Here is a 70,577-nt window from a genome sequence, read left to right as displayed (position 1 = left end):
TTAATCAGATAATGATGAAAAAATAAAATTAAACTAGAGATAAACCAAAAAATATTTAAAATAAATAAGTAAGTAAATAAGATAAATACAAAACAAAGCATAAAATAAAAAACTAAAATGAATAAAAACCCTACAATCGAGCTTGGATTAAGCTCAATCGATGAAAAACTTACACAAAATTGGGTGTCTACAAAAACAGCTTAAACAGCTCAACTCGATGTGAAAATAAGCTTGACTTAGGTGGTTCAAAACTCTAAAAGCAAGTCAAGTCACACAAATCTCGAGTCAACACGCAGATCTTTTAAGTGCTAAACGGTGTTGTTTTAATTTGGCTATAAATAGTCAAATTTGATTTTTTTTTTATTTTTTTTCTCTCTCTCATCCTTATTTTCTCTGATCTCTCTTTAACTTCTCTCTCTAGAAAAACCCAAATGCTAATGACGGTCCACCATGCCGTCCATCAGTCATCATCATAGGCCATCGTCTATCTATTGTTGAAAAGTTTAAAAATTTTAGAAACATTCATTTTCTCTTCTTGTTGCTAGATCTAAGCTTAGTTTTGAAATTTTTAACCTCAAACAATGTAGATCTTTAGTCAAAAGTTTCACCTATAAAATTTTTGATTGATTTTTTTGGTTTATCTACTTTCCTTAAGTCTTCTGTTGGGGATGTGGCTGATTTTTTTGTGAGAATTTTTTACTTTATCGATTCAAAATGGGTTTGGTAGTAGGTTTCGATTTTTAAGCAAATTTTTTTTTATGTTTTTTTGTTAAGTTTTTCCCATTGTGTCCATATGATTACATGCCTATTTAATCGATATCTAAAGTTCAAATCCTAGATTTTTTTAGATTTGAAAGAGACTTTTGGAACCAATTTTTATGCTACCAAGTTAGGTAGTGGCAAAGCATGGGTAACTAGCGGCTGAATTGCTTGAATTCGATTGTTTAAAATTTTCTGTCCATTTTTTTTTTTTACTTTTTGACAATTTCTTTTTTCTTTTTTTTTGAAAGAAATAAAAATAAAATGATGGAATAGTAAGAATTGAAAATGTAATAGTTACACAAGTTTTATTGAGCCTTTAAGCCCAAATAATTTGGACAAAATGACTTTAAGCCTAAATCAATTAGAATCAGACTTGACCCGTTCGACCCATTCAGAGGCCTAGCAAATCCCAAAAAAATTATCAGGATAATAATTAATTGTAATGCTCGAACTAGCTTAAATCGAGTATTTTTTTAGTAAAATGGAGATCACTTAGCAAATTCTTTAATCGGGTTTTAAAATCAATTTGAACAAAATTCGATATTTACAATTATTAATTTTTTAAAATTAATTTAAAGAGAAATATGATAATTTTTAATCACATTAATTAATTTTTTATATAAGATAATAATCTTTATAATTTAGTTTGATTAGAAGATTTCCCCAAACTTTGTTATGTATTATAGATGGTGATTTTAGTTCTATTTAAATTTTCATTTGGGATGCATTTCATCATCCAATTGTAGTTTCAATTTTTAATTGACAAAATTTTCCTATATATTATAGAAAAATAAAAATACAATTATAGTACAAGATTACCTCCAAAATGAACTAGTAAGTTTAGTTATCAAATTTAAGTCAAAAAGATTTTTTTATTGTAAGATTAAGAAAAAATTTTCTCATATATAATAAAGCAATCTAGAGGCTTTATTTCTTTTTTTTTTTTTAATGTTACTCTTTTGTCTTTTATACCTAGAAAATATTTTCTAACTAAATGACACACCTTCCGTTTTAAATTGTTTGAAAATTTTTCATTTTTGCAGAGTTAAAATTTGATTTTAGTGTATTTATATTAAAATTTATTTTTTTATAAACTTAAAGTTTCATGATTTTTAATGTCAAAAAATAAAAAATCAAGAAAATAATTTAAAATATAAAAAGTAAAAATCTTTTTGGTAAAAAAAAGTTAAAGCCTAAAGAACATTAAGGAAGAAAATTTGTATGTGTAGAAAATAAAACTTCAACCTAAATATACCTTCAAAAGAAAGTGGATGAATCATTAGAGGTAACATCATGTTTAAAAAAGTAAAAATTTTAGATATTAAAAAAAGATTTTAACCTTTTAATATCTAAAATAATGGATATAAAAAAAGAGATGGAAAGGCTGATAAATATGATTAAACGATAAAAAGTTTGAAAAGGGAAATCCTAAATCATTCGATGTTTTGCTCTACACATCTCATTTTTTTAAAAACTTTTTATAAGTGAAATTACTTAATTATCCTTTTTGACAAGTTTCTGGATATCCATATATGGCAAATTAAAAAATTTATCGAAAATGAATTTTCTAAAAGTTTTGGAAATCTATTTCCAAAAAATGAGATAGTGAAATTTTAAGAAAAATTATAAAAAAAAAAGAAAATTTATAAGAAATTTTTATCAATTAGTGTAAAAAATTATTATTGAAAAATTCATAAAATTTAAAATTAATAAAAAAAATTAATTTTACTATTTTGACCTTAGAAAAAAGATAAAATCTTATGAAGCCTTAATTAAATATTTTGTCTCTTAATGTTACGAGAGATGATGAATTATTAGGTTAATCAACATTTAAAAGCTAAAATTCTTAGAAGTTGTACAAGTAATACTATTGATACTATATAATTTGTCAAAATCTAATATGCTAACTAACGAAACATATCCAGATAAATAGATAAAGAGATTTTTTCAAAGAATTCAATTTAATTAAAGCCATTATAAAATTTTAATAATTGATACTAGAAAAAATATTTATTAAAAAATATAATGAATTTCAAATTTATAAAAAAATTATATTTACTATTTTATCCTTAATTAATTAAAACCTTAATAGTAAAATTAACTTTTTTATTAATTTTAAAATTTATTTTTTTAATAATAACTTTTTTATTACACTAATTAATAAATATTTTTCATCAAATACTCTTTTTTTTGTAATTTTTCTTAAAATTTCATTTTGCATGTCCATTTTTGAAAAGTTGTATAATATCATTTCAGAAATGTATTTGGATAAAATTATAAAATTTATGGGATACAAATATATAAAAATTTGTAAAAAAAATAATTAAATAATTTTAGTTAAAAAATTAAAAATAAATATGAAGAGAAAAAACAGGGTATTTTAAGAAGCACCCCTGAAAAAAGCCGTTTTAAACACAATATTATCCCAAATTTGCCCTCCACTTGTTGTATACTTTTACGATTCCGGCATTTCCATCCTCAATACCTTAGAACAAGGCCCTTTGCGGCTGAACAATAAACTTGTATTTGTGGATGGAAATGTTCAGGAAACCTTCACATTTTTTAAAACAAAAGATCTGTTACTTTTTTATTTTTCCCATGTCGTTGAAAAGGGCAACTTCTTCAAACAGTGGAGCTCAACAAAACACTATCAAAACCCCACTCTTTCTCTCCTCTCTTTTCACTAAAAACCCACATCCAACTTCTTCACCAAATGCGAAAAAGACCGCTCTTTTGGGTCCAAACAAATTCGAGTATTACGTTAGGCATCAATGTAAATCAGGTAAAATCAACCTCAATGATGCTTTAAGTTACTTTGAAAAGTTAATAAAGGCTAAACCCTTTCCATCTATTGATACCTTTAATCATGTAATGAGTTCTGTTTCAAAGCTTGGCTATGACTCAAATGTGATTTCAATGTGTAGGAAGTTGAATTATGACGGAATTAAGCGAGATTTATGTACTTTGAACATTTTGTTGAGTTCTTGTTGTCGTTTAAGGCAAATAAATTTTGCGTTTTGCGTTTTGGGTGATATCTTGAAAAGGGGTTTTGAGCCTGATCTCGTTACTGTTGGTAGATTGTTGAGGGGTTTGTGTGTGGAAGGGATGGCTTTGAAAGCTGTTCAAGTTTTTGATAGAATGACTGAAAGAGGGTTTCAAGGTGATGTTTTTACATACGGGATTCTTGTTAGTGGCCTCTGTAAGATTGGCGAGACTGGTTTTGCTCTGAAATTGTATAGAAAGATGGCAAAGAGGAATTGTGAGGGGGATTTGCTTATATATACAACGATTATTAGTTATCTTTGCAAAGATAGGTTGGTTGATGAAGGAGTGAATTTGTTCTTTGAAATGGTTTCCAAAGGGATCACTCCTGATGCTGTTGTTTATAGTTCTTTGGTTAGTGGATTATGTAGTTTAGGTAGGCTGAAGGAAGCTGTGAAATTTTTTGGTGAAATGGTTAGTCGAGGGATTGCTGCTGATTTGATCATGTACAATTCTTTAATTCATGGCTTTTGTCAAATGGGAATGTGGAAAGATGCCACAAGAATTTTTGACCAGATGGTTGGAGTAGGAATTTCTCCAGATGTAATAACCTTCACGACTTTGATAAATTGCCTGTGCAAAAAGGGGAAGGTGGGAAAAGCTCATGAAATATTTGCACTCATGAGACAAAAAGGGGTGGAGCCAACCTTATTTACATATAATTCCTTAATTAATGGATTATGTATGGCAGGTCAGCTAGATGACGCAGCCAAGCTTTTTGGGTTGATTGCAGATCAAGGGATTGGGCTCAATGTTATTAGCTACAATATTATAATTAATGGCTATTGCAAGAGTTTGAAGATTGATGAAGCTTTCCAGCTTTTTCAGGAAATGCACTTCCAGGGTTGTAAGCCCGATGCAGTAACCTACAACACACTTATAGGAGCACTTTGCCAGGCAGGGAGAGTGAAGACAGCAAAAAAGATGTTCGATGAGATTCATGTTTGTGGTCAATCTCCAATATTTTCTACATACGTTGTAATTCTGGATGGACTATGCAAAAATGGTCACATTGATGAGGCAATAGCTCTTTTTCAATCCCTTGAAAGTACCAAGTACAAATCTAGTATTGAGCTATACAGTATACTTATTTACGGAATGTGCAGAACAGGAAGATTGGAAGAAGCAAGGAATATGTTCAATGAAATGTCAGAAAAAGGGTTTGTTCCTGATGTTGTAACATATAACATAATGATCAATGGTCTTTGCAAGAAGGGGATGTTACTTGAGGCTGATAAATTGCTCATTGAAATGGAAGAAAATGGTTGCTTGCCTGATTCCATTTCCTTTAACATCATCATCCAAGGTTTTCTTCGAGAAAAGAACATTCACAAAGCTATGAATCTTCTAGAAGAAATGCGCAGGAGAAATTTTGCACCAAATCAAGCAGTCACTTCAATGTTACTACACCTCGCTGCGGGGGACTCACAATGTTGTGCGAGGCTTGCGTCGCTTCCAGTTCCAGATGCTCTCCAACAGGAAATTTTTCCTAAGTAAAAATCTGTGCAATTTGAAGCAAAAAAAATCCTCCAAAGTTGTTAAGTAAGATGCCCCAACACAATTAACATGTCTCTGTACGATTATCAGTCAATTCTTTCAGCATTGGCCGTTTGATCTGGACATTATTTTTCCTTGGTTTTTAACAACTTCAGAATCTTGTATTAACTATATTTTTTGTACATATAATGTGTCATAATGTATCGGTATGAAGATTTAATCGTTAGACATAGAAGTAATGAGTCATCACTAATTTTTATAGGTGTGATTGATCACCATTTTAACTTTAAATAAATCTTAAAATTAATTAAAATTTTTTTAAAAAAATCTTTTGGTCTATGAATCAAAAGTTAGGTTCGATAATACGATTATATATAAAAAAAAGTTATAGCATCTTTATAGTAGTTGGTTGAATATGGTATTAATTGATTTTGTGTTATCTATAAAATCTAACAAAAATTTTTAAAATATTCTTTAAAAGAATTTAAAATTGAAAATTATTCTTAAATTATTTTAATATTTTAACAAAAATTCAAGAATATTTTTTTATCTCAAAAGTATTCAAGATATCTATTAATATTTTTAAAGTGGTTTCGTCGTCAGATTTTAAAAAAAAAAAATTAATTAGTTATTTGCTTATTAGAATCGTTAATACTGAATAATTTTTTAAATACTCTAATATTTTAGCAATATTTGGAAAATAATATCTTCCTTATAAATTTATGTAAAAATTGCTATTTCAACTTTCTAATAATTTCATTCTTAGAATATCCAAAAATTTATTTTTCATTTTTAGGAAAAATTAATATTTTAAATTTTTTTATTCAAACATTTTTTCTAGACATTGTTTTTTTTTTATTATTATTATAAGAAAAATTTTATATTAATTTTATATTTTATTTTATTTTTATTCTTGAAGAATTTGAGGAAAATTGATATTTTAACTTTTTTCTAAATACTTTCAAATTTTCATTTTAAGAAAAAATTGAAATTTTAATTTTTTTTTTTTAGCATTTTTTTAAAGTTTATTTTGTTTATATTTAACTTTTTTATTTTTATTCTTAAATAATTTAAGAAAAATTAATATTTTCACTTTTCCTTAGCCTAGTTTTAGAAAACAAATTTTTTGTTTTTTCATTTCTATTTTCAAAAAATATTTTAGGAAAAATTAATAATTCAACGTTTTCTTAAATAGTTTTAAAATTTTATTCTAAAGAACTTTTTCCTCAGCATTTTTCCAAATTTATTTTCTTTTTCCTAATAGAGTTCACACAAATAAAATAAAAATATTAAATATATAAAAAAATTGAGTGAAAAATATGCAAAAAATAAAAAAATATAATAAAAATATCAAAATGCCCCTAATCAACATGATCAATAGTCCAAGGGAGATTCGGTTAGTTCTATGTGTTTCAATCGATTCAGAAAGGTACAATCGATTCAGCACAGTTCGGTGTGGTTTAGAGCAATTTGGAACATTTTAGGTTGATTCATTGTAATCCAATCCAGTTTAAGCTGATCTAGCCTATTTAGCTTAAAAAGGATGGGTTTTTAGGTTTAGTGCAGCGATCTAAGGTTGGGTTTTGAGTCGGTGTTTAGATTTTTAGCCCAAAATGGTATCGTTTTGCTTTTTTTTTTCTCAACCATAAAAGTCAAAATTTTTTGTTTATTTCATTTTCTCCCTTCTCCATCTCTCTCATTACCTCTTTCTCATAGGCCATTCTTTTCTCTCTAAAAGTCCAGTTGCTCGTATCATTCTACCATCGTCATTGATGTCACCATCGATCGTTGTGTTCGATGGTTGAACAATTCTAAAAAATTCTTCTCTAACTATTTTCAACCCCTAAACATAGATTCGGCCTCTATTTTGAAAAAAAAAAAGACCTCAAATAGCATAGATCAAGGTTTAAAGTTTTAGTCAAATTATTTTTCTTGTTTGTTTTTTTTTTTTTTGTTTAGCATTGCTTCTCTTCGTTCTAGAGGATGTGTATTATGTTTTTTTTTTTACTTTGGTGGTGATAATCTTAAAAAACGAAGGATTTTAATTTGGCAATAAGCTTTTAATTTTTAAAAGATTTTTATTTTGTTTTCATTTCACAAGGTTTTCTTTTCACTGTCTTCTAGGTTTTCCCTTTTATATCTTGGCTCTATTTATAAAGCCAATTTGCAAATCAAATCTCAAATTTTCTACGATTGTTGATGATTTTTTTTTAGATTCATCGGTGACTTTGTTGTCGAAGTTTCATTTTTAAAATTAAGCATAGAAGTTGGCTGGGAGTCTGGTAAAAAGGCTAAAAATTTCAGTAGAGATTTTTGGTGCATTGAATGCATTGTAACTTTGGAATAAAAGGAAGAAAAATAAAAAAAAAAGAAGAAAAAAAAGATATCATAAGAAATAAATAATAATAATAAATAAAAATTTAAAAGCTTAATTTTAAAATGATCTAGTACAAAAAAGGGGATAAATCCAACAAAAATTTAAAAGATGTTATATTAGTTCATTTCACTTGCATTTGTATCTCTTTATCTTTCCCTCTTCATGTCATTTCAATGCAATATTTTTGCTACAGACTTCAATTATTTTGGCTTTCGGAATTGACAAGTTCTTTTTTTTTTTTTTAAATCTAGAATTCTAATCATTCCTTATATACCCATCTACTTTTGATTACCTAATTATGTTCATTAATTTGCAAATTTTTATTGTTCATATATGTATCTATAAAATTTATGATATATGTTTTGTGTTGTATTTTCTTATTAGAATTTATGGTTTTGATGTTTCATTTGCTAATGCACATATTTAAGCTTTGTTTTTGTCCCTCTCTATAAGTTGGGAGAGATTTTTCTCATAGATATGTTTTCTAGTTTTCATATCATATCTGCTCATAGAAAACCCCCCACCCTTCAATTTCAACTTCATAGCTTTCCTTTTAAAATGCATTTTGATTATTTTGAGTTGCCATATAGAAACTCCATGTAGATGGATATAAAATCAGCTTCATTGGCATATATCCCTATATAAACTCCATTTAGTCATCCTCATTTCATTATCTTCTTCTTCTTTATCCCTTCCCTTTGGAGCATAAAAATGGATGCAATATATCCAATACATATAAGAATGATTAGGTATAAAAGGCTAGCTCTTTGAATTTATGAAATTAAAAACAAGAAATTAAAAAAATTGAATGTGCTAGTAGTGGAGATGAACATGGACACTTAGTTTTAAATCTAAGTAATCCCATATATAAATGTTGTCGTTTGATTTTTACTCTAAAATCCACATGTCACTTTATTTATTTTTTTTTTTATCCCTTTTTTTTTGCTAAAATTTTTTTTAAAAGAGTGTGAGATCTTTTTTTTTTTTTAAAGGTATGGGACCTAATTTTTTTTTCAACTAATTGCTTTTTTTTTTCTTAAAGTGGATCTCACCTTTTTTAAAATTTTTTTTAAATGGTGTGGGACTCAGCCTACATTTTTTTAAGGGGTATTTTTTTCAACCTTTTTTTTTTTAAAAATTGGTAGACTCATAAGTTTTTTTAATTTTAAAAAGGTTTAAGGTCCATATTTTTAAATTTATCTTTTGATTTTTTGATTTTTAATATTTTAAAAAATATATATTTTTTGGGGTTCACTTATATCAAATTTTTTTATTTTTTTAAAATTTTAAACAAAATTTATTTTTTTTAATTTTATTTTGAAACTCATTTTCTATTAAAGGTATACAATATGTTTCTTTTAATTTTTTTTTTATATTTTACGTAATTGAAAATTAATTTTTGATTTAAATCTTTTTGTTAAACCCACTTTATATAATAGATATACCACATGTCAAGTAATTTTATTTTTTTCTTTTTTACTATTGACTTTTTTTTAATATTTAATAGTTTGTTATATTTTGACCTTTTTAATATGGGCTACTTTACGAAAATATCCCCTCTATTATAATTGATCCAGATTACTATTATATCTTCTAACTATAATTATAAAAATGCCCTTTCACTATAATTACGAAAATATCTTCATGTTATAATTGACTAAAATTACTATAATACTCTTTAAGTATATTATGAAATTATCCTTTTAATTGTTTCATAATTGCTCACTAAATTCTAACATTCATATAATAATATAAAATCAATCTCCTTTAAAATGATCATAATGCCCTTTTAATTACTTGACAATTGAATTATATGCATCTAAATAAACTATAATGCCCTTCTTTCTATAATTAAATAAAATTATTATACTACCTCTCTTAACATAATTATTTAAATATCTTTCTTACCATAATTGCTCAATGTTACTTTAATGCCCCTACAATCATAATTATAAAAATATCTTTCTACCATAATTACATAAATACCCCATCATGTTATTATTTGTCAAAATTACTTTGATACACTCTAACCATAGTTACAAAAATACTCTCTTACCATAAGTACAAAAATACCCTTTCATATTATAATTAATTTAAATTACTACAATACCTTCTAATTATAATTGCAAAAGATGCCCTTTTAATTGTTTCATAAAATGTCTCTCCTACCATAATTACGAAAATACTTCTTATATTATAATAGGTCAAAATTATTACAATTTTCTTTCAATATAATTACAAAATGCCCTTTTGATTTCTTCATAGTTATGCATTAAATTTTAATATTCATATAATAATATGAAATTAATCTCTTTAGAAATAATCATAATACCTTTTTAATTACTTGGCTATTGCATTACATACATCTAAATTGATTGTAGTACCCATATTTTTATAATTAACTAGAATTACTATAATACTACTTTTATTATATTCACTAAAATACCCCTTTTACCATAATCGGTCAAAGTTAATGTAATGCCCTTACAACCATAATTACAAAAACGCTTTCCTATCATCATTTGCTAAAAGTATTGTAATATTTCTCCTACCGTAATTACGAAAATACTCTTAATATTTCATTTGCTAAAATTACTATAATACTTATTTATTATAATTACAAAATACCCTTTTATTGCTTTATAATTATGTATTAAATTTTAACATCCATACTATTATATAAAAGTGATCCCTTTGCAAATAATCATGATACCCATTTAATTGCTTAACAATTGAATGACACATATCTAAATCGACCGTAATATCTCTACTTTTATAATTAGTTAAAATTATTATAGTATCTCACTTAACATAAGTATTAAAATATATATTTTATTATAATTAATCAAAATTATTATAATACTCCTACAATCATAATTATAAAAATATCCTCTTATCATTATTGGCCAAAATTATAGTAATGTTTCACCTACCATATTAAAATTATTGATTGTTTTCTTAAAAAATTTAAGTTTAACAGGTGATGATATTAGTAGATTTTGATTTTATAAGTAGATGGTTTTGAATTTAATAATTGAAAAATGTTGGTAATAAGTAAATCTTATATTAATAATTTAGATTGTCATGTATATATTATTGAATTTTGATTTAATTTATATAATTTTTTAAGTAGTCTCTTTGATTTAAAATAGAAATCGATTCTTATTTAATTACAATTGAGTAACAATTCGAGCATAATATTTTTATTTTTTCTAAAATTTATATTATCCAAAAAATTAAAAACAAAAAAATACTAAAAAATATTTATTTTATTATTAAATAAAAACTTTATATAATTTGTATTTTCATCCAAATAAAACAATTTTTGTAACCAAGGCGCAGCCGGCGGTTTTGCCAGTATAAGCGAAGCCTACACAAAAATACCTAAAAAAGAAAATGAATGTACTCCCACAGTGAGCAGGGCTCTGAGCCTCAGCCAAACCGTTTTCATTTTTGCTTTGCTTCACTGTCTTTCTCTCTCTTCTCTCTCATCAGCCCTCGAACTGGGACATGTGTAGCACACCATGCCATCAAGCGGGAACGAGGGCCAGTTTTTCTTTCTTTCTGAAGTTTGAAGAAAAGTTTGTCGAATAAACATACTTGAATTTTTTTTTTTTTTCAGTTTTCAACTCAACTCGTTGTCAAAACCCCTTCCTTTCCTGTTTTTGTTATTCACGGGGACAAGTCTCGTGTTCATGTTGCTCAAGAGTAAAGCTTATTCGAACCATGCGGTTCAAGGAACAACCAAATCCCTTAGCTCCCTTTCCTCTCTATTCACCAAAGATCCTCTTCAAAACTCTTCAGCAAAACCCAAACCCAGATTTCAAAACCCAGAAAAAAGCCACCTTTTGAGTCCAAAAGAGTTTGAGTATTTTGTCAGACGTCAATGTAAATCAGGTAAAATCACCCTCAATGTTGCACTTACTTACTTTGACAGGTTAATAACAACTGAACCTTTCCCATTGATTGAAACGTTTAATTTTGTATTCGGTTCAGTTTCAAAGCTTAAATGCAATTCAGATGTGTTTTCAATGTATAGGAAGTTGAATTATGAAGGAATTAAGCCAAGTTCGTATATTTTAAGCATTTTGATGAATTGTTGCTGTCAATTAAAGAAAATAAGTTCTGGGTATTGTGTTCTTGGTGAGATTATAAAGAGGGGATTCGAGCCAGATTTAGTTACCGTTAGTATCTTGTTGAAGGGTATGTGTGCGGATGGTAAGGTTTTAGATGCAGTTCAAGTTTTTGATAAAATGTGTGAAAGAGGGTTTCGAGGGGATGGTGTTATATATGGGATTCTTATTAATGGACTTTGTACTATTCACAAGCCGGTTATGGCTCTTGAATTGCATAAGAAAATGGAAAAGAGTAACTGTCAAGGGACTTTGGTGACGTTTAGTATGGTTATTGATGCTTTTTGTAAGGATGGGAGGGTTGATGAGGCAGTGAGTTTGTTTTCAGAAATGGTTTCAAAACAAATTAGCCCTGATGTTGTTGTCTATGGTTCTTTGATTAACGGGTTGTGTCGTTTAGGTAGGTTGAAAGAAGCTGTTAGTTTTTTCGACGAAATGGTTAGTCAAGGACTCACTGCAGATTTGGTCATGTATAACTCTTTGATTCATGGTTTTTGCCAATTGGGAATGTGGGAAGAAGCTATGAAAATTTTCAATTGGATGGTTGGAAAGGGGCTATCTCCAGATGTAGTAACCTTCACAATTTTGATAGATTGTCTATGCAAAGAGGGAAAGACCGGAGAAGCACAGGGAATGCTTGATCTGATGATTCGACAGAGGAAGAAGCCAGATATACAAACTTATAATTCACTCTTGAGTGGATTATGTTTAACAGGTCAGTTAGATGAGGCAACCAAGCTATTTGGTTCGATAGCTGATCAAGGTCTTGACCTTGATGATTTTAGCTACAATATAATGATTAATGGCTATTGCAAGAGTAGGAAGATTGATGAAGCTTTTCAACTCTTTCAAAAAATGCATGACAAAGGAATTAAGCCCACTACAGTGACTTACAACACACTTATAGGAGTGCTTTGCCAGGCGGGGCAACTGAGCGAAGCACAAAAGATATTCAAAGAGATGCATGTTTACTGTCAATTTCCAATGTTATCTACATATACTATCATGTTGCATGGGCTATGCAAAAATGGCCACATTGAGGAGGCAATTGATCTTTTTAATTCCCTTGAAATTACAAAGGACAAACCCAGTATTGAGCATTTCAGCATACTTATTGATGGAATGTGTAAAGCTGGCAGATTGGAAGAAGCTAGGAAAAAGTTTACTGAAATCTCTGAGAAAGGTTTGGTTCCTGATGTTGTAGTACATAACATAATGCTTAGCGGCCTCTGCAAGAAAAGTATGTCACTGGAGGCTAATAAATTGCTCATGGAAATGGAAGATAAAGGTTGCTTACCAGATTCCATCTCCTTAAACATCGTTATCCATGGGCTTTTACGGGAAATGGAGGTTGAAAAAGCAATGAAACGTTTGGAAGAAATGCGTAGAAGGAACTTTTCGCCTGATGAAGCAGTCACTTCAATGCTGCTACGCCTTGCCATGGAGGATGAACAATGTCGTGCAGCTCTCGAGTCACTTCCTGATGTTATCTGAAAAAAAAGTTGTTTCTTGTAACATGAATGCCGATGTGAAGCAAAAGTGATCCTTCCAAGGTCATTGAGTTTATGCTCTCAGTACATTATTAGAGGATAATAATTCTTTTAGCACTCATTGTTTGTTTTAATCTATTTTTAGCAACTTCAAATTAAGTGGGAAATGCTACTTCTAAATTTTACATGATGCTATAATTTCATATTCTTATTTCTTTCAGGCGGGGGTCTATTTGACTTTCTTAAGCAGTTGTCCTTGTTATTCAGCTATAAAAAAGTCGTCCAGGTTAATGTAGTAAATCATGTTTTTGGGGGATGTTTGGAACGGTGGAAAGTTAAATTATTGGTTAAAATTTTACTTTTAATAATTTAATTTTTTAATTTAGTTCAAGAAATTTGATTCTTTAAGGATTTTAAGATTCTCAATAATATAAAAAAAAAAAGGAAACTAATAACACTGAATTATGAATTTATCTCTTCTTGAAGTTTTTTAAGATTCAAGAAGGAATGTAAAATTTGTTTTACTTTTGATCTTAATAATAATTTTTTACGGTCTATTTTTCTATTGGAAATTAACATAATTGGATGATAAATCAAGATTTATGTTGACATGCAAAATTACATTTCTAACCACATGATTAGATAAAGTTGCATTTCTAGCCATATGATTGGATATTTGGTAAAATTCATGTGTATTTGAATTTTTATAATTTAAATATTTATTTTCGATTGATAAAGTTTCAGAAAAATAACAATTTTAAATTATAAACATAGTTGAATGATGTATAAAATAAAATTTTAATAAATCATTTACACAACGCTATTATATTAAAAACGTAATCATATGTTATAATATATTATGAAAAAAATTAATTATGATAAAAACAACAATTGAAAAAAATATAGTAAATTATTTCAAAATTAAAATTTTGAAATATTTTTTATAATTTAAAAAATTTTATATTTTTAACATATGAAATATAATTGATAGTAGAAAATAACAAAATAAAATTTATATTTTCAATATCAACAATGTTTTTTTAGCATGAAAACGTAATAATTAATAAAACATAATTTCTTTATATAAAAACATAGCTTATGTTGGTAGAGTCAATATAATATCATATTTATTTTGCTTTTAAACAATATTTTGTATGTAAAAAACATAGTAATTGATAAAATTAAATTTTTATTTATATTTCTCTATATCAATAATTATGTTTTCAATAACAAAAAATGTAATTATTAATAACTGTAGTAATTGATTACCTAGAATTAATAATGTTTTTAAGATATAAAACATAATTTTTTTTGAAAACATAAAAAAATATATATTTTACATAATTCAACAAAAATGATGTATTAAAAATACAAAACTCAATCTCTTATAAAAATATGAAAACAATATTTTTTAAAATTGAACAAAAGTGACGTTTCTAAAATAGAAAACATAATATTTATTAAAAAACAACATTTTAAGACAAAAAAAGTAATTTTTATTGAAAATATGAAAAAAAAAAAATTTTTAAAATTAAAAAAAATAATGATTCTAAAATAAAAATATAATTTTTGTTGAAAATATAAAAAATTTCTAAAATTCAACAAAAACGATGTTTTAAAATATAAAAACACATTATTTATTGAAAAGCCGTTTGTAAAATAAAAACATAATATTTACTAAAAACATGAAAATATATATTTTTCATAATTTAATAAAGACAATGCTTTTAAAATAAAATTGTAATTTTTGTTAAAAATATAAAAAATATATTTTTCAAAATTCAATAAAAACAACATTTTTTAATATAAAAATTGCAATTTTTATTGAAAACATAAAAATATATTTTTTTTAAAATTTAATAAAAATATTTTTTATATAAAAAATACAATCTTTGATGAAATATAAAAAAATAAAAAATAAAAAATCTTTATTTAATATTATTACATATAAAATCTAATATATATTATTTAATATTATTACATAAAATTTTCGAAAGCTATATCAATGGAAATCCCTTAGAAGAGAGTTTATCACCCCTTTCAACCCTCATATCGATTTTATCATGATCCCCGTATTTTCTCTACGTAAAAATAATAATATGTTATTCATATATTAATATTATAAATATTACGTATTATCAAGAATAATATAATAAAAAACTTTATTAGATAACTTTATATTCCTGTAAACCAATCGCAAAAATTTTACATTCCTTGAGTGGACAAAAACTCAGAAATCAAACATTCTGCTTCAATATTTCTTTCTCCCAAAATGACTTTCCCTCAAAAAATGTAAGATTCAGCAAACCAAACACAACCTTAGCCTTTTTTCTTTCCAACGGTTATGCCAAGTACTTCAAAGAATTAGAACAATACCCCACCATCCACTCCTCCACTCAGCTAGTCCCCACCATTCAGGTTCAACTTTTCTACTTTTCCTTTAAAAGCTAGTAATTTGCTCTCAATCCCCAGTGGCCGTTACGTGGTGATAATAACTCTACATAAAAACAGGATCAAGTCATCATTGCACAACATTTCAAGTTAAATACCATGCTCACATCCTAGCACTCAAAATACCTATCAGGATTTGGTATAGACGCTAAAAAATTTACAGATGTTCCGAGAGATTAGGAAAAAGACAGAGAAAAGGGGGAAGGGGGGCATAGCATTGGCTTAACATGCCAGATTCTATACTCAACCAGATGCTAATTAGCTCTCTTTCGCCTCCGACCCCTGCCTGCTGGAACATCCTTTGAAGAGCTTGTAAGATTCTTTGCAGGTTCTTCTTCACTTTCCTCAGCATCACTTCCACTATGGTAACTCTCAGTTTTGTCAGTAGATTCTTCCTCATCCACGGGAGCTTTTCCTGCAGTTTCCTGTTTTGATAGTTGATCGCGAAACTCCCGGAGTTTTGCCTTCTTTGAATTCAAGATCCCAAGGAACTATAGACAGGAGGAAAACCAATTCATTCATTATTGATAAAAATTGATAAAAATGCCACATATTAAAAAATTACAGAGCGAAAGGAAAAAAAAAAGAAGTTATGGCTCCAATAACTTCTCTACTTTCTAGCAGATAACATGCCATGTTGAGATAGAGCTTCATCATAACTATCCTCGCTTTCCCTAGGTAAAAATCAAAAATTGGAAAGGAGAGACACAGAACTTAAAGACATTTCTTCCTGTTATTGCAACAAAAGTGTAGCCTTCGTTGCTAACTCTTTCTCATCTGGTAAGTCAGGTTAACAACAAGATATGTAGCATCAAATGGTCATATATACAATGCAACAGTACTCACAAATGTCCCAAACCTAATAGAAATTGACAACAAAGATGATAATGGGAGGGAAACTAGCAGCCCAAAGAAGACGTGTAGAACATATTTAACAGATATGTCTGGCCATGTTACTGGGGACCCTAAACTGTTTGAGCAGATTTGATGTTGAAAGCAAACATAAACATGCGACAACAATACAAAACTTATGGTAAAATAATAACAAGCATGAACATGTCAAGTATTTTAAGTAAAACACCTTTGCATAGATTTCTGATTCAAATTCCATCTTGTCATTGGTAAATCTCTCACTTTGTTCTAGACATTTTTCAGCCTCCACTTTCAGCTTCTCGAAAGATTGAGTTTTTCTAACAACTTCTTCCTGTAAATAAAAAGCAAAAAAACCCATATTTCAAAGTTTAATTATCTCCTATCAGTATCATTACGACAGAACACTAGAATATCAAACAAAACCATAGTAATTGACAAGCAATAACAAATTAAAGATATTAACTTCCAATGGAAGCAATAAGATAATAAGACAATGGCGAAATCTCCTACACTTAGCCTAATGTTTGCATCCATAAGAAAATCCAAAATTCCTGCTGTAATCTTCCTGCTATCAGGCGATGGCTGTAATTTCCACCGCCATTCAAGCTTAGTTCCTTCCTTTTCGAAAGTCCATGAAAGCTGCACCGATAAATAAATAAATAAATACCCAATAACCACATAATTCAAATTTGAAATTAATCAATTATTGAATTTTACACTCGGTGAAACCCTAAATGTACAAAGTTCCTTTTTTTTTTTTTAGATGAAAAACAAAATTCAATTTCTGAATCAACCATATTAGAAGAAAAAGGAAAAGCTAACTCTTTTATGGTCATCGCCTGCATCAACGAACTGGTAGACTGAACCGGGCTGTTGAAACCCTAAATACCGTTCGACTAATTCGATGTACTCAGTTACCGGCTGATCCCACTGAGCCGCCCTTTCCTTCACCTCCTCTTCCGTCGCTGGCACAAATTCCAATTTGTTTTTAAAAAACAAAAATTAAAAAAAAAAAAACCAACATTTTGTTATTAAAATGTAAGAAATCTCTTTGGAAGGTACCGTTGGAGACCCAAGCGTGGAGGCCATCGGTGATGGAGAGGTCGAAGTGAGTATCGAACCAGGTACCTTTGACGAAAATCGGTTCGGTGCTTGGAATTTCAAGCTTCAGGCAAGTATGTCTCATCGTTGAGCTGGTTTCCATTTCTTTTTTTTTTTTTTTTTGGTGCTTGAGAGTTTAATTTCTTATTAATTCTCTGAGAAGAGTTTATGGAGTCAGTCTTCCCGCCTTCCCTTCTCTTCTCTTCTCCTTGTTTTCTTGTGCTGCTGCTATTTGAAATAAATTCTTTTTAAAAAAAGATGAAACTTATCTTGCAATCTTTTATTTAGTGTATTTAAAGATAAATATTTGGAAACGAGGATTTGGAATTTTTTTTTTTGTAAATAAAAAATTAAAAGTAATATAAATAATAAATTTGTGATTTTTTCATACTGAATTTAATATATATATAATTGAATTCTAAATAATAAATTTTTTTATTAATCATTTATTAAATATTAGTTTTAATTATTTATTTATTTTATTCCATATATTAAAAAAAACTTATTTTCATAAAAAATTACTTTTTAGTAAATTACTTTAAATAAAAAATAAAAATATGAAAAACTATCATATTAACTTTAATATTGGTAAGTATTAATTATTTTTAATAAATTATATTAATAAAAGAGATATTTGAATATTAATTTTAAAATTTTCATATTTTATTAGAGTGTTATAGTTGATGAACTAATAATATATAAATCTTATACATTGTTAATAATATAATCTCATCAATTCGTAAATTAAAAAATTAAAGTCCTTAAAAAATAAAATTCAATAATTCAATAATTACTCTTATTCAATTTAATAATTTATAATATTTATTTTAAGTACTTTTAATTTTTATTCAATAATTATAAAAAACGAATTTACTGATTTCCACTTTTAGTATGTTCAAAGTTGAAACCCGTAATTGATCTCTTTAACATAAAACAACGGAGGGCAGCAACGTCGTATTTGCACTTGTCACGCGACCAGCTCTGCCTTCAATCATAGTCCCAAATATAATAAGCTAATCACATTAGTAACCATCCAACTAACTCCGATAACCAGGAAAAAAAAAGATGTCTATGAGATTCTCTTACTCTCACTCTCTACCTCTTGTCTTTCTCTTCGTCTTTTGTTCCATTCCTACTATCTTAACCCGACACAACGAAGACCCAACAGCCAAAACCATGCATGATTTCTCTGGGTATCCAGTTGATGAACCACCTCACTCTTTCATATCAAACTCACTTTCAGTTGATGCTCAAACTCTTCAGAAACAGGTACTTTTAATCCCCCCAAGCTCTCCGTTTTTATTATTATTGGACTGTTGGGAGCTGTTTTAAAGATGGGTTTTTTGTTTTATGAGGTTTAATGTTGTGAAATGGGTTTGTTCAGATCAATGAGCTATCAACTTTCTCGGATACATCTTCCCCTTCAGTTACTAGGGTTCTCTACACTGAGAAAGATGTATTGGCTCGCAGGTAATGTAAAGATAATGTTTCATTTCTTGTTTTTTCCGATGATTAAAAGACTGAATCCTTTTATTTTGTTGAGTACTGCTGCTGCTGCTGCTGAATGTCTTTAGGAGCAATTATAAGTAGCATTGAACTAATAGGCATCGCAGTAAACGAATAGGCATATTAGTTTGTGATGAAGGGTTCTCTTTTTCTTTTTACCACAACAAGGATGAAGGCTTAGTTGAGCTGAGTTGTATATATAATTCAGGTTCATTGAAGTTAATAGGAGCATAGAACTTGGCACAATGTTTTTTAATTTGTGTGTGCTTCCAATTTTATCATTTTTTTTAAACCTTAGTTGTGTCCTTGTGTAAATTGTTTGCAACATTTTAACTACAGGTACATAAAAAATTTGATGGGACTCGCTGGGCTTTCCGTGAGAGAGGATGCTGTTGGTAACATATTTGGTCGGTGGTAGGTTTGTTTTTCATTTTCATTGCTATTTTTCCCATATAATTAATATTATTCTTGTTATTATTTATTGCTAGTAATTTTATACCACCTCAATTAGTGATGTTGATTATTCCCATAAGGGATTGCATCAGCGTTCTTGTGAGTTAGGTATCTTGTTATATGTGTAATATGTTAACTCGTTATTTTTCCTGTATACGCATTACTTTTCCTGCATAGTTCTCTATTTATTTGTTTGATTGGTTCTCTCTGCTTCTTTAACTATCATGGTTTGACTGTCAAATGGGGCTTTATCTTTATTAGTCCAGTTGCACTATGTTGATGGTTTTGTACCACCCACCTATTGTTAATTATTGATGATGAAATGCATCTTTCTTTAGGTCAGTAATTGCGAGCTTTAAGAATAACTAGCTGTTTCTCTGTTTGCAAAGAGCTCCATGATTGTTTTTGTTGTCCTCTTAGTTTCCTCGCATCACCACCATGTCACCAAACTAATATCTGCTCTTCCTCTCCCTCTCACTAGATTTCTCATTTACATTTGGTCGTCAAGCTTATATTAATATCTAGACCTTCATTTTTGTGGATCACATGTTCAGTTACTTCCATTTTGATTCTTTAAATGCTTTTTACCATGCAGGGATGGCTTTGAACCAGAGCTCACTGCAGTAGCAACAGGTTCTCACATTGATGCTATTCCATACTCTGGGAAGTATGATGGTGTTGTTGGTGTTTTAGGTGCAATAGAAGCCATTAATGCACTAAAGAGGTTTGTGACTTTTCACCCTTGTGAAGTTGAACCTTTAAAATCATTCATCCCTAATGCAAACATCGCTTTTTAAAATATATTTATTCACTTTTTACCAAAAAAAAAGAAAGGTATTCATTTTGATAAATGTATAAGTTTTTGTTAAGATCTTTGTTCTGCCAGCTTATTGCATTGTGGCTAAAATTTTTGTCCCATGATAATGAAACTTCCTTAGGTCTGGGTTCAAACCTAAAAGGTCATTGGAGATAATTTTGTTCACTTCCGAAGAGCCAACACGCTTTGGGATCAGCTGTTTGGGAAGGTTGTATGACTGCATAGTAGGCATGCACAGTTTTTTTTTTTTTGGTTTATTTCCTGTTTGAATCTTCTGTCACCTTATTTTTGCAGATTTAAGTTGTAACTTGCACTGATTAAACTTAAAAATATTACGTGTCATAGCTGGGTTCTTGACTCTGGTTTTAAGTCTCTGATATGTTTCTTCAACATGCAGCCGCTTATTGGCAGGTGATGTAGCTCTTGCTAAAGCTTTGAAGACAACGGTTGATGGCCAAAACATATCCTTCTTAGATGCTGCTAGATCTGCTGGATATGCAAGAGATGAAGATAATTTATCCAGTGTGTTTCTGAAGAAAGGCAGTTACTCTGCTTTTGTTGAGTTGCATATAGAGCAAGGGCCCATTCTTGAGGAGGAAGGTATCTCACTTTTGACTGTTACTGCTGTCTCTTTCTTGCAATAGCCGAGGATCTGCTAAATCCGCATTATCCCTCAAATTCAGGTGTATCTATTGGTATAGTAACTGCCATTGCAGCCCCCGCAAGTATAAAAGTTGATTTTGAAGGCAATGGTGGCCATGCAGGTGCAGTCTTGATGCCAAACAGGTGAATATTACCAATAGCAAAATTCTTCTTTCCTAAATGCTTCAGAGTTAAATAACTACTAATGCCAACTTCTGCAGCTTTCTTGTTTCAGTGGTGCTGATCTTTCATCCTTATTTCATACATTTATATGCATGTGTCAGTAATTTGGTTGAATTAGATTTGGATTGTGTGTTAGATCATCCTCGTCATACCTTTGCTAGAATGCTTATTTAGTCTAAAAGATTCATAACCTGTAAATATATTATAAAGTGCAGAAATGATGCAGGACTGGCAGCTGCTGAGTTAGCACTAGCTGTTGAGAAACATGTATTGGAATCTGGATCAGTTGATACTGTTGGTACAGTAGGTAAGTCCAGAGAAAATATTTTTTGTTTTCCTCATTTGATCTCATGCAAAGTTCTTTTGATTTAAATAAGCTTCCTCTATTTCATCTGAATAAATTTTTGTGAACCTTTTTTAAATTGATAATATCTATTTTCCCAGGAATTTTAGAGCTGCACCCAGGAGCAATCAACAGCATCCCTAGTAAATCACACCTCAAAATTGGTATGTGTCATGTTTGTGAGTATTCTTCCAGGAGAACTTTAGTTTTGTCTTAGAATCTTAGTCTCTCACAGGTTTTCTGTGCAATACATTAGTTGTTCCTTTGTCCTTAATTCATTTCAAAAAACCCTACTCCCAAAAAGATAGAATTATTTTTTCCTGAAATTTGTATTTACTACTTCACATGTATGAGGTCTGACCTCTCCCTTGGATAATCTGGGCTGTATCTGGATTACTATCTGATCATCTGATATGTTTTGTTTTCTTATTACTCATCTTTTTGGTAGACACACGAGATATTGATGAAAAGAGAAGAAACGTTGTTATCCAGAAAATCCATGAATCTGCGATTACTATTGCCAGAAAGCGTAAGGTCACCCTATCAGAATTCAATATCATAAATCAGGACCCACCAGCCCTTTCTGAAAAATCAATAATTGAAGCAATGGAAGCTGCATCAAAAGAGCTGAACCTAACACAAAAGTTTATGATTAGCAGAGCTTACCATGATTCACTGTTTATGGCAAGGTAAAGGAGATACATTTAACAAAAAAATATTTCTCAACTAAATCTTTTGCAAGCACCACTCTATATGTTGCGCAGGGCTGAATGTCAGGTCCCTGGACTCATCAGATTCGTAATTTATGAAATACAGAAGAAGAGGGTGTATGGGGAAAAGCATTGTCCTAAAATATGAAACTATGCTGTTTCCATATCTTTTAGATTGTAAAATTTAGGAGAATAATACAAGATTGGATACTCAACATTAGCATCCCAAGATATTGAATCATAGAGAATATGAGACCTACTGAATTCTGCTAAATTATACTTTCTTCAGATGGCTCTGGTGCATGCATGCTCTCATGGAAAGGTGCTGGAATTCTCGTGATCCTGCCCTTCCTCCTAAGCTGGGAACATGCATGGTTGTCCATATAGAGAAGAAAAGCTCCTGACTCTGGATACTTTTCCTGAGTGTGAACTTTCATTTTAAGGAAAAAGGCCTAGTTGAGTGGTTAGTCACAAGAGGAGCAATTAGCTATGGTTACACAAGTAAACATGTCAAAGGATTCACAATTCACTCTCATCATCATTATCATCATCATTATATACTATAAGTTGCAGCTGATGTTTGCATTTCATGCTCCTCCAGGATATCTCCTATGGGCATGATATTCATTCCATGTTACAAAGGTATGATTCACATTATTTATATCTAAGCATCAATTTAACTTTTTCCTTCTAAATCAACTGATTTTACTGTATTTACAGTATAGCAGAACGCTATTAATGTCATTTAATTAACAAGTTCTACATCACCGTTGGTTTAAATTAGGTGCCTAAGGAAGCTTTTGGTTTAAACCAGACATCAAATGCCACTGTATTTTGAGAGAATCAATATGAGAAACAGTAGCTAGGCATAATAGCAGCTTTTGTGCATATGATCATAAAAAAAAGAAAAGGCTAAAATGTATTAAATCTATTGCTTTTGCAGGATACAGCCATAAGCCTGAAGAATATGCCTCCACTGAGGACATAGCAAATGGGGTGAAGGTGTTGGCACTAACCCTTGTCAAGTTGTCATTGCACTGATGCGTTGTTTATGGTTTTTGTAAACCAGCTGCTTTGGTATAAGGTATTTATACAGGTTAATGCTGTATTCTCCACCCCTCTTTGCCATCAACAACTTTGTTATGAATAAACAATCTTTGCCATCAATAAACAACTTTGATATGAATAATTGCACGGTAGCATTTTATTTCAGAACTATGGAACACTATATCATGTTTCAGAATCTAATTTCAAAGATAAGGAACTCCAAGTCTTAGAAGAGCTGTATGCTTAAACTATTGGATTCATATTCTACTGGAATACAGAAACTGAATCTTCCTGCTCAAGAACTCCGTTAAAGTTCCGAGTCATCGACTAAACGAAATTTAAAATTTTAACAAAAATAATATATAGGTTTGTTTAAAAATATATATATTTTGTGTTTGATTATTGTACTATGATAATTTTCATAGTTTATACATGTTAAACAGAAAATAAACAAACACAATACTAGAATTGTCTGGCTCCAAGCCTCCAACTTTAACTGATGATCTCAAGAAAACAAATTGTCGAGCTTCTAATTCCATAATAGTTAAAGATAGATATATATGTAGACGCATAAATTTATACTTATATGCGTTTTTTCTGAGAAAAAAATCGTAAGATTTTCAAGTTAAAATGATAATATCTAGTAGGTTGGATATAGGTTTCTATAAATATAATATCATAACAATCACCAGCCCAAAGTTTGGGAGTTAAATACTACAACATGGAAACTACTTCTATAATTTAGTGAGAGTTACCTCTAAAATTCTAAGGCTGTCAACGTCTAGTGTGATCCTAGCTATGATTCTGTACTGAGTTTGACAAGACGTCAAAGTTTAACAAAGGAGATCATGACACCCCCGATCCCACATTGGTCAAGTTTTAATGAGAAGATTGTAGCACTTCTAATCCTACATTGGTTAAGTGTGAGGGTATGATATAATGCAGAAATTTAAACTAATACTTGCGACAGCATCATTGTTGAGTTTGATAAGAATGTCAAGTTTTAATGGAAAGATTGTGACATCTAAATTTGGTTAAGTGTAAGGATGTGATATATATATATATATATATATATATATATATGGATTTATATTTGATGTACAGTAAATTGAATGATACTGTCTCATTAATAAAGTAAATCAGATGATATCAGCACATTAATGAATAAATTTTTTAAAAAATATTAACTTTTGTATATTTATTTAAGGGATAATATCAAATATAAATTCTAGACTTAAATCTATATTAGTGGGGAGATTATTATGTCTCCAATCATAAATTAATTAAATGTGAGGACATTAATTAATTGTGGATTTAATATGATATAATATAGAGATGTGAACCCTAAACTCATATTTACGAGATACGAATATATTATAGTTAAAGGACTTTGTCCGGTTCCTAAGTCACTCTCTGCTCCAGTTCAGTTTGAAGAGAAAGTAGAGAAACTAAAGAAAATGGGGTTAAATCCCGAGAGGTTTACTTTCGTTTTAGCTCTCTATGTATTGAGTTCATTGAGTAAATCCACTTGGGAGAGAAAATTTGATGCTTACAAGAAGTATGGTTGGTCTGAGGAAGAGATTTTAGAGGCTTTTAGGAATCATCCTCTGGTTATGGCAATGGCCGAGGATAAAAATACGGAAGTGATGGATTTTCTTCTGAATGAAATGGGATTCCAGGCTTCACTCGCTGCCAAACATCCTCGTCTGCTAGGATTGAGCATGGAGAAGAGAATTGTGCCAAGGGATTTGTTTGTTCAGATCTGTGGTCAAAAGGTTTACTTAAGAAGGAATTGGGGTTAAATATATTGTTTGTGACTTCAGAGGTTTGTGCATGGCTATGAAGAAAAAGTTTCTGAGCTGTAAAAACCGTATAATGATAAATTGAACCTTGCAGTAGGAGGCAGTCTTAATACAGACAAATCATAGACGTTTTCCTTCGATCCCAGTTGACTTATTTAGTAAGTTTGAAGCGAAGAATGCAATTAATCAAAATTCTTTTATCAGTATTCTTTTCTTTCATAACTTTGATGTTTATAATAAGAGAGGTTGATCTGACCAAGAGTTTTGTGAAGCTTTTGAAAATCATATATATATATATATATTTATATTTATATATGTATGTATGTGTGTATGTGTGTGTGTGTGTGTGTGTGTGTGTGTGTCAGTTTCTGTTCTTCTTTTATTACCAATCAACCAAGTATTCTGACTCAGAGCTTAGAGAAGCGGATTGTTTCGAGGGGCTTCGCATGAGATTTGATATCAGAAGGCTGAATTAAGGACTTTGGATCGTCTGTACTATTTGACACTTTATAAAGCTACTGCTTAAGATGTCTGTTAACCAGCACATAGCCAAAAGCACCAGAGCTGTTGAAGCTTTACTAAGAACAATTGAATCTTTAAGAGAAACTGAAATGTAGACTGCAGCATTTGTAGGATGTGCTCATCAAGATTCAGATTTTCCATGTCATGTTACTTTGTGGTTGAAATTCATGAATGCAACTAAATAGTGTTTTAGCTGTATTCCTTTCTGCCATTGGTCAACCAGTAGATTAACTATTTGCTCTTTCTCTTTATTACAGCGCTATAGTTTGATCGTACTTTCTATGAGTGAAACTGTCGAAAGAGTTTCATTTTTCATCCTTATTCATTTCCTTGCCCCTTTTGTTTTTCAAGTCAATCTTGCCGTCTTTTAAGTGCAACTCTGAAATGAGTTTCATTTGGATAGATTAATTTCCTAGTGCATTATGCTATTCCAGTAAGCAATATAGTTCCATCTTATATTCCTTTTTCTGCTGCAATTATATGGTCATATTTATCATATGCCATAACCATTTTTCTTAGCTGTTTAACAGCGCTAAGAAAATAGCAGTTCTTCTGTATGAATTTGGCCGATCATTGTGTAGTACTGAGAGGACAATATCCTTGCTCAAAGTCAAAATGATGTTCAACAGAAATAGAGAGAGGGATTCTGAAACTCATTCTCTTTAAACGTGCTGTGTACAATGTACAGTAAATTGATACTACATTAGAGTGTTAACTCGGACGATGAAAGGAAAAACCATACAGAAAAGTCCAGCTGGACCATCTCCAACCAAACTGATCCTTGTTCGTGCAACTGCAGTTCCAGTTAGAAGGTGGGGAAAACAGTGAGAGATCATGCTATAGAAGTGAAATTCAAATACTATTGCTTTGTTATGAACTCTGATCAGCAGCCTTCGTCGGGGTTACAGTCGGATTGGTCGTGTCAAGTTTCTCAGCTTTTGCAAGCACTATCTCAATCTTGAAAAAGGACACACACAGATAGAGAATTAGGCAGATATCATGGACAAGCAAAAAACTTGTTGAGGATACCAAATTATGCAAAACCACCCTGTAACAGAAGCAAGGGCAATAACCTTGGCTTTCTCGATCTGACGACCTTTTTTATCCTCCTGGGCGCTGAGTACAGTTGATGTCATTATTCCTGTTGCATCTCCAAACAATCAGAATCAGTGACAACATCTGAAGTATACCACCTAGTACGAAAATAAAATACTCAAGGCTTCTTACCTTTCTGGATTGCCAATCCATTTCGCCTCAGAATCTCAGCAATTGTGATAACAGTAGGAATAGCTGGGTAAAATAACTATACATATCAGCAAATAGTCCGATGATAACAGGATTTCTATTGCCATATAGTCCAAGGCATAAACCTTTGATGCATAAGTAATTGAGGACAGATCAAGACCCTATTTTTTCTGCTTTATATATCAAGACATTGGATAGGAAAATCTACCGGTGAATTTGAAATGTCTGTCAATTTCAGTCATCGACACAAGCATGCCATTTTCTTTCCAAAAGAATGATACATATGTAAGACAAATCCAATTAATGCTCAAAAAAAAAACTTGAAAAAGATTGGGTACCGTCAAAAAGCATGTAGTAGTTATAAACAAAATTGATGATCCAGTTTGATTACAAGAAGATTCAACTAAAGGATTCAATTTGCATAAGAAAGAGAAGAAAAGACAGATAAACAAAACTAAAACAGAAAAGAAAAAGGATCAAAGAATTTTTACCCATCCCCAAGCCGCAGAGCTCAACCTCATTGCACTCATTTATGTACCTCTGCAACAAAACAAAGATTAAGATTTGATTAGAGAAATTACCCCCTCCCCCCCATAAAGTGATAATTAGAGGAAGATATGAAGTTTAAAAGTGAATTGACGAATGAAAACACAACAAAATTTATTACAACAACCAAGTCTTAGTATGTTATAGCAAGACCTTATCAAATGATTATTAGAGGCAAAAATATTAAAGATCTCATGACATATTCAAGGGAAAGAACTACACTAAAACTAACCACAAATTGCAAGCATAAGAAAACATCAGAAAACAAATAAGCACCAAGAAGCCTAACTCTACATTGCAAAGAAACAGAAGATATATGATTCCAAACATACATAAAAAAACAGAGAAAGAAACCTTAGACAAAAATAACTAAAACCCATTTCAGAACATATACAAGAAAGCATAGAAAACCAATAAAAACAAAGAAATTTCAACTTCAACTCCAAGAAAAAAACCAAATTTGATACAATGTTTTTACCTTGGCAAGATTGAGATAGAAGATGAAGGGTTTCTTGGTATTGGAGACTTGAACCTTGTTCTTCTTCTTCTTGTTGTTCTTCATCATCTTCTTAATCTCTTGGGGTGACTCAGTTTTTGCAGAAGAAGCGATGGAAGCAACCTTGCCATGATGATCAGCAATAGCAACTACAGTAACAATAACTGCCTTCTTGTTGTTCTTGATGTTGCCGTCGCTGCCGGTGAGGATCTCCTCGTTCTGGGCTTCTTCTTTGGCCTTAGGGCTCTCTGAAACTACTGCTGCAATATTCGACTCCATTGATTACCTTAGGGCTCTCTTCTCTGAAAATGGCGGGAAAAGTTGGTTATTCAGTTAAGGAGAAAGTTGGTTTTGTGAAATGTAATTTTGGATTAGAAGAGAGAGGGGGGGTTTAATAGGGAAATTGCAATTGTAGCTTCCAATGAAAACCTGCCACGTGTATACTCGTGGTGCTGATCTTTGGGCTTAAGACGCAAATCGTGTCGTTGAGTTGACTATGGACTTTGGTTAATGGGTAACTGAATTAGTTTGAGTCTTCTCTCGACACGGCCCAATTGTTTTGCACAAAATTGGAATAATTTTTAATTGTTTTTTAAAATGTAATTTATTTTTTTTGTAAAAAAGTTATAATTTGAATATAGGAGAAGGAATTTTAAAAATATTTACATGAATCAATTATATTAAATCTTGAGTTCAATTCAATCAATTATTTAATGCTCGTTTGATAAACATATAAGAAAATAAAATAAAACTAATCTCCTTTTAATACTTGTTTATTTTCCTCTAAAGTTGAGTTTAGCCAAATGAGCCAATTTTTTAACTTAAGCAAGCTTGATGATCAATTTATGAAACTTAACTTCCAATTGTAACATTTCAAGTTAAATTGAGCACGTTAAAAAACATAAAAGACCATGTATTTTTACTATTTTCACAGTGATTGAATGTCACTTTCACATTTGAGTTCAGCAATTACCTTAGTTTAATCCACTTTTAAGCATCATTATCCCTCTAGATTATACTCTAGGAAGTTGATGTTTGTCCCTTCAAACTTTTTGGCTCTTGTCACTAACACTAAAAAGATTAGGTAAAAGAAATATCTTCTAAAATTTTCAAGATATAGCTTTGCTTATTGCTTATTGCTGGAGCAAAATTAACTTCTCTAGTTTACCTGCAAAAGAAGGTTCATTTTTATTTTTCTTCACAAGGTTCTTCTAAGTAACTTTCAGTCTTTAAAAGTCTCAAAAGGTAAATTGGTTGAATAAAGCTTAAGAGTTCACCGTTAATTGCATAGTTCCCAATCCCATGAGTTAAATGCACAAGAGGAAAACGAAAGAATGGGAAAGATCCCAAATGCTGTTAAGTCTAAATTTTTTTAAGACAATCGTAATAAAAATATTATATTCGTATAATCAATTAAATAATAATTATTGTATCATATTAAATTCAATAATTAAATAATAAATTAACAAATTAAAATATAATTAAACAACTAAATTCACATATATAATGAGACTTAAAATCTTCATTTATAATTAAGTTGGAGGTTTTTTTTTTTTCAAGAATTAAGTTGGAGTTTTAGAATAGGTGAAATTCATTATTTCTAAATTATATTCATAAAAACCTTTTCAAATGAATAAAATAAACTATAAATATAATATAATATAATATAATATAAATATAAATACAATGGGTTATCATTCTATACATCATGCTTATATATAAAAACAAAGCACATGATGATTTACTATAATGCATATGGGAATGGATTGGATTGGAACGAGTTTATACTCATTTTAATGTTGACCTAACTTCTTGATAATTACATTGGATTTTGCACTTGACCTAACAATGTGTTATTATTTTTCATACCAATTCCAACCTTTTTTATATATATATACTTCAAGATGGGTCGAGACTAAGTACCATAAATCAGTTTTTGATTGATCTTGATTTATTTTTCAAATTTGTCCCGTCTTCGACTTGGCTTTAATTTAAAAAAGAAAAATCTTATTAAATTAGAATGGATTGAAAGTGTCAAATTCGAATATTTTATCATTCCTAATAATACCCTATTTAGCTAATTCTCATTTGTCTAATGAGGATTGACACATGCTATATATAATTTTTTAAAAAAAATTTAAACATATAAATTTTGTTTGATGAGGACTTCACTTCTTTATTTGTTTTACAATATATTTATATAAAATCATTTAAAATAAAGTATCATATAAAATTAGATATTTATTAATAATAATTTTAAAATTTTAAAATTTATATATAATTTTATTTCAAAATTACATTGCTATCATTAAAAGAAATTGAAAACTTGGAAATTAATACATTTTTTTTATATCATGAATACTAATATACATTAATAGAATAATATACGTTAAAACACAATCTATCATATAAAAAAATTGATATTTATTATTAATAATTGATTCATAATTTTAGTTTTAAGGGTCCATTTTAAATAATAATTTTATTTTACAATTATGTCACTATCAATAAAAATTTTGACAACATAAAAAATGTATATATTTTTTAAATCACAAATATTAATATATATGTTAAATTATATAATAAGTATAAATATTTTAAAAGTTAAATACATTTATATTATATAATTTATAAATAATATTTTTCAATATATTTAATTTTCATAATTAACAAAATATGGTTAGATTTATATTAAAATTTATTAAGATATACAAAAGAAAAATATTTTTTTAAAGATAAAGGGATTTAAATAAACATAACACAATAATTCTGAAAAGCCAATATTTTAGAATAATTACCTTTGATTTAGTATTACATAAGTTGTTTAATTATATTATTATTATGATTAAATTTTTTTTTATAAATATATTAAAACAACAAGAAAATCCTCACTCGAAGTGGGGCAATATTCTAGTTAAAATTATTATCACCTCATGGAATGAATAAAAAAAAATTGAACTAGTTTTATAAATAGAAAGGGGAAAAAATTACAATAAAATACTTTTATTTTGTAAGAATTTCACTTAAAACGTGATCATGATTGAGTCAATCATGATTTGAAATTAAACTTTATTCTTGATTAAAAGATTACAAAGAAGATTATTAATTACATAGTTAAAGAAAATAAATAAAATGAAACAATTTTATGTATTTATTTTTTATATACTTTTGTTTTTTTTAAGTTTTTAATTGAGAAAATAATATTTTTTAAAATAAAATGAGAGATTCAAATTTGATTTTTTAAAAAATAAAAATACATATATATCATTTAAATGCGATTAAAAGAATTAATAAAATTGAGTTGAATTTAAAAACTATTTAAATTCGTTGGAATTTTGATTTTGATCGAAGTTGACTTACTAAAACATGTAATTATAATCTAAATATACTTAATTTATTTAAATGAATTCAGCTTAAAATAATTTAATTTCGAGTAATTTAAATTTAAATTAATTTGATTTTAAAATTTAATAATTTAAAGTTCAATGACTTAGACTCAATAATTTAAATTATAATAATTAAATATTCAAATTTGAAATAATCAAAATATGAAATTATCCAAACCTACCTCGAAAGAATTTGAGTTTAAATGCTACCATACAAAGTGACTAGATTCCACCTCTCAATTGCCAATCTCCAAATCAAGCGATAGTAGTTACAAGGAAAGAGAGGCTGATGATAGAGCAATAGAGGTGATGGTCATCAATCATAGCCGTTGGCATGTACAATCTAGGATGTGGGACCCATGAAGATGATCAATCATTGACTTGAAATTGAAGATTAAAAGGCCTGATACAGGGTGGATATGTGGCTCCCACTCTATCATTGCTCTATTTTTATGCCTTACCCTTCCTTCTACTCCACTCACTTCGCTTCTATTCTTCTTCCACCCTCCCTACACCTAAAGTCATAGTTTCACAGCTCACCGATGCTCCCCCATGGGCTCACCCTGCCTTCCATATCTGCTCCATAATCTTACTTATCTATCATTGCCCCTAATTCCCTCTCTAAATATCAAACTCAACCTTCTAATGCATCATAACACATTTTTTTTTAAAAATTTGTAGTGTGATGATAGAGAAAGAATTTTCGATACTGAAATTTTAATTTTAAATTTATTAAAAATTACATGTTAAAAATAATATTTTGATGCACCTTTTCAAACTTCAAAACTTTTAGAAATCAAATCCATTAATAATTAAAATAATTATTTGATGATCTACCATCTTAAATTAAGATATACTTATAGGTTTACGAATCATTCTACTAATTTCGTTGTAAATAATATAATTTTTATATATATTCAAGTGTTTTAAATTTTATTAACTATAAATTTCGTAATTTCGAAATCCAAATCATTTCTCTAAAATCCTAATTAAGATGAGTATTGTTGTTATGATCAATGACTTAGCTTAATTTTAGGGAAAAATACATGATATTAATTAGATGAAAATGAAATAGTATCAAGTCTTGATGATAACTAATTATTTTAATAAAGCAGAAGGAAAATTTTTTCATACATGTTTTTCAGGTTTGGTGCAGATGGAGGAAGCTTTTCAATGCAGAAAATGGAAGTTGGCTACAAGTGAAACAACCTGGGATTTTGGGAGACATAATCATAAAAGGAAATTGCAAGAATTGCCTCCCCAATAATCTTAACCAACAACATACCTGGAGATCAAATATTGCATGCAACAAACCATAAGAGCTTTTAGCCTACCAACTGTATGGAAACTATGCTCCACACAATTTTTTCACGAACAATTCAAATGTGAAATTCCTATTTTATTTTCTTTTCATATTTAGTAAAAAAACCCACAAAGTTAGGCACGCTTTTAAATATCAAATGATTTAAAATTCCGTGTTTCTGTTATATAAGTAAAAAATTTTTTATATCTTAATATCAATAAATAAATTAAGATTTCTAAAGCAAAAAGTATAAAATATTCTTAAAATATGAGATAAGATTGTGTTGATGTGAAAATAAAGTAAATCTCACAATAAGTTATATTGGACGAAATTTGGGCAAATAAATATAAACAGGTCTCTGATTTTAAATTGAATATCCATCTTAGAATTTAACATAGTATCAAAGCAAACTTTGTTTCTATTTATCATTCTTTTTATGATATGTTTGTTATATCTAGACGTGAAATTCATGTCATATGATAGGTATGTTGTTTTTACACTCGAGAAGGAATATTAAAATGGAGGTAAAAGAAATCCTACATTTGTTAAATTGAGGGATTCATTTCTATAAGATAAATTATATATTTAAGTGAAAACTTTCCTTAGCTTTACTTGAAAAAAAATAAAAATAAAGAAGAGTTTACTTTTTAAGTACTTTTTGAATCCTTATAATTAGAGATAAAAGGATCAGAACCAAAATACATTTGTACCATCATATTTAATAGATCTGATAATTTAAAATATGATACGGTAACATGATAAAAAATAATATGAATAAAAAATACGAAGATAACACGATTTAAAATTTTAAAAAAATTATATATATAGATTTAATAAAATCAAAATATTATATTTTATATTTACGTATTGATATGAATTATAATACATAATTTTTGTATAAAATATAATATAAACATAATATTTTACACGATACGATAATATAAATTATCAGTTTTAATTTTTAGCAACATAAGTTGAAGTTTAATTACAAAGTTTTGCGTGTGATTGAACTGATTTAATTTGTGAATATGAACTGACAAACCTCTTTAACAATTCAAGCCAAAAATAATTTTCATAAAACATATGAATTTGGCTTCAAAAAATCATATAATATAAACCTTTTTTTAGTTGAATGAAGAATTAAATGAGGAAGTTTTTATGCAAGGAAAGAGATATACATTAGGCTTGAAACTAGTAGAGAAATGGGACCATTTTTGGTGCCTAACAAGACACCAAAAAAAGAGCTAGCCCCTTAGTCACCAAACTTAAAGGGTATGGGTCAAATTGGGAAATGCAAGCCAAAGGAGTGGGTATTAAATTAATTAGAGGGTGTTAGGCCTTTATCAAAAGGGTTAAGGAGGAATAATCAAGGATGGGACCTCAACAATTATTTGACTTGGATGGAAACATCTTCTCTTTCATAACTTTTTGGTTAAGATATGAACATCTTCTGGACGAATCTGACAACTACATTGTGTTTATAGCAACTAAACTCCCCAACCAATACTCTAAAATTATGTTTAAAAATTTTTTATCCATAAAAATGCTTAACATAATTTAAGATTGATAATAATTAGGATTAAATTTTGATGTTTTAAATAACAAATTAAGTTTCGAATTAGTAAAAAAAATTCAGGCTTTTTATTAAGATTATACAAATCTTGGTTGGAAAAAGAATAGGTTATGTTTGATCTAATTAATTAGAGTGAGTATAAAAATTAAAAAAATTAACCTGAATTTAATTGATGTTGATCGTATGAGTTATATTGATTGAAGTTGTTTCCAAGGAAAGCACTGCTGATGAGTTAGATAAAGCACACATTAACTTTTTCCTTTTAGTCCAGCGATTAAGAGATGGATTGAAAGTCACTTAGGCATGAGTTCGATCTCGACGTCTCTCTCCTTCCTTGTAAAAGCGTTAGTCTTCCTTTACAATTAAAAAAAAAAGAGAGCAGACATTGAAAGGATAACTTGCACAGTTGCATTTACTTCAAGGACATACTTTCTCAATCTCGAAAATTAGAAAATGAAAAAAACATTTTTTTTGGAAAAAATAATATGAAAAAGAAAGACATACGAGTCCTTTAACTCAAAAATCTTTATATATCAAAATAAAATCTCTTTTTGCTAATTATATAAAATATGGATAGATCAATATTTTTTCATAGTAAAATTCATTGAATTTTGTCTTTATATTTTTAATTTCATTGATTTTTAAATTAAAAAAAATAACAGAATTAGAATATTTTATTTTGTTAATATAACTGGACATTTTTTTTTGTAAATATCGTTAATTTTTATTTAAAAATATAATAAAAAATTAAATGAAATTAAAAGTAAAATAATAAAATAACATTGACCATAATATAATGACAAATTTGACTATGATTCCTATATAAAATGACCCATAATCCTTTTTTTTTTTTTTTTCAATTACTACCATTTTCAACAAATTTTGTGAAAGGCTTGTATTGCTTTGCAATCTAATCTAAATATATATACTAGCTAATAAAGTTTTAAAATTGGATAAATTTATAATAAATTTGAGCTACTAATTAATTGCTCAAGTAGTCGAGTATTTTATAAGTTCTAAAATTAAATGTATGTGTCATTGTCTCAATATAAATTCTTAAGTTGCATTGGTTCATTGTCTCTTCCTTTGCGACCAAAAAAAAAAAGAAATACAATACTTAAAATATGTACCAAAGCTTAAAAAAAATACTTAAAAAATTAAGAGAAATTATTTCATTATTATTGTTGAAGATCGTAAATTTTATAAACAAAATTAATAAAATTAAAAAATAAAAAAATAAGATATATATAAATTTTTTAATCTCATAATGAAAAATTTTATGACAATATATCAAAAACCAATTAAAAAATTAATACTGTATGGTAAGTAATTTTTTTTTAATTGTAAATTACGACAAAATTAAAAAAAAGAAAAGAAGGCAGCCAAATGAAAAGCCAAAATTTAGGGAAATATCTTTTGAAAAGATTCTACCATCCCAAAATCAGAATCAAACCCATTCTTTTTTTTTTTCTTTTTTTTTAAGAAAAAATAAAAAATTAGATAACGGCGTTAAGTAACACCGTTAGCACCGACGAACCAGCTTACATATATATTAAAAAAAAAAAATTCAAAATAACAGAAACATTCTCCAACAGAAGCAAAACAGAACACACAAAGATAGAAGACACAGCTCGATAAGGCAAAACAAAGAGCTTTCATTTGTTCATTAGATCGGACCAAAAACGTAAGTAATTTACCGCATTTGCCACTCACTCTCTTTGCCACTCTTCAAAACTAGTGATCTCCTCTTCTTCTTCTTGCAATGCATGCACTTGAAAAATGTCAGTTTTAAATTTCAAATCTTTGTCTTTGAATGTCCCTCTTTGAATTTCAAGATATCCTTTTCTTTTGTTTCTTTGTTTGATCTGAACTTAGATATCATATCTTTCGTAGTGTTTTTTTTTTTTAAATGGGTGTTTTTGTCATGGTTTTCTTTGGGGTGTTAAAGTCTGTACTTTGTTTTGTACTTGGTACAGAAATAAATGTAAAACCAACATTTACAGAATACAAAATTTTGATTTTTTTTTTCTGTTTGGTTGGTTTTGATGGCTACAAATGTTGGGTTAGTGTTAGATTTGAATTTTAATGGCTGTGGTGTGAAAACAATTGAATTTTGTTGTCTGTTTAGTTGAGTTGAAAATTTGGATTGTTCTTAGAAAGCAAGATTTTTTTATGCATAATCATTTCAGATTCTATTTTTCTCTTGATTTTCCAGGAATCAAATGGAGGTTCAATAACCATTGCTGGTATTATTATCTTTTTTGGGTGGTATTTTTTGGAGTATTGAATCAGATTGTGAGGCTTTAAGTGCATATCTGTGTTTTAAGTAGATGCTATATCAATTGAAACACAAATTTTAGCTATGTTTTTGTATGTATCATTTTTTCATTAGTATAATTTATGATTAGATATTACAGTCTTCAGGTGAATGGAATTGATTTTAGAATCAATTCTGAAATTTTTGAATTCCCTTGATTCTAAATTTAAATAATAGGAATATTCTTTTGCTCTGTCAAAAACTTGTTCACTATTATTTTGATTGTTCTTTTTTTTTTTTTTTTCTTCTTTTGGTATGGCTTTTGACCCATGATTGTTGCATTTTATTTTTATTTTTTGTTGTATGATTGAGTTAGTTACTTGGACTCTTATTGTAATTATGGACTTAGCACGCCATACTTCCGAGTAATGTTCTGCCCCTATTCTTAATTATACTTCCTTTTATGTCCTTTAATAACTCCATGTTTTAAGATACAAATGATTCTGTTTGTTGCTTCTTTTTCTTAAAGAAATCAAAGTTATCTTTCCATGCTGGCGAAGCCTTTTTTTTTTCAAAAGAAATTATGTATTTTCTATTTGTCAATTTTCATGCTTTTTGGCTTGATGTGAACATCTTTGGTAATTGCAAGTACTTCATTTTCTTTTCATCTTCCACCTTAAAGAGCCATTCATCTTCCACCAAAACGGTTCTTTAATTTCTTTTTAGTGATTAGTTTCACTACTGCTGTAATTGAGTTTAGTTTGTGGGAGAGGAGAAGCCATTGGTTGTATGGAGGATGCTTAGGCTTTGATGAATGAGTGTAGTTGAAAAAGTCCTTTCAGAGAGCATGACTTAATTGGGCGCTGAGGAAGAGAGATGCTATCTTGAAGTCTTTCTGTAACAGCAAAGTGTTTTCTTTTCCCCTGATATCATATCTTGCATTCTTTTTATGTGCCATTTGAATTGTTATTGAAGAAATGATGTCATACTGTTGTATCAGGGTTTCATAGAATCTTTGCTATTCTTGCTGTTCTGCTTTCATTGGGGGGAATGAGATAAATCTTTCTAGAAGCAAATTAACATGCCCGTTGCATCTTGTATGATTGATTGATTGCTTTGAGATAGCATGATTTCAATCAATTTAATGTCATTGAACTTTTTGATGGTTTTATGTAAATTAACATCAAAGTTACTGATGGCAATATGGATGTTCCAATTGATATGTGCAGTTCAATGGGAGTAGAAATTACAGAGATCTGCATGGACAAGGAATCGGATTGTGTAATAGTTTATTCAAATGGTGTTTCACAAGATTCAAATAATGAAACATTTCCCAGTCATCACGATGCCATGCAGTCATATGTGAATGGGGATCCTGAGCTCCAAGGTACAAAAGAAGGCACTGAAGCAAAAGAATATGAGGTGAAGGAATGCACTACTGAAAACTCAGTTGAGAAATCTGAACTAAGTCATATTGAGAATGGTAAGGAAGAGCAGAGCATTGTAAGCTCCAACCTTGAGGCTGGCCTGCCTGAGGATAGGGTCAAACAAGATAGAGTCAAAACAAAGAATAATAAATCAAGAGTACCCAAGCATGCATCAAAACTAGCTGCAGAAAATGTTCGAATGAAGCACACTGTTCCACAGCCATTTGCTCTTGCTACTGAAAAGCGTGCTTCATTCGTAACTCGTCCTGCTGTGGCTGAATCTGATGCTGGAAATGATGTGAACAAATCCTCTAACACAAATGGTGCACATCATCCAAATACAAGAAAACAGAATCAGGTAATCTTTCTTATCAAGATTTCTCTGTTGATTGTTTTGCTTCACTATTGGCCACCTGTTCTCCTCCTTTAAACTCCATGGTCCCTGCAACTGCATAATAATAAATTGTACTCAAGCAAATGCTATTGTACAAGGCACAGGCCTTGATCAAGTTTTATATGTGTTAGAAGTTGTATAAATTGTTGACGACAACTATATTAATTGATAATATCAGAAAACTTTTCATCCTCTGGAATTTTGATTTATTTTGACATCATTTTTGGTTAAATGATGCTAATGGAAACCTGAAGGAATCACATTGTGCCACAATTAATAGCTTGTTCATTTTTTTAAACTATAAATTCAGAAATAGAAATGTTGACTCCAATAGGAATAGCAGTGTTAGGTGTATCATAGAATTGATCAACTACAGACTTAGAAATTTCCTTTCTGTGTCCCCCCCCCCCCCCCCCCCCCCCCTTATGGCTGCTCATGAAGTCTTTATATGTTTTTCAGCAGCCAATTTTGGTCTTGAGGAAGCCTCTGCAACCAAATAACAAGAAGCATCCTTATGATGATGAATCTTGTTCTGTTACTTCCACGTATCCTCTTTCTACCTGTATTTTAAGTTCAATCATGCTTTTTCTACACTTGATTTTTGTTGTACATCTTTGACACATTCTCCTTCTGTTCGAATTGATATACCTTCTGATAAAAAGGTGGTATCTTGAACGCTGGTATTATCTTCTAAAATGTTCACGTGTTACTCTTGTAATTGTGAGAAAACTTTGCTCAATTAACGAAAAAACTTGTCAAATTATGAGCACTTGACCATAGTTAAATGCAAATGTTTATCATTATAAAATTTTAAAAATGCATTTAGATTGCATAGTCTATTCCTGTATTCTGGGACACGGATACTGCATGAACATGACAAAGCATGAGATCATCTCCCTTTCCACATATCACCGATGTTATCCCTTGACTGTAAAAAGCACTTTGGATTCTTCACGGACTGCTAAGCCCAAGTCAACTGTTGCATCAGCTCCTACATTTAGATGCTCTGAACGTGCAGAGAAGAGGAAGGAGGTATTGCCTTGACTTCAATATGCTATCTGCATCTGCCTTGACTTTAATAGCCAAAGTGCATCTGCAAAATCTGAAACACAGATGCTTGTCAATTTGTTGTTTTCTTGTAGTTCTATTCAAAACTAGAGGAGAAACACCAAGCTCTGGAGGCTGAGAAAACCCAAAGTGAAGCCAGGACTAAGGTGCAACAACTCACCATGCTACCTACATCTCTTTCTCTTTCTCTCATGTCTACAAGTTCAAGTTTATTGTCTGAGGCAAATATTATAATTCAAAATAACCCTAGACTGGTAATTCTATTATTTCCTTTTTGCTTCTTTCCTGATAAAAACTTTGAAAATTTTCAAGGAAGAGAGGGAGGCAGCCATCAAGCAATTTAGAAAGAGTTTGACATTCAAGGCAAGCCCAATGCCAAGCTTCTACCATGAGGGACCACCACCAAAAGTTGAGCTGAAAAAGGTATAGTGCAGATTTTTATTAATCTTTAATGTCATTTAGCCTGGTCAAACAGCTAATTCACTAAGAAACAGGTATCAGAAACAATTGTTGTCTGATTCTTTGTTGATAAAGTTATAGCATCTTCTGAGCATTTTTGCTTAAAATTTGATATTCTGTTTTGTATGCATGCCAGATGCCACCAACTCGTGCAAAGTCTCCAAAGCTAGGTCGGAGGAAGAGCTGTAGTGATGCAGTTGCTTCAACTCAAGGGGAGAAGGAAAAAGGTGCTACTCATCACGGAAATCGCCACAGTTTGGGTAGTCAAAGAGAATACACTATTGCCACCACATTTGGTTCAGCAAACAAAAAGAAGAATCAGAACAATGTCCAGAATGGCCATACTACTTTGAAATTGAAAGATGAAACCATGAAGGTGCAAGAGATGAGTGAGTCAGTTCCACCCAAGGCAAATGGCCACATTGACTTGGACATTAATTTCCTTTCTTGAGTGTCCGGTAAGTTTTCTAATTTAAAATGTGGAAAGGGTTTATTCTCGTGTTTTATTGTGACAACTCTAAAGAATGTGTATTTTGCTTCCTTTAATTTGCAAAGACTCGTTGCTTTTTTGGTATTGTTATTATTAAGTGTAAATTTCTGTAAGTTATAACCTTTTCATACATATAAAAAGTCCCTGATTTGTTGTAATATTTGACAAAGCCAAGAGACTCCATTTCACTTTGAACAATTCAATAAATTTTATCATAGATTTCCAACTCTTTGTTTTGAGCTTATGGTGAACGGAGGCACAGACTACTTCCTGTATAATCCTCCACTCTTGCATCCTTTTAGTCTGCTGCTATCTTTTACTAACACTAACAGTCTTGGTGCATATTTTCCTGAGTGTTCGTATTCCTAAACAGCCACCGGACACGACTTGCATTTGCTGCCAGTTGACCCAGTTGGAAGATTCACTGTCTCTATGGGATGTGGAAGTGTAGAAAGTAGAGGTAGTAACTATTATAAAAAGTTTTGAACTCAGTGAAGATTGCGTACGGAAATTGTCAGTTTTTTTGGTAATGTGTGAGGAGTTAAGCTTGTTGCCTCCCTTAGGAGATGAAAAATGAAGATAAAGTTAGGTAGAGGGGCCATTAAGGGGTGCTTTATTAGGTTGGAAGTTGTGCTTTTTTTATGGAATGGAAATACTTGTTTTGCTTGGTTATGGGCCATATGGCAAGCTTCATCATGAAAAGGTCTTAAAGAAAAAGAGAAAAAGATGCCCATGGAGCGTAAAGCACATAGTGTTGGTAGTTTTTTTAAAATTTTTTTTTAGTGATTTAACAGCAAAAGATGACTTTTTGAACTGAAAATGCCACATTTGTGTTAGCAATTTTACTAGTAAAAAAGGATTCTGGCTTTAAATTTTGCTTAATTTTGAGCCCTTGAATTTTCCGAACCACTGATCCAAATTTCTTTTGGTGTTCTTGGTAGCTTTCCCTTATAGAGAAGAGAAGGTTGATTCAAATACTTCAATACCATCTGAGTTGCTGGTTTTGCAAGTTTCAGACACCCAACTTGAGAAGGTTTAATGAACCATCAACATCTTAAGTGCCTCAAAATCACTTCACACACTTCGCAATGAGCCTAGGTTTGCTTTTGATTCAAACATAAATGTTGAGGAACATGCCTTACCTTCCATTATAAGGAAAAGAGTTAATAAGCTGTAATTTCATTACAAAATATAAGAGGGCAATAAATGTGGGTTGCCCAACAACAATTTGGAGATAGAAGAAGGGGTTTTTGATACTTGAGATTTGAATTTTATATCTGTTGAATGTTAATTTTTTAAGAGTAGTTACATAAATTAATTAATTAAATTAAATCTTGAATTTAAATAATACTTTTTGAAGCCATAAATGCAATTCCTACCTCTAGCTTTTCCTTTAATATCTGCCCTTCCCTTCTGTACATGTACCACAATAATTAATTTGGGTGCCTGAACCAAGTTTATTGCATTATGCAGGATATAAAACTCTTATGATAGGGTTTTTTTTTTTTTTTTTTTTCAAGATTGATTCTTGATCTAAACACATGTAAACACATGTAAAATGCGAGATAGATGTCTGCCATTATCTCAAACAAATTAGTTGTCATATTAATAATTCATTTTTCAATTCAAAGTGGATGACTTTTGTGAAATTATTAGGAAATGACTTAACCATAATATTAAGTTACATTTAAATATTTTTCTTTGGTACGTAAGTTACATTTAAATAATTAAAATACAGTAGCATCACTTCATGAAGATTTTCTTTTCTTTCTATTTTTCTTTTCAATCTTTGTTGGCTTCTGCTAAAGCTTTTAACAGGCCAACCTGTATTTCTTCCCATTTAAGCTTGGAATCACACTGTTTGTGGCATTGCCTTCATTGATGATGCTTCTCCCACCTCAACATCTTCCCTTTTTCCTCAAGTGGGAAGCAAAAGAGACATCCTTTAAACACCCTTTGTCAAGATCATGATGCATTTACCACTCCCCATATTTTTCTTTAGTTTCAACTCATCACTGTACTTAAAAGCAATCCTAATCATAACATCAATTACTCCAAGCAATGATCATCCATTCATTTGATAATTCTTGGTTTACATTGTTCCATCAACCGGCATTTGTTGTGACACGTGTACCCTTTAATGTGAAATTTTATACCACATGTAAGTTGATTTGGGAAGGAGGATTGACAGGTAGAAGAGAGCTTTTGCTAGTCTTGTTCTCTGATGCTAAAAGAAGCTATTGCTTTGACCCCAATATTTGATCACTAGTCTTCTTTTTATTATTTTCAACCCCCTTTGTAATCAGTAACAACAATGGCTTTAATTTCTTCCACCAAACTTTATATCATTTTCAGTTCTTTTGACATCTCATTTTCTATTTACAGTGGCCTGTTTGGCAGCATTCTTCGTAAATATGTCCATATCCATATGATCTTACCAAAGATAACCAAATACAAAGAAAAACTGGATTAGAAACAGATCCCTCCAGCTATCTTTTACTAAAACCTACCAAAATAAAGACTTCAAGAACTCTATATCATTTAGTCAAATGAAACTGTCACACCATGTTAAAAAAGGTAATGAAATGCATCCGAGTTTTTTTTTTTCCTTTTGTATTTGATGCCCACAGATATTGAACCCTATTCATTGAAGTTATAAGTTCAATACTCTACAGAAGATCGTAGTTTGACTCAATTTAATGGTAAGCACACGTCTTCTGTTCGAACAGTTGAGTTCCAATCCCTCTTTCCTGTAATCAAAGTAATGAAACATAGAGGTTAAACTGGCTATGATCATGTATGAGAGCTAGCTTGCAAGTATTTTCAACTTTCTGTATAACCAATGACAATTCCATATTTGTTCTTTATAGAATTTTGTTAAGAGGGGTTTTGAACTTTCAAACCAAACGCAGCCTGGAAAGAAGTTTAAACATCGAAGTTGAAAAACTTGAAATCAGCGTGTAAAGCATGATAGGGAAGCTGTAGAAAGCAGGATTCTATGTCATCTGACCCACGTAAGTAGATACTCATTCTCACGTATATAAGGGCCCATGGAAAAAATAAAAACACTGCATGGCCAAATCAATATCAAACAGTCATCCCTCCTACACTCTTCTCTTTCCTTCCCTCCTTTCTCTCTCTCTTCTTTTTCTCTCTTTCAAGTCTTAAACAGTTGAGGGGAATGCTGTCTGGTTCGAGACCATTGATTTGAAGCTCTAGACTTCATCTGAATGATGTCGGACCAGGCTTCATTCCCCCCAACTCTGGATATATACAATCAACCCTGGTTGCTATTACAATCATGAAAATCTCAACAGGTCAATACCTTTTTTTTTTTTTTTTGATGATTTCAAGGTTTATTGAGCATTGAGATTCATGTTTTGCTTTCTCACATTTTATATTTTTTCTTCTTTCTGTTTGTAGCTAGCCTGGGAGATCACTCTTGATAAAGAGAGGATAGAATCTGGTATAATTCAAGAATCTAAGTAGGTACATAATTGATTTTGGCCCATTTTTTCATATTGCTGTTATTTGTTTTGAAGCAAATTTTAAGGAATTTTCACTCTTGAGTTTTACCTAGAATCTAGCTATATATGATATGATTTTCTTATGAACAATGCTTTAACAGCTGGGATGGTGTACAGGAAAACCTAAGGCTCAAAGAGGAGGCAAACATTCACCAGAACTCCTAAAGAAACTTGGATTTTCAAGTGATACAAGCATTTTTCTTACAATGTTAAATTCTTGTTGATCGTTGAGAACCGACAAGAGTCAGCAATCAAGCAAGTTGCCATGAAAGCAGTGTAATATAATTCTAACAAAAGAATCTACAGCCTACTTATTTTGATGAGAAAATTAGGGCCTATGTCAAAGACAGGAATGCCCTTTTTTGAACGTGCTACAAATTGCTAGAACTTCATTTCAGTCGGTCTAATCTTTGGAAAATGGAGCATTGGTTTGGAAAAAACTATTGGAAAACATCTTTCTTTGTCGTTGAGTTCCAAAATGCACCTAACCTAAGTCTGCCGACCTTTCTCTGTTTTTACCAAATTCGTTGAAAAAACAGCAACTGCATAGGGGGTTGGTGTGATTGTGTGAAAACATGACTGAAAAGAGAAAATTTAACACAAGAAACAAAAGTTGTGTTTCATCTTTTTGCAATTGAAATTTTTTTCCAAATTAGCTTTGCTTGTGGAGAGTAGCAAAGAATATAAGCTTGGAGAGGTGGGGGAACTTTTACTTTATTAGTTGCATGAGAGGGAGATATTCCCCATCAAAGTTAAGCTTTGAATTTACTCCTTTTTTCACCTTAAGACTGCTATCATCATCACCAGAACCAGCTCCTTAGTCTTCGTCCACCCCCTCACCTTTTAATACAATGTGGGTCAGGTCGGTTTCCTAGCCAATGTGGGTCAGATTTTGTGCATGAAAAAACCAGCTCTGCTCCCCTTATGGTTCTGGCTTGGCTTACCTTCTTAGCCCCATGCTACACCATTTATTGCTATGTCTCCCAAACTCTATCCCCCCTCAAGGATGATCAGAAATCAAATTCTCCTCTTTCTTAAAGCTCTGATATAAGGCTTGCATTATTCGATTAGGGGACCATGCATGAAAATGAATTTAATTGAAAAAACATTGCAGGCAAAGCCACCTATTTGTCCAGAGGAATGTGCAATGTGTAAAGCGAAAAACTACTACAATTTAATTTGATATAGCAGGTTGGGGTTTCAGACATAAATATAAGTGATTCCATGTTTGGTTTTGGAAATTAATGAGAAGATGGAGAAAGGGTATGGTTAGACAAAGAAAAAAAAAGTAGTAGGGTAGAATTTGTAGATATAAGAATAGTCTTTTAATGACTAATTTCTTGCCTTAAAGAAGGATTATTTGAAAAATTATCCCTTCATTTTGAATGGATATATCTTAGCCATGTATGAAAATTGAAAATGGGATCCAATAGACAGCTGACAAATAGATGTTTTGTTTTGTTTTGTTCTCTCCCTCGGTTTTACTCGTAATAAACTATAAAGCCGTAGATCATTATCCCTTATTGACTAAAAAAATTAAGATATTGAGAAAATGAAAGTTGACAAACATTGTTGTAAATCGTCTCTTGTGAACTATTTATTTTAGGAAGAGCAAACAAAATCGGATTTTTTTTTATATAAATTAAAGGAAGAAAATTCAAAATGATGAATTAATTCAAGAAACATCATGTCGTCTAGATAATCATGATTAATTTAAGATTTTAATTTCAAGAAAGTCAGAAAACTGGATTTTTTTTTTATTTTTCATATTATTATTTTTTTGCCTATTCGTAATTTCAAATCTAAGATTTCAAGATATAAAAAAACTTTTGACTCCAAGAAAAACATTGTTGTCTGTTGTGAATTGTTTATTGTGGTGAGAGCACATAAAATTGGAATTCTTTTGAAGGGTATTGTGAATCAAGGGAAAAAAGCACTTGATGAAACCAAACCAAATGTAAAACTAGACAAATCTAGCTTTAGCCTTTTCATGGATTTTGGCAAAAAACTCCAAATTATTATTCACACAATCATGTAAGAAATGACATCATATGGTAATCAATGATGGAATACCAAACATATGTAAAAATGTACTTGTATTAATGTAATAATCCTAAGACTAACAAGAGTAGTCAAAAGAGAAGAGAGACAACTTGAGTATGTATGATAACAAAAGTGCATTCCTATGCTCGATAAAGTCTCATAGTTATATTTCTCTTTCTTTTTCTCCAAAATAGAAGATGGGATTCCAAATACTTTTTAGCACTTTTTGGTAACATTTGACCATTTGAAATTTTCTAAAAAGCATTCAAAATACTTGAAAAAAAAGCCCTCATAAAAAGAGTGAAAGAGAGATCTTGTTGGGCATAACAATCACTATATTTTTGGAAACATAAAGTTGTTACTATATCTCAAAAACCCCCTTTTTCTCATATTCTTTAACGAATCATCATAAATATAGTAAAGATAAAAAAATGTAACAAATGGAGAATTTATATCGCACTTAACTAATTTTGTGATAAAAAAAACAGAAGGAAAATAAAAGGCAAAAGGGTTTAAATAGTTCTCAAACAAAAATTCAATAATTATTTAAGCTTTCTATTTCAAATTAATTGAACTTTTAAATATCTATTTTCACTTAATTAAACTTTTAATTGGACAAAAATGGTTAATTATTTTTTCTTTAACAAGGGGTTAATTGGCAAAAATAAATATTTGAAGGTTTAATTTATTGCAAAAAAATGGTAAAAGCTTAGATGACTATTAAATTTTAGTTCAAGGGTTTTTTTTTTTTTTTTTTTTACCTTTTTGCCAAAATAAAAAAGTGAACGTGCTTTCTGTTATCTCAAGTAATGACTCCTTTTATTAAAAAAAATGAATGTATATATTTACACAAAAATCAAAATTAAAAGTGTTTCCTCAAATTAGTAGCTAATTATCAATTAAAAATTTTCCAATGAATGCTTTTTTTTTCACACTCTTTCTTTTTTTTCTTTCCATGTTCAATAAACCGAAGAATGGGAATCAAAATACTAAATATTCACCATTGTGAAATACATGATAATGAACAGAATCTAATAAAAAATAATAAAAAAAAAAATCTTAAGCTTGACCAAATTCATGTTTTAATATCCATCTTGCTTGATACTTGGATGTACGTTTTAAATCTTAAGTCAATTTTTCTCTTCTTTTTTTTTTTTTTTTGGTTAGATGTCATATTGTGACTTTGCTTCATACATAAAAACCATAAAGAGATGGAAAAGTTCCTCAAGAAAAAAATAGAAAGAACTATGGGATTGTTTATATATGTGTGACACCTCCAATTCTATAATAGAAGAATATGAAGATATGGTATGATATGATATGATATAATTATATATATATGTATATAAAGATCTAAACTCATACTTGTGAGGTGTATTTTGTAGAATAAAATCATAAAATTTTCGGATTAAAGCTGATAATTCGTCATAAGTTAGATATGAGTCTCTACAAATAGTATCAAAGTAAGTACTAGTCGAACGAAAGTTAAGTATTATATCATGAGAATCACTTTTAGAATCTCGAAGAGGTTAAGTGAGTTAAGTGCTACATGATCCTAACATTTGGTGTGATTATACTTTTGAGGTTTTGTATGTGCTTTATAATAAGCTTGACAAGAACATAAAGTTTTAACGGAGAGAGATACAATATATATATATATATATATATATAAATCTAAACTCATAATTATAAGGTACTTTTTGTAAGATAAAATTATGAGATTTTTTTATCAAAGTGGATAATACCTTACAAGTTGAGTATGGGTTTCCACAATATGAATGTTAAGTTTTGGTCAAATTATATCATAAGTTCATATACTTTGTCAAAATTTAAAATTTAGTTTTTGTACTATAATTCATAAAAATTTAGTTCTTAAATTATTTTAGTTTAATAATCTTAATCAATCACTAATTTCGTTAATTTTTTACTTTAAAAATAATGAGGTGGATGCTGAATTTATAAATTTTTTATATATTTTTTCAAAATATTAAATTTAAAATTTTCAATATTTTATTTTTTAAAATTTCTTTTTTGAAAATTTTCATTTTTTAAAAAAAATTTTAACATTTTTATTTAACAAAATATTTAATTTTATTATTTTTTGATTCTTTGGAAATTTTATAAAACTTTTTATATTTTTAATTTTTATGTTTTTTTATAAAATTTATATATATTTTTACTTTTTTTATATTTTTAAAAAGAGTTTATTAATTTTAAAAATTTTCTACACTTTTTATGTTATTCAATGAAGAATAAATCGGAATCAAAAGGCCTTCATGCTTTGTTATTACTTTGTTTTACCATAAATTTTTAAGTTCTTCTACCTCAAATATATCAAAACAGAACAAATTTTAAAGAATCATGTCTTCTTTAATTAATTAATTTATTTATTTATTCATTTAAATATTAAAAAATATAAAAAATTTCTAAAAAAGATAGAAATTAAAAATATATAGAAAATTTTGCAAAAAAATTAAATATTTTGATTAAATAAAATGTAAAAATTTCAGAAAATAAAAATTCAAAAAATGAATTTTGTTTAAAAATTAAAATATTCAAAAATAAATTTAATATCTCCAAAAAATCTAAAAAATTCAAAATGTTGAATTTTATTAAAAAAATTAATTATAATTTTTAAAAAATATGTTTTGAAGAAAATTAAATTTAGTGTTTTAAACATATTTAAAAATTCTTAAAAATTGAAATATTGATTTTTTTAAAAAAATTAAAGATCCAATTTAAAAAAGTAAAAAATAATTTTTTTAATAAAATTTAACTTGTAAATGGACGAGAGTTTTATAAAATTGTATTGGAAGGACTAAATTTTAAATTTCATAAGTACATGATTGTTTGTATAATTTAACAACTAATTTTATTCATACAATTTATCATGTCAACAAAATTAACACCAACATTATCAAGTCAATGGTCACATTAAGCATATTTAATGATAAAAAATTGATGAAATTAATGATTGGATTAAAATTATTAAATGAACATAGTATGAAGATTAAATTTATATGAACTATAATATATAAATTAAATTTTAAAATTTGACAAAATATAAGAATTTTTGGTGTAATTTAAAAAAAAAAAACTTTTTTTTTGGTTTTATTATGTTTAGCTTTCTTAGGAAGTCGATAATATTGAAAATGTCAAAAAAATATTTATTTTATTATAAATTAAGGAGAGAAGTATAAGAAACAAGTTTTTTTCTTTCTCTATTTCACCTAAAATAAAAGGAAAAACAACTTTTTGTTTCAAATACTAAAGCCATGGGGCAATTTATACTATTAATTTTACTAATGTACGAATAAATAGTATTTTCCCCTTATAATGCCACACGTCAGTTGTTAATTAGCCTTTTTGTCCCTCATGTTTTCTCTTTATTTTTAGTCTTTTTTTCCTTTTCAAGTGAGAACAGTGCAACTTTTTAAGGCTGTGCCACATCTCGTGCTGTGGTTGGATTTTTTTTGCTTTTTTATTTTTTTTATTTTTTTCAAACATAATAAAATTCTTAAAATTATAAATAATATATATTTATAAAAATTTTATTTTTATTATATGTGGGACTCACTTATACCAAAATTTTTTTAGCTTTTTATTTTTTTATCCTTTTTTATTTTTGATTTTTTTTAAATAAAAAATAATTAAGATTATTTTATTCTATTGTAATACAGTTCAATGATACACGGTTTACAGTATTGTTTATGTTATTTTCTATGTTTTACTTTTTTTTGTTTATTTTTTAAAAATATTTAATAAATACTTTTAAAAATTATAAAATTATTATTATAAATTTTTAAAATTTTTTTATATTTGAGACTTGCTTATATAAAACTTTCTTTTACCTTTTTTACTTTTCTCAAATTTAAATTTTTTTAAAAATATTTAATAAAATAATTTTTACATTTAAGTTTTTCATAAAAGCCATTTGATACTAATTGCATATCACGTATTTTTTTTCCTTTTTCTCCTTGCTAAAATTGGCCAAAATTATTGTAATGCTCCTCTTACCATAATTATGAAAATACCCTAATATTATATTTGATTATAATTACTATGATACCCTTTAACCATAATTACAAAAAAAAAAAATCCCTTTTAATTACTTCATATAATGAATCTCCTATCTAATTATGAAAATATCTTTTATATTGTAACCGGTCAAAATTACAATAATGGCCTCTAACCATAATTATAAAAACATCATTTTGATTGCTTCATAATTAAGCATTAAATTTTAACATCCATGTAATAATATGAAATCAATCTCCTTAAAAATGATCGTAATAATTTTTTAATTACTTAACGATTGAATTACATATATCTAAGTTGATTGTGATACTTTTTTTTTATGATTAACTGAAATTACTATAATACCTCTCTTTACATAATTATTAAAAGGATAAATTATATATATATACATTGTAGTTAAACGCGATGTGAGTTTGCCCCATAAGGTTTAAAATATGATATTTAATTACCCTATGATTTATTTTATTGTATTTTTACCCAAAACTGTTACTTTTTTTCTTTTTTTTCTTTTTTTTCATTTTCAATTTATTCTTTTTCTCTAAAATCAGATGAATTCTCTTTCTATAAAAGTCATCTTCAATAAAACTTATTTTCTCTGGTTCTCCTCTCTCTAATGGTTTAATTTTTTTTTTGCAATAGCTCTTTCTCTCTAATGACCACCACCATAAACCAAAAAAGGAAATCCCAATGCTAAAGTTAGAGAACCCACCATGCTGCCACATTTTTTTTCACCAATAATGCCTCATTCTCCTTAGTTTGAAAAGGAACCCTCGAAGACAACCAAACCTAAAACCATAGAAAAACTCTTCTTCATAAACCCAAAAAAGCAATCTCAAATCAAAACCTAAAATTTTGATTTTGCTTTTAGATGTTCTTGTTAATGGTGTTTTTTTGGCTATGTTGATTGTACTTGGTTGAGACTCTCAATTTTTTTGCTTATCTGCTTGTATGCAAATTCTAGGTTTTGTGTATTTTTGGGAATGTAATTTTTATTATTAGGAATTATATCAAACATCAAACAAACAACTAATTTTCATTCGATAGCCATACTGATTTCTAAGGACAACCATTAACAAAGTAAATAGCCTAAAAGAAACCCAAAAACAAACCTAGTAGCCACCAGAAAAACTCACAGAACCTAAATCCACCCTGAATTACCCATACCCAATAAACCCACAAAATAACCATAAATCTACATAACAGCCACAACAACTCATCAGCCAATGATTTTTTTCTGTGGGTTTCAATTTGAATTTTTATGGAATTGTTGGGTTTTTAAAATTGAGATGGAAAGAGAAAAAGAGAGAAGATCAATTAGCAGCACACACCACAATAACATACTTTTCTAACATTTGATCCTCTACTTACTGAAAATTATGAAGAATTCATGCTTCTAACCTAATTTTTCTTTGAAAAATTTGAATATGAGAAACAGCAAACAAAAGAATTTTGAAAAAAGAGCTAAGATTTATTGATTAGGCATTAACAACGTTAATAAAAACTAACAAAATGTCACAAATACACAATTTAGGATGGTCAAGTATCACTTTTTAAACCTCACGAGACAATTCATTAAACCTCTAGATATATTTATGCAATTTACCCTTACTAAAATGCCATCTTACCATAATTGACCAAAGCTACTCTAATGTCCTAACAACTATAATTATGTTAATGCCTTCCTATCGTTATTTGTTAAAATTACTATGATGTTCCCTCCTAACCTAATTACGAAAATACCTATTATATTATAATTTGTCAAAAAAAAAATACTATAATAACCCCTAACCATAATTATGAAAATGTCTTCTTATTATAATTATGAAAATACCATTCATATTATAATTGAATAAAATTACTATAATATCCTCTAATCATAATTACCCAAAAAAAAATTTTTAATTGCTTCATATAATGGCTCTTCAACTATAATTACAAAAGTACCTCACATATTTGATTAGCCAAAATTATTATAATACTCTTTAAATATAATTACGAAAATACCTTTTTACTTGCTTCATAGTTGCGTATTAAATTTTAACATATATACCATAATATGAAATTAATCTTTTTAAAAATGATCATGACGCCTTTTTAATTACTTGACAATTGATCTACATGCATCCAAATTGATTCTAATATCCTTCTTTCAATGATTAACTAAAATTACTATAATATCCCCTTAACATAATTACTATAATACCTCTCTTACCATAATTGATTGAAGTTAATATAATACTCCTACAATCATAATTATGGAAATACCATCGTACCATCATTTGTCATAATTACTATAATGCCTTTTTACCATAATTATGAAAATATCACTCATATTATAATTGGTCAAAAATACTATAATACCCTTAAGCATAATTATGAAGTGTCATTTTGTTTGCTTCGTAATTACGGATTAAATTTAAACATCATGCAATAATATGAAATTAATCCTTTTAGAAATGATCTAATGCACTTTTAACTACTTGACAAGTTAACTGCAAGTATCCAAATTAACTATAATATTCTTCTTTCTACAATTAGCTCAAACTACTATAATGTCTCTCTTAACAAAATTACTAAAACATCTCTTTTACCATAATTGATCAAAATTACTATAATGCCCCTATAACTGCAATAACAAAAATGCCATTTTACCATAATTTGCCAAAATTTCTATAATGCCCCTCTAACAATAATAATGAATATTATGATTTACCAAAATTACTATAATACCTTTTAACCATAATTATGAAAATTTTTTCTTATCATAATTACGAAAATACCCCTCATATTAAAATTTGCTATAATTACTATAATACCTTCTAACCATAATTACAAAAAATGGTCATTTTTATTGCTTCATATAATGCCTATTCAATTATAATTACAAAAATATTCCTCATAATATGATTGACTAAAATTACTATAATACTCTTTAAGCATATTACAAAAATACCATTTTGATTGTTTCGTAATTATGTATTAAATTTTAACATACATGCAATAATATGAAATTAATCCCATTACAAATGATCATAATGTCCTTTTGATTATTTAACAATTGAATTACATACCCATTATAAATGATCATGATGCCTTTTTAATTATTTGACAATTGAATTACATGCATCTAAATTGACTATAATGATCATCTTTTAATTATTAACTAAAATTACTATAATATCTCTTTTAACATAATTACTAAAATACCCTTCTTACCATAATTGGCTAAAATTACTATAATACCTAAGAATTATAATTACGAAAATGCCCTCATACCATAATTACGAATATACCCCTTATATTATAATTAGCTAAAATTACTATGATATCTTTTAACCATAAATACAAAAATTACCTTTTTGATTATTTCTATAATGCCTCTCTTATCATGACAATAAAAATGCCCTTCATATTATAATTGGCTAAAGTAACTATAATACCATCTAAACATTATTACGAAAATACCCTTTTGATTGCTTTTTAATTGTGTATTAAATTTTAACATCTATACAATAAAATGAAATTAATCCCTTAAAAGATAATCACAATGCCTTTTTAATTACTTATCAATTGAATTATATACATTCAAATTGATTGTAATGGCCCTCTTTTTATTAAAAATAAAATAGCTATAATGCCCCTTTTAACATATTTACTAAATCCCCCTCTTATCACAATTGATCAAAGTTAATATAATACTCTTATTACCATAATAACTAAAATGTCTTCCTACCATCATTTGCCAAAATTAATATAATTACCTTCTTATTATAATTACAAAAATACCCCTCATATTATAATTTGCCAAAAACATTATAATACTCTATTGCCATGATTATGAAAATACTCTTTAATTGCTTCATAATTATGTATTAAATTTTAACGTCCATACAATTATATGAAAATGATCTCTTTGAAAATTATCATAATATCTTTCTAGTTACTTGACAATTGAATGACATGCATCCGAATTGACTATAATGTCTATCTTTTTATGATTAATTAAAATTACTATAATGCATTTCTTAACATAATTATTAAAATACTACTTTTAACATAATTGGCCAAAGTTAATATAATGTTCATGCAACCATAATTACAAAAATGCCCTCATACCATAATAAGACAAAATTACTATAATGGCCCTCCTACCTTATTATAATTATTGGTTTTTTTCCTTAAAAAATTAAGTTGAACGAGTGATGATATTAGTTAGCTTTGATTCCATTGGTAAATAGGTTTAAATTTGATAATTGATCGATGTTAGTAATAGGTAAATATTATATTGGTAAGTTGGATTGTCATATATGTATTAATAGGTTTTGATTTAATTTATATAATTTTTTAAAGCAATCTCTCTTATTTGAAATAGAAGCCAATATATGTTCAATTACAATTGAGTGACAATTTAAATATCTATTTTTTATTTTTATCAAACAATTATATTTTTTAAAAAATAAAAAATACTAAAAAATATTTATTTTTTATTATTAAATAAGAATTATATAATTTATTTTTCACAAAAAAAAACTAGATCGAAACTAGGTCATTCTTCTAGTAAGAATTAAAATTGTAAAAATTCTTTTAAATTTTGAGATTTCTATAATGACACACTTAGGACTCTTAGTAAAAAATTTTTAATATTACATATTGACCATAATAATTTCATATTAGTGAGGTCAATTTAAATTTTTTTTCTAAAATAACATAAATACATTAAAAATTTTTAAAATTTCAATGCGGTCAAGTGACCTACTAACTTAGCTATGGTTTTGTTGTTGGATGTAGGTTGTCTTATTTTCATGCATTTAATAATTTTATTTTAGTAAATAAAAAGAACATACACACCAAGGAGCTAGTGATTAAATGACAAGGAAGAAGTCTTGAAATATAATTTATGGTGAAATAGTATCACCATATGTGAGTTTTATGTTCAACATTGTTTCAATGATTTTTAATCCCTACATATACATGCAACGTGTCATTGATAAAAAGAGCAAGCACAATTGGAATTCTTTGTTTATAATATTTTTTTAATCTTCATATAATGTTGTTTACGTACTTGAAGATTTTTTGGAGCATATTCTTTGTTCCTAATTTTTAAATTCTCATATAAACACTTACCAAATTAATGAAATGAGAACTTGTAATTTGCATGCGTCTCTAATCCTTAAACATCATGCAAAGTTTTTAGCCATATACTTATATCTAAGTTTTTATTTTGCAAAAGGGATCAAAATCGAAGAAAATTCTTTTAAAAAATTCGAAGTGATAAAAATCAAACCTTATAAATTCAAATATAGATATTTTTTATTATATCATAAGAGTAAAATTTTAGTACAAGTAAGGGGAAGGGGGGAGGCCTGATTCGAAAGTAAACCTTTAATGTTCTATTAAGCGCCTTTAATTACTAGGTTAAAGATTTGGGGATATATATATATATATATATAAGGTAAAAAATTATAATTTATATAATTGGACTACTGCATATTTAAGTAGACGATTTCTAGGCCCAAAGTGAGTCACAAATGGCCCCATAAGAAAATATATAAAGGAAACCATCTTAGATAGAAGTCCTAGGTTAGGAACATTGTGGGCTTTTTTTTAGAAAAAAAAAGTTATTTTTATTCATTTGAAAAAAAAAAAAAAAACAGCACATGAAAAGAGTTTGTAATTTTTTAAGATTTGAATTCTAAATTTATTAAATATTACTTTTAAGAATAATTGTATAAATTAATTGTTGCTTTCTTTAAAGAATGATGTTGTATAGATTTATTGAGTTGGTTCAATTTTTTCTTAAATGAAAATTTTTTTCCGAATTATCTTAAAGAACACATTCTTTCTTACAGTTATATTGAATTTAATGATGACAAAAGTTTGAACTGTATATCTACCGTGTTCAAGTAAAATGGAAGTGGATAGCTATAGGTGGAAGTGTAACACTTCAATCTCGTATCAAGAGATTTTATAAATTTATTATAATATATATGTTGAGATTTAATTTTAAATTTATGAAATATTTTTTATAAAATAAAACTATGAAAATTTTAAATTAAAATAAATAATCTTATAAGTTAGGTGTACATCTTCACATAAACTATGGTGGTGGCGCTGGTTTTTGGACTCCACTTGGGTATAAATGGGAAGGTATTGTTACTTTGTAGTAGGGCAGAGAATTGGCCGACGGTGAGGACAATGTATTTGTATCTGGTTTTTCCCATAATAATGCATTGATTCTTATTAATTCAGATAAATTATGTATCATTTTTATTTGCCATGGTCATATATTGTCTATTGAAGTGGGTTTTTCTGTTTCTCCCACCTTGTTATACCTCGAAATTATGAAGTCAAAAATTGAAAAGATAAGAATTGGAAGTATCTCCTGTAGCGCTTGGCTCTTTCCAAGGGCTAATAGCCGAAGACCAATCACTTTAAAGCTTCCAAGCTGGAGCTCTTTGTTCAAAGATTGCAAGATTCCGACATACTCTATTTCCATGTCGGTTGACATGTTCATCCGGCCCTCTGTTGCTATTGGCATCTGCAATAGCAAGAGTTGAACTTCCTTGCATCTATATGAGGATTAGTAAACTTAATCGATGATAAAGTTAATGCATAATTTGGTCTTTGAATTATATTGTTTTTAATGATTTAATATTTATAAAAAAAATTTATAATTAAACATTTGAATTTCGGTTTTATTTAAATAATCTACATCACAAAAAATATATTATGTGTCATGATATTATTAATTATTTTTTTGTTACATTAATTTACGGTTAGCAAATTAATATGTGAAGAAATGCTTGACCAAATTGAAATTTGAATAATTAATTATGAATTTTTTATAATCATTAAATCATATAAATAATATATTTTAAAGACTAAATCACATGTTAACCCCGATATTGGTACCTTCGAATCTTGTGTCTTACTCAGATAAAGGGAAGGGAAAAAAAAAGGGGGGGGGGGGGGGGAGAGGGGAGTCTAGCATAAAGATAAAGGAGGTTTTGTTTTTGGACCTACCCCTAAATTGTGGCAGGAACTTGATGATGCTAGGAATCCTTTTGTGCCGACCTAAAACATGACCGGACAAAAGTTGCCAAAGTTGGTTTGTTCTACCTGACGCACAAGCTGGGCCTTCCCAATTGGATTAATCTCCAGAAAAAAAGCTCAGCTCCACTAGGCATTTTGCGAGTCAAATTGCCCAAGGCAATGTCATTTACAGAAACAAAAGATACCATCAAATTTTGAATTCTTGGAAATCTGAAGTGCCCGAGGCTGCTGCATAATGTTTCATGGTAAAAGAAAACATTAGGTTTTGCCTTAACCAAGGTTTCGAAAGAATGTGATGTGACGAACATTTTTATTAACATCAACTCGAAAGTTGAAACCTCGATTTTTCAATCCTTGCTCAGTTTCTTTCTTTCTGTGCCTTTTTGACAGTTGAAAAACAATATTCTCAATCAACATGAAATTTTTTTAGTGAGATCGGTTTCGAATTGTTTGATATAAAAATTCCAAGAAATGGAATCAATTCGAAACTTTATGTAAAATTACATTGATAAATTAGATGGTCGGCTTGTTAAAATAATAATAGTATATTTAATTAATTCAAGTACGTAATAGACTATGCTTTCAGATTAGCTGGAAGCAGTAACTACTATTACACCAAGTAATGGGTATCTTCTAACGATGAACAACAATGATTGCTACTTTACAAATACAGTGTGGGAAATTATACCTTAGCTCTTATCAAGGTGCGAGTCACAATCATTGGAAAACCTTCAAAAACAACCATTCTTTATAGAACCATTATGGTGATAGAAACCTCTGTCATGGATCATTTTACAGCATCAGAAATGCATGGTTCCTACCCCTCAAGACATGTCCCAAAGGATAGTTTTGAGAGTGACCATCCTACTTTCTTACCTTCTAGTGGGTAGAGTTTTAGTGGTGTTGAGATGGTCCAGACTCTAAGCTGTTGGTTGATGCAGGACCAGAGAAAGTCCAGATCCCTAACCCCTGTTATTATCTAATGAAATTTATTCCTTTGTGAAAATGGGACCCCCATTCAACAATATGTGAAGATCAACATCATTCAAATTGTCAAATTGCTTATTATCTGTTCTCAAATGATCCTCACTTTTTCGTGGCAAAATTTAGCTACTTACACCAATTTGAGTACATATATATACATATGTATGTATGTGCACATATATAATTATATATATCATATGTACATGGCATATATACTTAAAGATTTATGATTAATTCATTATCACGTATAATGCTTCATAAGTGTATCTTGTATGAAATTTTAAGAAAAAATTATATGAAACGTTTTTTAATTGAAGTGTTCAAAATTCAAATCTCAATAATTTCATGCATATGTATTTGTATATTAGTAATCTCAAACACATGCATATGCAGTCATTTATTTGCATACATGATTAGTTTCTGTGAATTATGATCCTCATATTTTCATATCTAAAAGAAATCAGAAGACAATGCAGTATTGTATGCATGTGAGTTATATGCTGAAACGACAAAACAATGCTTGTACTTTTTTCATCCATAAAATATTTTAAGACTATAATTGTGCATCTTCTTTATACCACTAGCACAGACCCGCACTCAATTAATGAGAATCAAAGGGTTGAAAAATGGTTTTGCATTTTATTTTTTTTTGACATTTATTTGAAGCTTTGATCTACCTGTTAAGATATGGTCTAAAAAAAATCCAGTTCTTATGTGGGACTAAAGAGTATTTTGTGACTTGACACCGAGTGCTTAAAAAAAAAAAAATTCAAAGCACTTTTGAATAGGGTTGGTAGTTCAATCCGCTTCCGTTAAGTTTTTGAATCGTTATGATCTCATAGAATCAATTTAAAAAAAAAAAAAATCAAATTACAAATTAGATCGAATAATATTAAAAAAAAAATTGAGATCGGATTAGATTCAAATTTTAAACAAATTCAACCCGATCCGATAATATATAAAAATTATTTTTTAATTAATCATTTAATTTTTTATTTATATATATTTATATAATTATATAATTTATATATATTATATTTTAAAAAATAATATTTTATATTTAAAAATAATATTTTATTAATTTCAAATCGGATCGAATTAAATCGAATATGTTTTATATAATATTAAATTGGATTAGATTTAGATGAGATTCTAATATAAATAAAAAATAAAAAAATTTTAAATCGAGTTGAATTCAAATTTTATAAATATAAAATTAAATTAAATTTAAAATAAATAAAAAATTACTCCGATTTAATCCGTTATCGACCTTAATTTTGAATTTGTTCATTGAATGAACCGGAAAATTGCTGTTTTGCTTTTAGTCAACAACTCTAACTCATGATTCAATAGATTTTACAAATATTTCTCCCAGTACCGTATTCATATAACCACTGTACCTTTTTTCCAGAAGTATTCCTACCAATTAAATACATCACTGAAATCAGATGATTGGCAACTATAATTAGCAAAACCAAATAGATAAGAGTCCTTTGGATCTGTTCATCCTGATATGTCAAAGTACATAAAAATATTAACATATACATACATATATATTATATACGTCTATTCATGTTTCATTTTTGGAATAACATTACGAATGATTGTGAAAGATTATTTATCCAATATATGTCATCTTTTAAAATTAATTATGTTATAAATAAGTATTAGATTAATTAATAAATTTATAATTTAAGTATTATATTAAAAATTTTTTAAATTTATATATTATATTAAAATTTTATTATAATTAATCACTTAGCATTAACTCTTATTTTTTAGAAACTTTTAACTACTAAATACAAGTGAAATCCGTAGAACAAATGTAGTTTTGAATGAATTATGTATGACTTTTGAGTTGGGCAATGATATAGATCATAGAGCCCTTTGACATTTAGTGTTTAGAGTCTTAAACAACCAAACTAAGTATGATGGAGTAATCTTTAAAAAATAATACTAACAGATGATTCGATCTCATTGAGAAAAGCAAAAAAAGAAAGTCATAATCCTCTCTTTATTGTACATCATTGGCAAAAGTGGTACTTAATTTTGTTATCCATAGAACAGAAAATCCCAAAAGTTAATGGCACGTGAAAAGAAAAGTTTGTTTCTTTACTCTTTGTTTTGGGTTTTTTTGATGAAAATTGGAAGCAATTGTCAGCTGCCCCGTTTTTACTATCAAAAGACATAATATAATCTCTTCATTAGTGTCATTGGCATGCAATGAGCCCACGTGGCAAGTCCTGAACCTCATACTTGAGAATCTTAGTAAAAAGCTTGGAAGGCAACTATACATCATGTAACTGTGGCATTGGCAGTCACTTTAACTGAAAACCTCTCTTTTTTTACACAAAAATCCATATAAATTGTTTTCTTCTTTTGATAGCTACTTTTGTTAGTAATTTTCTTTTCCAGGGTTGTAATAAAAAGAAGCTGCAAGAGGAATTAGCTATACTATGTTTTTCATGGATTTAGGGTGCAAGAGGTATGTGGGTCTCCATAGATCAGGCTTTTTTTCTCACTCGGGTATTTTTCTCAATTTTTGATAGTTTTTGCTTAGGTTCAGCTCCTACTTCTTTCTTAAATCTGCATTTATCTGAACCTGGTATGCTAATTTTCTTCTATTTTTTTGCCTCATAAGTCATACTATGGTTGATTGCTTTCTCAATTATTTATTGTTGTAAATTTTACTGCCAATTTATTGTGGAGCAGTCAATTTGTGTGGTGGATAACTTTTTTTTTTTTGGTGCACATGTGGTAGATAATTGCTCATATATCTCCTATCTTTTCTCTCTTTTGCATGTTTATGTCAATGTATTGAATCTTTTCATCTGTGAGCCATGCAAGTTTTGAATCATATTATTAGGAAGATTTTTTCAATGAAAATAATAAGTTGTCTCTGTATTTTCCTATATTTTCATGTTTCTTAGTTTGTTTTTCCACTTAGTTAAGTTCACTAATTGGAGAGTTTCAAGTAATTCAATTAATTCAGGTGTATGGTTTGAAAAGATGTTCAAGATGGAGTGGTTTCTGGTGCAATTATTCAAGTAGTTACAGGATTGAGTTTTTGAGGGAAGCCAATTTATGTGAAGAAAATGCTAAGATTAACTTCAACCAAACCTGTGCCAAGTAAATAATTAATAAGCTGCATCAATAGCTAGCGTTTGTGGTTCCATAAACTTGCTTTCTTAGTAGCAACAAGTGGAGTAACTGGTCTATTAACGACAGGAAGACTGGCTTATGGCTTTGTGATTCTACATGCAGTCCTTGATTGATCACATGATCCCTTATATAAACTGAATGATCAACAAACATCGCAAGTAAAATCTTTTTTACCAAAATATTTGAGTAAGAACCATATCTTGTTTTGAATATTTATTGAACTGTGCTAGAATTCTTTTCTATGCAGTCATTGGGATAAGAGATTAGTCACTAGCAGCATTTTAATATCCTTATCACTTTCATTTTCGTTATTATTCTTTTCTAGATAGTGTGTCAGGAATCACACTGATGTATAGATCTCAGCTATGAATGACAGTGGAAACACCAGAGAATGCATAGAAGAAAATTATTATGTTGATTTAAAATGCAAATTATCACGCGAAGGGATTTGAGTGTTGTTACTGTGAGAGCTGTAAGCATCTATTCTGCGCAATGCTGCCAACTCCTGGATAATGTTACGATTTTCTTCTCTTCATCATCTTCAAGTTGTTATACCTTTTGACTACCATATGGCTACTAGAATGAAATTAGAATGCTTAATATTGGATTTACATCATAGACTTGCATTTGATATAGATTTTCTTGTTGGTGTTCCACATCCTCATGCGCTGATGAAGTGTTTGCCAAAAGTAGAATGACTCTGTTAATTAAGTTGCATATTCATGGCATGGCTCCCTTGCTACATTATATATCAGACCAAACTACTACTTAACCTGCTATGCTCCAGTCAACTTAGCTTTGATCGATGCCTTTTGGAGTTTTCTGTAGCATGTCCTTTGGCAGCATATAAATTTATTCAAAATAGAATTGAAGGGGTGATGGAGGACGAAGACATAAATTCATGACATATCATCCAGTAATGTCCTATATGGAGAGTGGATTAGTGACAATTCCATAGACTTTAATAGTTATTGGTTTTATGCCTAAAAAACTGAAAAATCTTTTTCAGTTGTTAATTTCTTTTTTGGATAATTATTCACAGTAAAAATAGGGACTAATGATGCATAATGTCAATGCATAGTGTCATGTATTAGTGATATGTAAGCCATGCAAATTTATTTGTTCAAGTTCAAAGGTTAATAGTGGATTCATTTGTTAATAAACGGGTTGTAGCTTTTTGCTTATCACATTCAATTCTGTTCTCTCCAGGAGAATGGTGAAAGAATTCTGTAAGATTTTCATTTCATTTTGAGAAATGAATTTCCATATGATATCTTATCTTCTGTGTTCTTAAGTTATATATGGTCCCTGAGGTTTCTGAATGCAAATTAAAGAGTATAATTTTCAGTTCTATTAGATCCAGATCAAGTTTCAAGTTGTATCAATGCTGCTAGAAATTTCATTGAACAATTCCCTCATATGCCTCTGTCGAATTCTAACAAAATTTTCTTTAAGAAACGGTTAATAGCATGAATGATCCTTAAACTATAGTAAAATGCTTAATGTGGTACTTGAACTTTAAAAATTTTTAATGTGGTACCTGAACTATGAATCTATTAACTAATATGGCACTCACCTCTAATGTAGCTAGCTTCAAATAATGATATATAGTGGACAAACAACCCTCCAAGTATCACATTAGTTAACAAATTCATAGTTCAAGTATAACATTAGAAATTTTTAAAGTTAAAGTACCACATTAAGTATTTTACTGTAGTTCAGGGTTCATTCATGATATTACCCTTTAGGAAAATGCATGTGAGAAAATGGTGAATATTTTGTTCTTTTGGAAACAGTTCTATATGTTATCACCACAAGGAAGACCTGATATTAATGCTTCTGGGATTTCAGGATTGTAAACTGAAGTGCCCATCCAACAAAAATGAACGTGGAAAATGAGAACATAGAATCGGTGACCGATTTAAGACTTGCTCTGGGGTATTCCAATCACAGCATTCAGAGAAGATTGAGCAATGATCTCGGTGCAGGTGCAAATGCAGCTTCAAGGATAGACATTGCATTTGTGGCCTCTGACCCCCTGTCAGAATTAGTTTGGTCTCCACAGAAAGGTCCCAGTCTCAAATGTACTGACTGCAGTTTTTCTGATAAAAAACATTCCCTTGTTTGGGGTGCAGGACCAAGCAATGTGGTTCTTTCACCACAACAAACTAATACATCTGCAAGGTCAAGTAATGACAAGCCTATGGATGAAGAAATTTTCAATACATCCATATCCTCATTTCACAATATGAAAACGAGAGTTGCCAATATAGATAATTCGGACAAATCTGCTGGGGATAATGATGACATCAGGTTGTGTCATGAACAGCAGATAGATAATGATAGTTCTTTCCAAGGCATGTTAAGTTTATTCATTTGTTTATTTATTTTCTATGTTCTCGTATCTTTCCCTTCCTTTTACCCTAAAATTGCCAAGAAACTCTCCTTCTACAGGAGCTGCTGGCTTTGTAGAGGAGATAAGCACAAAGAGAGGAGAATCTGATGAAAATCGTATTGAAAAGAACGATTTAGTAGATCATAAAGGAGCGTATTTCTGTTATCCAGACAATAGCCAAGTGGCTGAAATAGCTGAGGCAATGGAAAACAATTCTCCAAGTTCACCAGGTGCTTGATGATCATGTCTTTTCTCCTTGTTTAGTAGCTTGAGAAAGTAACATGTCCTGGAAAGTCTCACAGCTTCTGTTTTGTGTGATAAACTGTTAGAGGGTCTTGAATATATATATATATATATATATAAAAAATTCTGGAACATGATAAAAAGAATCCTATACTCACCATGAGTGCTCCAGGAAACTCTGGAGCAGTTCCTATACTTTTGCTAAACACAAGATACACAGCATTCTAGATTTATGTTCTTGCTTCTTTTTGTCATTGCTAAAGTAATGGCTTGTTTTTACTTTCTTTAGTTGAATAGAGCTGATCTTTTGTCCTTTTCCCTCCTCACACTTGATATTTAACTGATATATTCTTTTCTCAACATAAAACAGATGAAATGAAACCAGATGTGGCACAAGTTGAATCTTTATTCAACTATCCTGCTAATGGAGCCAGAGATGTTGGCAGTGGGACTCAGTTGTCAAGAATGGAGATTGTCTTGGCATCTGAGGTTCATACTGACAACGAATGTGAAGCGTGTGGACCTCCAGAGACATATCTGACATCCCCTTGTAGAAAACAAGATAAATCGGCTTCATTACTGGAGAAAAATGGGGAAAGTAAGATGGAGGGGCGCATTTTTTCTAGTCTTTGGACTATGGAAAAACTTGAGGCAACTGCCGAAAATGATTTGCAGACTCTGATAGGTGATAATGCATGTGCTGCAACAAGTAAAGTTTCAGGTTCAGAATCTGCATCTGACAATGAAAAGAACTTTCAGCACCATAAGGAGATAACACCAGAGAGGATGTCTACTGATAAACATTCTCCAACTAACAGCAGAATCGATAGATATAGAAGAAAAGGAAAGGAAAAAGCTTTATCTGATGGAGACGCTAAAGGAATGATGTCAAAAGAGGAGGATGACAGCCATGAGAGTGTTGAAAGTTGTAACAGTGCTGGATTATTCTCTACAGGCAAAAAACGATGGGGCTTTGAGCAACAATTGATTGTGGGGAACAAAAGAGTGAAAAAGCAAATCGATGAAAGTCCTTGTTCCTCATCATTTGTAAAACAAGATAGCTCCTTCATGAACTGGATATCAAACATGGTGAAAGGGTTTTTGAAATCGAAAGATGAGACACCGTTGTTGGTGCTTACTGCTGCTAATCCTAATCAGTCACATGAGAGTCCTGTCAACAATCTTAACACAAGCGATAAGAACCATGGTCCTGGGTGCAGAAATATTGGCTTTCAATCTATTTTCCACTCAATATATTCTCCAAAGACTAAGGTCCAAGGAACACCAGAAAATGAAAATTATCAAACTGGGCTTGAGGTGTCTAACAAGATTTGTGACATTGATGCTACTCCAATTGCCTGTCATGGAGAAAATTTTAACTTCCATAAAGTATTTCTTCTATCAAATGAAAGTTTCAAAGAACCAATTTCTGGTGGTAGAGCAGGTTCATCTACCCAGCCAAAGATTTCCTCCATGAATTTGTCTCCGAGAAATAGTGAGGGAAATTCTGCAGAGAATAAGAATTCATGCAACTTGGCAGTGGGTGTGGAGAAAGATAGAGCAAGCTCCAGTTCTTTGGATAAACGTAAGGTGATGAACCCAGAGAACATTGATCCTGATCCACCATCTGAAGGAAAGACAGCTCATAACATTGGTTACAAAAGCAACCTTCTAGGGAGCTTGTGGATAACTCGGTTTACTCCTAAGTCTACTACCTCCTTGTTAAACCAGGATACCAGTCAGGCTGTTGAGTGCTCGAGCGACTGCATGAAGCTTACTCCTTGCTCCCAGAACAATGTTAATGTTTCTAGCAACATCAGGAACGTGGAGGCTAGGCAGCAATGTGCCAAAGAGCCGCTAACCACTTCTGGTAAAGAATTACCTTGTGCTACTGATGTAGAGGCATCAATTGGGTTCAATAAAATTATAATCCAAAATGACCATAAATCCAAATGTAATTTGATCCCTGCTTTACCCTCCACTAGATTAAAAGATTCAGAGGCAATAGCTTCTCTTTTTGCTAAGAGATTAGATGCCCTCAAACACATCATTCCTTCCAGTGTATCAGCCAATACAATTTCAACTATCACCTGTTTGTTTTGTGGAAGAAAAGGACATCATTTGCAGTATTGTCCAGAGATAACAGATAATGAGATCAAAGATATTCTGAGGAATATGAAGTCATCTAATAGATTGGAAGAACTACCTTGTGTGTGCATTAGATGCTTTGAGCTTGGTCATTGGGCTGTTGCATGCCCTAGTGCATCAAGAGGTCAACATCAATCAGCACGTAGAGCTTCCTTGGCTAATCTCAGTGAACTGCAATGTCATTCAAGATTTGAAGAGAACAAGAAACTTTTAGGTGACAATCAAGAAGCATTTACTGTAGGTATGCTTTGCCATGGAATTGATACTGGAAAGGGCCCCAGTACTAATTGTGGGGTTACTGCAGACAAAATGAGGTCAAGCACAAATGTGAACAAGAAACATGTAGCTTCCATTTCCCAGGAAAGCGAGTTGAAAGAAAACCAGATCACTCCTTGGGGTAATTTCATCAGTCAGCAGGTTTCAGATATGCCAAAGGCAATCTTAAATGCTGTTAGGATGCTTCAGTTGTCACGGACAGATATCCTGAAGTAAGTAGACCATCATTTTCATTGGTGAAGTCATTTCTTAACTGGTGGTATGTCAGATATTTTGCTTAAAGGTAGGGGATATAGGTTCAATTGAAAGGACAAATGGTTGTGGAATCAGAGTTTCTCTCCACTGTGTTTCTGCTGATGACATCAGGAAAATAGAATGACCTTAGATAAACTAAATTGCATAAAATTAAAAGCATCCCTTGCTTTCCGTTACACACGTTGAGCCTTAAGAGCTTGACTGTGAAGTATCTAAAAGAGTGGGAACTGAATATGATTCATTGGAGTGGAGTTGTATGCTGCTAGTATCTTTTATATTACCTAAAACTTAATATCAATTTTTAACACTACATGGACATCAGGTGGATGAATTCGCAAATATCACTCTCACATCTTGAAGGGTTTTTCCTGCGATTGCGGCTTGGAAAGTGGGAGGAAGGATTAGGGGGAACTGGATATTATGTTGCCTGCATAACTGGTATGACACTGAGTAGATTGTGGTTTTTCATACTTGTTTAGTTTTCAATTCTGTTACTAGAATACTTGCAGTTTTTGTTAGGAAGTTAGTGCCTCATTTAGATGTGTACTTGTTGATGCATAAGTTTTGTAGAGACATCTTTCTTGTTTTCTCTTTTATCTTGTATGAATTCATTCTCCTTCTTCTAAATGCACAGGGGCATGCAAACAGGATACAGAGCAAAATTCCAAGAATTCTGTCTCTGTTAATGTAGGGGGAACAAAATGCTTGGTTGAGAGCCAATACATATCCAACCACGATTTTCTTGAGGTAAAAATCTGACTTCATTTTCTAACCTGTTTCTTTGTATGTAAGCCATGAGGGTCTCTTTTCTTTTCTTTTTTTCCCTGTACCATGAATTGTGGTCATGCTGACAAGGAAATTTACTGGCATTCAAATTGATGATGTTCTAGATATCTAGTCACCCTTGCCAAAGGAATTTTCTTTTCTATGATTTGACTTTGATAGTTGAATGCAGAAGCGTCAAGACATTGCAGATATTCAAACTAGTCATATGCTTTCAAAACCCTTGTTGTTTGTGAACTTTACCTATGATTAACCTCTTCTAAATGAGAACAAGAGGTATTTCTTAACATATTTTTATTCCAGTAGCTATTAGCAAGCTCCTTGAAATTAGTTCTTGGCATCCATTGAAATTCCATTCATGATAGCACAATAGTCAAGCGTGTCAATTACCGTACTCTCAGGATGAGAGTCAATTCTATTAGCTTAATGACAGATTAAAACCCCAACTCGGTAGAGAGATTACATAGGATGAAAACATTTTGATCTACAAAACCCCATTCCAACTCTCATTCGGTATTTCATATTTTGCTGGAGAAAACAGTCTAACCAAACTATACATGCATTTGGCAGGATGAGCTTATGGCATGGTTGCGTGCAACTACAAAGAATGGTGGCAAGCTTCCGTCTAAGGAAGAATTGACAATGAAAGTTAAAGAGAGAAGAACGTTAGGCTTTTAGGGTCTTTTATTTTTTATTTTTTAGTTTCAGCAGTTTGCATGCATTCCATTGTGGAGGGGACACGGCAATGGGAGTGAATTTGATTATAGAGTTTAGTCATAGAGTTTCGATCTCATAGTCTTTAACAAGGTTCGAGGGAAAAAAAAACAGAACAATGAAAAAATAAATAAATAAATAAATAAATAAAAAAGAAGCATCACAATAGGAAGGATGTGTATTGTAAAGGGGATACGGCTGTTGGAGTGAATGGTTAATATAGTTGACATGGCAATGATATTTGAGAAATAAGTCTAAAAATACAATGGTTTGGGAAATAAGTTTTTAAATTATTATGATTTGATTAAAAAAAAATCCAGAATGTAATTGTCACGAGAATATTCATTCTTCAAAAACCTATTGAGCGTATCATCTGCCGCTTAATTAGGGAAGGCAAAAAAATCCGTACCCGACGGGTTTCGGTCCGACCCGATTTTTTAGGGTCGGTTTTTTTTTTTGAAAATCGGGGGTCGGGTCGGGGTCGGGTCGGGTAGCATGAAGACAAAGTCGGGGTCGGGTCGGGGTCGGGTTTTAGGCAAACCCGACCCTACCCGACCCGATATATATATAAAAATAATTTTTTTAATTAATTTTTTAATTTTTTAATTATATATATATTTATATAATGATATTTTTAAATATTTATATTTAAAAAATAATATTTTATTAATTTCGGGTATGATCGGATCGGGTACGGTTTATATAGTGTCGGGTCGGGTTCGGGTTCGGGTATGAAAAAACAAAAAAAATTTCGGGTAGGGTCGGGTTCGGGTTTTTTATGCATTAAGTCGGGTCGGGTTCGGGGCGAGCAAAACCCGCCCCGAACCCGACCCGATGCCAACCCTGCGCTTAATTCATGGGTTGAATTTCAGATATACCATCATGTTCTACGGTCTAATCTGTTTTGGTCTAGAAATGCCACCAATAATAGTTTTTTCTACTTAATAGTAGCAAGACTTCCAAACTTAAAAAATAAAGGGACCCGAAGGCTGTGATCATGCTGTTACAATTTTTGAGAGTCTGAGATAATGCTCCAATCTCCATGGTTATCCTCGTTCACATGAACTTTTAGCTTTGATGCCTAATCAGCAATTATTACCACCAGCAGAGGGTCAAGAATGGCCAAGGATCAACTCTCTCTTCTCCTAAACTAATCAAAAATGGTAAAATCTCTTACCAGGCTGCTTACAAGCTGGATTATGTACTCAGAGAAAAAAAAAACTACTTTGTCACAAACCCGTAAATGACTTTCATAATGATTTTAACGTGCATCTAAACGATCTGCAATCTCTATTCATAAACTATAACATTTGCTTAAGTATTGCATGGATCAACTATACAAACATTTTGCAAGCAATACCACTGTTTTGTGTTCTTTGGACGACTGAGGATAGACTAGTACCAATACCTACAACTTTCATCCAAAACTGCTTAACGGTTCAGTCAATAGTCAAAGCTGAAGGTCATCTACAAAGCTTAGTTCAAAGAAAATCTAGTGCTACAACAAACCTTTTTTATTCTGTTTGTGCTTTTGCCAGTGCTTAACATTTGTTAGAAAGAGAACCTGGAAACCTCTTCATCTTCATCCTCGTCTATAAGGTCTTCCTCCTCTTCAGTGAACCTCTCATAGTCATCATCTTCCTCTTCTGGTTCTTCTAGTTCATCTTCTGGATCCACCAGTGTCTTTCTTCTTCCATCTCTGTCCTTCAAACCAGTACTCAAGACAACAGTTTCACCCCTGGATTGTTCCATATCCCTCCTCAACTTGTCCATGCTCTCTTTCCTGCGTTCTTCCTCTAGACGTTGTTTTTCTGCTCGTCTCTGGTCAAGATCAGCCCTATGGAGACAAGGTTCAGCACAATAAAGACAAATTTCGGTTAATTATTATACTGTAAAACACCCCAAATGGTTTTACGAAAATAAAAGAGGAAGGCAATACTTATAATTTTCCATGTATTCCTCAGCACTGGCTTCAATAGCTTTAAAGAATTCATCCATTCCAGCACCAGAAATTGCAGACACTCCAACTGATCGCAAATTCTTATAAAATTCATCAAGAGAGAGGGAGAGGCTCTGAGTTAGAGTTGATGTGTATGAACTATCAGAACTTATTGCTGCTTGAAATGCCTCGAAATCTTCCATCCACTGCACAAATGATTTTGCTTTTCTTCTTCAAAACAACAATTCGATAACAAATCCAAAATCTCATTTTATATATTGAGTGACAGCAGGAAAGCTGGAAATAAATAAAATTTTAGAATGCTGAACAAATAGACGAAAAACAAAAATAGGAAAAAGTACAACATTTTTCAACAATTATATTAACTATGAAACTCAAGATCACTTTAACATTGGTAAATCATCAGGAAAGGTTCAAAGTTTTGAACTCTCCCTGCTGTGGGTCCTTATAGAATAGGAGCAAGAGAGGATGTGAAATCCTTCTATGACAGTTCGATTACCAATAGAATGGTTGTAGATCAATCATGTTTGCACAGCTGCCACCAGAAATAAGTAAAATATGCATCTTTTGTAACACATAGAAAAGAGCAATACATAAATAT

General features: G+C 29.9%; 8 protein-coding genes, 1 long non-coding RNA gene and 1 pseudogene across 21 annotated transcripts in view; 7 read left to right on the top strand and 3 right to left on the bottom strand.

Moving 5' to 3' along the window:
- The first annotated feature begins 3,244 nt into the window (after positions 1–3,244).
- On the top strand, positions 3,245–5,543 carry LOC149512645 (uncharacterized). The gene is made up of 2 exons (XM_089751753.1): positions 3,245–3,544; positions 3,687–5,543. The coding sequence occupies exon 2, from the start codon at positions 3,868–3,870 to the stop codon at positions 5,299–5,301; it is 1,434 nt and encodes a 477-aa protein (XP_089607879.1). The 5' UTR covers positions 3,245–3,544; positions 3,687–3,867; the 3' UTR covers positions 5,302–5,543.
- Positions 5,544–11,023: 5,480 nt separating this feature from the next.
- On the top strand, positions 11,024–13,521 carry LOC111307118 (uncharacterized). Its single transcript, XM_089751754.1, has 2 exons — positions 11,024–11,575; positions 11,675–13,521. Exons 1-2 carry the CDS (start codon positions 11,374–11,376, stop codon positions 13,303–13,305), a joined length of 1,833 nt encoding a protein of 610 aa, XP_089607880.1. The 5' UTR covers positions 11,024–11,373; the 3' UTR covers positions 13,306–13,521.
- Positions 13,522–15,863: 2,342 nt separating this feature from the next.
- LOC111307374 (DNA repair protein XRCC4) lies at positions 15,864–17,965 on the bottom strand. The gene is made up of 5 exons (XM_022905385.2): positions 17,688–17,965; positions 17,448–17,590; positions 17,136–17,264; positions 16,834–16,956; positions 15,864–16,243 (listed from the first exon to the last, which is right to left on the bottom strand). Exons 1-5 carry the CDS (start codon positions 17,827–17,829, stop codon positions 16,007–16,009), a joined length of 774 nt encoding a protein of 257 aa, XP_022761120.2. The 5' UTR covers positions 17,830–17,965; the 3' UTR covers positions 15,864–16,006.
- A 708-nt stretch (positions 17,966–18,673) lies between these two features.
- On the top strand, positions 18,674–25,973 carry LOC111307373 (ureidoglycolate hydrolase-like). Of its 2 annotated transcripts, XM_089751713.1 has the most exons (13): positions 18,674–18,995; positions 19,111–19,196; positions 19,572–19,646; positions 20,281–20,409; positions 20,624–20,710; positions 20,900–21,102; positions 21,186–21,288; positions 21,543–21,634; positions 21,772–21,834; positions 22,119–22,359; positions 22,982–23,022; positions 23,324–23,464; positions 25,641–25,973. In XM_089751713.1, exons 1-12 carry the CDS (start codon positions 18,792–18,794, stop codon positions 23,419–23,421), a joined length of 1,422 nt encoding a protein of 473 aa, XP_089607839.1. In that variant the 5' UTR covers positions 18,674–18,791; the 3' UTR covers positions 23,422–23,464; positions 25,641–25,973. The 2 variants fall into 2 exon arrangements, with proteins under 2 accessions (XP_089607839.1, XP_022761118.2); XM_022905383.2 differs by lacking the exon at positions 25,641–25,973 and having other exon boundaries at positions 23,324–23,569.
- On the top strand, positions 24,458–25,625 carry LOC149512644 (uncharacterized; annotated as a pseudogene).
- Positions 25,974–26,372: 399 nt separating the features above from the next.
- Positions 26,373–28,440, bottom strand: LOC111307371 (uncharacterized). The gene is made up of 5 exons (XM_022905382.2): positions 28,021–28,440; positions 27,488–27,536; positions 26,979–27,041; positions 26,825–26,892; positions 26,373–26,708 (listed from the first exon to the last, which is right to left on the bottom strand). The coding sequence occupies exons 1-5, from the start codon at positions 28,315–28,317 to the stop codon at positions 26,622–26,624; spliced, it is 564 nt and encodes a 187-aa protein (XP_022761117.2). The 5' UTR covers positions 28,318–28,440; the 3' UTR covers positions 26,373–26,621.
- A 7,429-nt stretch (positions 28,441–35,869) lies between these two features.
- Positions 35,870–41,692, top strand: LOC111307370 (protein WVD2-like 3). Of its 9 annotated transcripts, none has more exons than XM_089751850.1 (8): positions 35,882–35,984; positions 36,516–36,546; positions 37,787–38,342; positions 38,838–38,923; positions 39,317–39,410; positions 39,521–39,592; positions 39,759–39,869; positions 40,042–40,621. In XM_089751850.1, the coding sequence occupies exons 3-8, from the start codon at positions 37,791–37,793 to the stop codon at positions 40,354–40,356; spliced, it is 1,230 nt and encodes a 409-aa protein (XP_089607976.1). In that variant the 5' UTR covers positions 35,882–35,984; positions 36,516–36,546; positions 37,787–37,790; the 3' UTR covers positions 40,357–40,621. The 9 variants fall into 9 exon arrangements, 8 of the variants coding, with proteins under 8 accessions (XP_022761116.1, XP_022761114.1, XP_089607976.1 ...); XR_016332065.1 differs by lacking the exons at positions 35,882–35,984; positions 36,516–36,546 and adding exons at positions 40,769–40,855; positions 41,337–41,692 and having other exon boundaries at positions 37,779–38,342; positions 40,042–40,363; XM_022905381.2 differs by lacking the exon at positions 36,516–36,546 and having other exon boundaries at positions 35,870–35,984; positions 38,841–38,923.
- A 1,602-nt stretch (positions 41,693–43,294) lies between these two features.
- On the top strand, positions 43,295–45,356 carry LOC149512643 (uncharacterized). The gene is made up of 3 exons (XR_016332061.1): positions 43,295–43,712; positions 43,819–43,884; positions 44,040–45,356. It is a non-coding gene; the product is annotated as an uncharacterized LOC149512643 (long non-coding RNA).
- Positions 45,357–60,434: 15,078 nt separating this feature from the next.
- LOC111306695 (uncharacterized) lies at positions 60,435–68,272 on the top strand. Of its 4 annotated transcripts, none has more exons than XM_022904502.2 (7): positions 60,435–60,525; positions 63,054–63,559; positions 63,657–63,827; positions 64,211–66,476; positions 66,842–66,957; positions 67,154–67,266; positions 67,873–68,272. In XM_022904502.2, exons 2-7 carry the CDS (start codon positions 63,085–63,087, stop codon positions 67,978–67,980), a joined length of 3,249 nt encoding a protein of 1,082 aa, XP_022760237.2. In that variant the 5' UTR covers positions 60,435–60,525; positions 63,054–63,084; the 3' UTR covers positions 67,981–68,272. The 4 variants fall into 4 exon arrangements, with proteins under 4 accessions (XP_022760237.2, XP_022760235.2, XP_089607834.1 ...); XM_022904500.2 differs by having other exon boundaries at positions 60,435–60,566; XM_089751708.1 differs by lacking the exon at positions 60,435–60,525 and adding an exon at positions 61,543–61,674.
- Positions 68,273–69,241: 969 nt separating this feature from the next.
- Positions 69,242–70,577, bottom strand: part of LOC111306697 (GPN-loop GTPase QQT2-like) — a 3,597-nt gene continuing 2,261 nt past the window's right edge. Inside the window, exons 6-7 of the mRNA XM_022904504.2 lie at positions 69,956–70,161; positions 69,242–69,853 (exon numbers count right to left, since the gene is read on the bottom strand). Of these exons, the coding sequence (XP_022760239.2) occupies positions 69,568–69,853; positions 69,956–70,161 (492 nt within the window). The 3' untranslated portion in view covers positions 69,242–69,567. The remainder of the gene's footprint in view (positions 69,854–69,955; positions 70,162–70,577) is intronic.

The sequence above is a fragment of the Durio zibethinus genome, chromosome 22, assembly GCF_047325235.1.
Source record: "Durio zibethinus cultivar Kanyao isolate XHJ-2024 chromosome 22, ASM4732523v1, whole genome shotgun sequence".
In the NCBI taxonomy this organism is placed as follows: Eukaryota; Viridiplantae; Streptophyta; class Magnoliopsida; order Malvales; family Malvaceae; genus Durio; species Durio zibethinus.
Note: the sequence above shows the minus strand (reverse complement) of the source record. Positions and strands in the feature narration are given on the sequence as shown.

Excerpts from the sequence above, each read along its gene's own strand:
- LOC149512645 (XM_089751753.1), top strand. The coding sequence starts at position 3,868 with ATGGCTTTGAAAGCTGTTCAAGTTTTTGATAGAATGACTGAAAGAGGG.
- LOC111307118 (XM_089751754.1), top strand. The coding sequence starts at position 11,374 with ATGTTGCTCAAGAGTAAAGCTTATTCGAACCATGCGGTTCAAGGAACA. Across the intron at positions 11,576-11,674 it reads CAGACGTCAATGTAAATCAG|TTTCAAAGCTTAAATGCAAT; the intron begins GTAAAATCACCC and ends TATTCGGTTCAG.
- LOC111307374 (XM_022905385.2), bottom strand. The coding sequence starts at position 17,829 with ATGGAAACCAGCTCAACGATGAGACATACTTGCCTGAAGCTTGAAATT. Across the intron at positions 17,591-17,687 it reads CCACGCTTGGGTCTCCAACG|CGACGGAAGAGGAGGTGAAG; the intron begins GTACCTTCCAAA and ends AATTTGTGCCAG. Across the intron at positions 16,957-17,135 it reads ATGCAAACATTAGGCTAAGT|GAAGAAGTTGTTAGAAAAAC; the intron begins GTAGGAGATTTC and ends TTTTATTTACAG.
- LOC111307373 (XM_089751713.1), top strand. The coding sequence starts at position 18,792 with ATGTCTATGAGATTCTCTTACTCTCACTCTCTACCTCTTGTCTTTCTC. Across the intron at positions 19,197-19,571 it reads AAAGATGTATTGGCTCGCAG|GTACATAAAAAATTTGATGG; the intron begins GTAATGTAAAGA and ends TTTTAACTACAG. Across the intron at positions 22,360-22,981 it reads GATTCACTGTTTATGGCAAG|GATATCTCCTATGGGCATGA; the intron begins GTAAAGGAGATA and ends ATGCTCCTCCAG.
- LOC111307371 (XM_022905382.2), bottom strand. The coding sequence starts at position 28,317 with ATGGAGTCGAATATTGCAGCAGTAGTTTCAGAGAGCCCTAAGGCCAAA. Across the intron at positions 26,893-26,978 it reads TGGATTGGCAATCCAGAAAG|GAATAATGACATCAACTGTA; the intron begins GTAAGAAGCCTT and ends GAGATGCAACAG. Across the intron at positions 26,709-26,824 it reads GTCAGATCGAGAAAGCCAAG|ATTGAGATAGTGCTTGCAAA; the intron begins GTTATTGCCCTT and ends TCCTTTTTCAAG.
- LOC111307370 (XM_089751849.1), top strand. The coding sequence starts at position 37,779 with ATGTGCAGTTCAATGGGAGTAGAAATTACAGAGATCTGCATGGACAAG. Across the intron at positions 38,343-38,837 it reads ATACAAGAAAACAGAATCAG|CAGCCAATTTTGGTCTTGAG; the intron begins GTAATCTTTCTT and ends TATGTTTTTCAG. Across the intron at positions 39,593-39,758 it reads AAAGTGAAGCCAGGACTAAG|GAAGAGAGGGAGGCAGCCAT; the intron begins GTGCAACAACTC and ends AAAATTTTCAAG.
- LOC111306695 (XM_022904502.2), top strand. The coding sequence starts at position 63,085 with ATGAACGTGGAAAATGAGAACATAGAATCGGTGACCGATTTAAGACTT. Across the intron at positions 66,477-66,841 it reads TCACGGACAGATATCCTGAA|GTGGATGAATTCGCAAATAT; the intron begins GTAAGTAGACCA and ends CATGGACATCAG. Across the intron at positions 66,958-67,153 it reads TTATGTTGCCTGCATAACTG|GGGCATGCAAACAGGATACA; the intron begins GTATGACACTGA and ends CTAAATGCACAG.